General features: G+C 35.3%; 1 protein-coding gene across 1 annotated transcript; it reads left to right on the top strand.

The window, feature by feature from the left end:
* Positions 1-13,959: 13,959 nt before the first annotated feature.
* LOC123718349 (ankyrin repeat domain-containing protein 29-like) lies at positions 13,960-35,291 on the top strand. Its single transcript, XM_045674766.1, has 9 exons — positions 13,960-14,082; positions 16,083-16,181; positions 16,823-16,921; positions 17,918-18,115; positions 21,768-21,965; positions 22,084-22,182; positions 22,329-22,427; positions 26,162-26,296; positions 35,199-35,291. Exons 1-9 carry the CDS (start codon positions 13,960-13,962, stop codon positions 35,289-35,291), a joined length of 1,143 nt encoding a protein of 380 aa, XP_045530722.1.
* Positions 35,292-72,089: the final 36,798 nt, after the last annotated feature.

Here is a 72,089-nt window from a genome sequence, read left to right as displayed (position 1 = left end):
CACGCTACAAGTATCTCTCATGGGTTTGCCAGCGATATAGTTCAACCCCCAGGCGCGGACTGCTAATCCTACGCCCCGGGTACGCCCGGTAATTTTCGTTATACCCCAATCCTTGGATAACTACCGGACTTGAGTGCTCGCCTAAAGATGGAAGGTCTGCAACTCCATTAGGGGTAACACTGGGAATTTCGCCCAATGTCAACACCTGGATTAACGTCAAGATGTCAGACGTTCCACGCATCCAAGGGAAATCCAGGGACAAGCCTGACTGAACCCACCACACCCGGCCGCTGCGTGAGTGCAGCTTGATGTGGTGGTCCCAGCGGAAAACGCATTAGGGCTCGATTCATTTGTAAGAGCCTCCGACGAGCCTGTTATACGACCCTCCAGCAGTCATGGGTGTATATATGATCTCGGAGTACTCCCTCCCCCCTCATTTGACAATGGCGGCGGTACCACGAGCAGGCTGAGGATAGGAGTTGGACGTCACGGGCCGTTACCGACCCGCTCATCCCATTACAGGCCCCGACAGAAAAAATTGAATTAAATTAATTAATTAATTATTTAATTAAATTGTCAATATTATGGGAGTGAGTATTTTATGAAATTTACTAGTTAATCTAGGTAATTATAAGGGTTGTAAGTTGGCCAATCGCGGCAGACTCTCTTAATAGACAGCGCACACTTGGGGGCACAGATACAGGGAAACTGTCGCCCTACATTCCGTCCATAGCGAGGAGATGGGGCCGTTGGGTTTCAATAGGTCCATTGCAACTCCCGGAATGACGCTCAAACTTCCCGTGTCACGATAAAGAAGTTTCACTTCAAAAATCATTTCCTGTTTATTTTTCTTCCGTCTATTTGTTCCTCGAGCCTTTATTTTTAATGAAAGCTAACCTTTCTGCTTCGATTTTATAGTTACTTGTCACCTATAAGATGCTAATCAACGGGAAATACCAGAATAATTCCATAGAATTACCGCCTTCGTGACTTAATGCCTTAAGCACACAGTGCATACCTAAACGGCTTGGTTTCCAAAGAAGCAATAATAAATTTAATAGGCATTCACGAAAAAGTGGAATCCTGTATATTAATATTTTGTCTGTAAACCGTCCGTCCGTTTTAATTTAAAACTATTATTGTATTATATTTCGTAAAGCTTTTTAAATAAATAAAGATAATGTAGTATTCCATGTATGTGAAAGAAATCGGCCCTGTAATTTTTTAGTTAATTCATTACAAACACAAATAAATACAACCTCTCTCGTGTCACAATGATTTGAACTGAACTCCGAAATGACTGGACTGATTCTTATAATTTTTGTGTATATTCGATATGTCGTAAACTATTTATAACCCTAAGTGATAAGGATTGTCCACCCATTTTTAATGATTTGTCATAAAAAATGCTTGCAACCCATATTTTTTACACTTCATACCAACCTCCACATTTTAATAGCAACATTAGTAGATAGTAGTAATTCTTATAGGGCAAAACAACCTTCGCCAGCCATTTCTATATCCTTATTTTCAGGTCTCAACACCAAGTAAACTGAACGCGTGCCACATCATCAATTATAACTGGCTACTGAATACATTCTTCTTCGTGTTCAAGAAATTCATACCCAAAAGGGCGTGGGACAAAATACATTTCCATGGGAACGACTTGAAGTCACTCCATAAGCATTTGAACCCGGCGTGTTTGCCTCCAAGGTATGGGGGCACCTGTAGGAGCCACGTATCAGCTCGCAACTGGTTGCAGAAGATAAAAAAGTACAGAGACGAACATTTTGACAAAGAAATGAAACAATTGGGATTTTATTAAAGAATAGGAAATTTCGTCTAACTGTTGGTGACGAACCAATTTTTTTAAAGTGAAATGCAAAATTCGAAATGTATACAAGTTAATCCTCAATCAGAAATCATTTAATTCACGAGTCCGCGTTCGATTCTCAGGAAGAATCTTTTTCATATGATCAGCCATTCTTCTTGCAATTGAAGAAATGACTGTAATTTCACTGTTACTTATTATGTGGTCTATGTCAAAATAGGGTATAATTATTATTTTGTATTGCTTTAGTACGGAGAACGTTTTGGTATAATTTGCATATATTAAAAAAAATATTAACTTCTATTTAAAAAGTAAGCTATGCAAATAAAATTATGGAGTCTTTGAACAAATATGATTACAATAAAAGTTTCGAAATTACGGATTACGCTAAAAATATGCATTTAGTTAAAAATGGTATATTCCTGTATTAGGTTATTTTATTAGTGGTTGACATTGTAAGTTTTTTTTAAAATGTATAACGTTTGGAAAGTTCCTCGTGCGGATTTTAAATCGATTTAAAGTAAAATTACGCTTTAATTTAAATAAATAATAATTATTGTAACATATACAAATTGCTCAAAAGTAAAATAAGATTATTAAAGTTTGTCTGTGATATAATCTTTACAAAATTATCTGTTAATTAGTTAAATTGTAATTTTTATTTGAAACTCTTGAATACTGAATTCTAGTCTTTTTTACGAAAGCAAAATTTTTGAAACGGTATGAATGTGATATATAATAAAGATTTTTTATATGATTTATTTTATTTTTAAATAGATTAATTATAGTTTTTTTTTACATTCTATCTCTTCGGATTCTTTCAATGACTATGATACTTCCGCCTCCAAATCTAACAATGCTCTGTTAAATAAATTTTGTCTTTCTAAAGTCAAGGTTGAATAATCATTTTCCCTAGAAGACTGGGAAGACGGAATTGCTAATGGACGAAAAAAAACCAGTAATCTCAAATAGGCCTTGTCGTTCATAATTGGACCAAATGTAGTGCTGGAGAAGTTGAAAATACCCATAACCGACGAATATGCATGGTGAATGTCGTAAAATTGGATGAAGCGGCTTATTACGGTCCTGACATATCTCTCCCGCTGCATCCGTGCTCTCTGCCTTTCGGGAAAATATAAATAAATAAATGAAATCTTAGATATGCAAAAATGGAAGAGTTAACTGCTATAACTGAAATCTTAGATATGCAGATAGCTAAGCCTTATTATCTTAGAGAATAACAAAAATGGAAGAGTTAACTGCTATAACTAATTTATTTTGTTAGACAAATATTCTTCTATAAGATACACGCGTTTACGGGGGTTAACGAGGAAAATTTAACAGTACTTTAATACATATACTCTGTTCAATGAACTGTAAAAGCATTTTGCTAACCTAATATTGGATCAAAGCGAACATGTCTTTATTTATAAAAAAAATAGCGGACCCGATAGACGTTGTCCTGTCTTAACTATGAATATTGATTTTGAATTGATATAATTAACTAAAAATGCTTTACTATATACAGCATTCTTTGCTTGTTTTTCTGGGGCGTATATAAATAGTTTTGTTGAAACAGGCGACATATAAGTGGCCATGTGAAAATTATGGATTTTCAAGAATTATTAAAAGACAATTAGCTAATGTAATTATTTTATATGTATTTTATCAATATAATTATATAATTGAAGCATTTGTTTTAACAATATTCTTTTTTTTACATCCTCTTTGACGATATTTGCAGCACGTATTCTATTGAACGCCATAAGGTTACATGAAAAAAGTTTGAATTGTAAAAGCGCTATGCACTGAAAAAAATTGCTATCGTAATATTTTATAATTTTCCGCGCAATTTTCTTAATTTTGTTCTTTCATCAGGAAAAAAGGAGAAGTTTTCTCCTGACAATAATAAACACAACAAAAAATAATTAGCGTAGTCGGTCCAACCGTTCTCGCGTGATGCCATGACCAAGGGAAATAGGGATTCATTTTTATATATATAGATGATGGAAGATGTTACTTAGTATCAATAAATATAGATAATACTACTCCAATACCCGCTATTATCAAGGAAAGTAACATTATACTACTTTGCATTCAATTTTAGATATGTTGTATCAGAAACATTATGACTCTGTCTCATTAATGATCTATTGTATAATTATTTAGCTGGCTATAGAACCGGAATCTTAAGACCTTTTATAATTATCTACCTTTTCGTAGCGTCGGTGTATAGAATCCACACCGTGATAAAGGTGGAGAAATAAAAAAAATGCTTATTCTTTCAATAAGCATTTTTTTAATAACCAGTTGAGGTTTCATCTTTCCTACGTTAAAGTAAATAATATAACTGTTTCAAATAGAAACATACAAATCGTGTATGTCAATCAATGTGTAAATATTTTCAAATAACTTCAAGAAGGTAATCCAAGTTTGGAAAGTCAAATAGAGATCGTCAACAAAGCTCGGAGAACGATACAAACAGCGCGACTCTAATAAATATTTATACAGAAAAATATTATTAGGGATGTCAAAACAGAGTACAATATCATCGTAATTTTACGAATAAATATGGGTTTTATAGTTGTATATCATAAATATAGAAATATATAAGAATTGTCGTCATTCAGTTATTCATTGTAGTGTAGACGATGAAGCAAGCATTGCCACCTTCTCCCCTATACTGGTCACATCATCAAGTCATCATACATCCATAATAGCCATTCCATCCTTTACACTTATCGCATACGAACAGATGCTGATTCCCGTAATGTATATATTTTATAATACTCTTTTCATTAAAATATGTAGCAATGAAAATACTCGGCGTTTTACAGACGAAATAGAGGGAATAATGTTTTATTATAATTTAAATAAATCTTACAAATATGCATACACTACTTTAACATAAAATATAACTATTAAACATTAAATTGAGTTTCGCATAAACTTCAAAACATAGAGACGTAAAAGAATTCTCGGATGGTATGCCAATGTGACAAAAAATTAATGAAAATTATGCCGTGCAGGCTTTAGTGACATTAGTTAATCTATGTACCCTTAGACGTAATTTAATAAAGGAAATACAAGAATAAAACCAACCAACAGACGCAAACAATATTAAGTATGAAATTTATATCGCATAACATCAAAAGCTGTTCACTTTTCTAGCTCAAATAATAATCTCGAGTGGATCGTTGTCAGTAAAAGCGTATTTTTATAAGAAAACTATACAATACAAAGAAGTATCAGCAGTGCTCAACCTATGTCTATTAAATATTAAGTTATGCTCAGCGCATGTGTGCAGAATCCCGTAGCCACAGGTCGCTACGATTCAAATCTCAATGTGTCGCGGACTATGCCGTAGCGCGGACGATTGCTACGCCGCCCACCTCACACTCTGCTACGAATTCAATACTTCTAAGTATATTTGAGCCTAACTGTTGAAGGCTACTTTTCAAGGTAAGTGAACACTTACGCTAATACTTTAATAGTACCTAACTAATTAACTATGCTCTCAACACTCAAAGGTAACAAAAATAAAACAGTGTGTTTTAGATGCTGTTGTCTTATTGTTGAGACGATTTTTGTCGTGACGTTAGAAAATAATATACATACATTTTAATAACACTCGTAATCATACACGATATAATCTTGTCCACATTTTTAGACAAGCATTACATACTGTATCATTATTTGAAGATTTATCTTGTAGTGTAGGTGTATTATTTTTTTCTGATAAGAAAATATTATTGTTAAATGATTTATGACTTAATATATATTATAATGTAAACTTTACTGTGGGGAAAAAATATTCTACTAATGGTCAGATCTCATCTATAATGTTATAACATTGAAGAAATAATTATATTAAACTAGAGTCTATATTATAATATTAATCGTTAAGGTATGTGTATGCGAATGCTCCCCGGGCAATTTAAGACCTTAAGCGCTTAAATGTTCGGATATTCGCGTGTAAACGAAGCCGCGGTGGTCACATAAGCGATGTTATTTTTCATTCGTAAATGGCATAAACCAACCTTCATTTATCAATGAAAAAAATTTATTTCACCTCATACAAAGCCTGTTCTTTTTTCAAATAGAAAACAAGTAATAGACGGCGCGAAAAAAATTACACTTGAAGAAATAATTATATTAAACTAAACTTACTTAATTATATTATTCATCATTATATTTAAAAAATCCAGTCTACTACATCATACAAACAGCGGGATAAATTTTCACGCGAATATTAAATACATTTTACAGGCAATCCCGTGAGTCGCAATTTTCCGTGTTTATATAAGAGATTGGTTCGCATCACTCGTTCACCTAATAGAGGTGGAAATACACTGAATTTTATTTCATCATTTCTTTGATCGCATAGATATAAATTTGACACCCGATTTTCCAACAAATTCTAGAATTATTACACTTTATTCAACATTAAAATAAAAAGAATTCTTTGAAATACTAAAACTAATACCGAGGGCTCAACCATGCTTTATTGCTCGACACGTCGTATTTGCAAACTTTACGACGTTTTTAACTTTATCTGGCGCCACTTTAGAGTTCATTAGACGATATATCACTCTCATAGAGAGTAAATTACATCTCTTGCCCCGTAAACTTAATTTAAAAAAGGTCGTTAATTGGAAAAAGTTTCAATTATTTGAAAGAGCTTTCTAAAATACATATTATTTCTGACAAAATATAAAAGCAGCACTATTATGAAATAAAGCTTTAAAAGGATTATAAGTATTGCAATCTGATGTTTCATAAAAGGTCCCACGCAAACTTTTTTACAAAACAACCTAAATAGAGTGGGAGTTATCTGTATATTTAATAGCACCTAAGCACAAGGTTTTGTAAGCATCATACTGCTCTACATTTTCCGGGTGACGTGTCCTCATTCAAACATTTATATTATTGCGAAACTAAACCTATTCGTTAAGGCCTTAAACTGAACTGAAAGGCTTTAACAAGCCTTGTTCTCCTCAGACGGGTGCGTTCTTGAACATGACAACGCTTTTAAAGACGATATGTATTTACGATTGATTTGACTTTGAAGATGAAACGAAAAAACTTACTCCTATCATTCATAGTTACAGGTTACAAAGCTGGGTACTTTCGCGGTTTTGAAAGTAAACACGAGTAGCGTAAATAAAAGGAGGCCAAGGTTTCAACCCTAGTCGATAACCCGACCCCAGGGGTAAATACATTAATGTGCCTGCTGTCGGATTATACTCTCCTCGTACAAAGTACCGTGAAACGTGATCCCTTTGTCCCCTTTGTTTGATAAACACAACATAACCATGGATCCGACCAACGATCATAGAAAAATAGCTTTTATTTTGCGCGCGCTTTGTTTTCCAAATACGTAGGGTAATTGAATTATAATCTCCAAAAGATCATTTATCTAACAAATAATAAGTGTGAAAACCTTGCTTGCAAATTGGACTGCTCAAATCGACTAAGTTAAACATAAGATTAAAAGTCTTCTTTAAATTGCTTAAATTACTTTTTGATGTTTCTCCAAGTGCGTCCTGTAAAGTAGCTAATAATGATAGTAATTTAATGTCTGTAGACAATATCTTACAACGTATTTCGTTGAAATTACAATCGGAATTTCGTTGAAATTGCATGTAAAATAAAAAAAATATAAAATTTGATTCTGAGAACAAAATTTTACACAAATCATCCAGATCGTAGCCTCCAACCAGTAGTAGGAATAACATGTATAAGTTGATAAAGGCAAGAGAGAGGAAATAGGGAAATACATTTGAAACAATTTCGCTCTACTGATTTACTCTAAAATATGAAAGATTCCTACACCAAAGACTAGTGAGAGGGGAAAGTCATCGGCAAATTTTTGTTGCGGACTTTTCTATTAGTAAAACATTAGAAAACGTCAAAATCTGTTTGATTTCTATTAGGTAGCAAACCAAAAAAGTCGGACCCGATTTGCCGCCCTAAAAAACCAGCCGCCCTAGGTTCCAGCCTGTTGGTAATTTCGCCACTAGTTTGGCGTTTTTCTCTGTCCTATAGAAAAGTTATAATTGCTTCATAACAATAAAAAATTGAATAAAATTTCCACGAATTAATGGTGTAATTATTGAAAATAAGGTTAAACTTTTTTCTACAAAATAAAGCTTATGTAACGTCTTCAATACAATATAACAATTATTGAAAATAGAAACCTTTACAATACACAGTACTAATTAATTATTGTCATTCGTAGCGATTCGCTACAAAGCTCTGTAAAGTATTATTGTTGCGGTCGCTTTGTTACATTACATTTTGCTGATCAGTTGATTATTTGGATAACAAGTATGTCTAATAAATATTATATTACATTTTAATAAGATACTTATATTATCGATCGTGTGTTGTACCTTATATACTCAGAACCTTTATTTCAATGTATTAAAGCCCTTGGCCTTCATTGCCAAAAGAGTGCAGATCGTTTTTCTCGCCACGTCGCGCTCAACGACATCATACTCTTGCCTCCGTTAATGTTCCAGCCATTTTGGACCCAACAGGCAGAGACGATGGCACGCGGCCGGATGACCGGATAGAAGGGACGGGTTTTGGCATGTGATGCTACTTGTGGACACATTAGCCTCGTCTCACCTACCAGACACCACCTCTCAGACGGGGAAAAAACTGTGGCAGCCGCAGCGCAGGCGGAAAATAATTAACGGCTTAAATAATAATCCAACTTTGATTTCGTTCCCTTTGGAGTAGAAACTCTCGGGCCGTAGGGTTCAAGTGCACAGGCGCTAATTATAGATTAAAGGTGGTGGATGGTGGAGATACTTTCCTCGTTCAACGAATAAGTATTGCAATACAGTGAGGAAATGTTGCCAGCGTTAAAGGTACAATGCCACAGGCACCAAACTTTTAAAAATTTGTTTTATTAAATTTTTAATTATTTTAATGATTACGAGTTAAGTTAAGAAAATTATAAATAATGTATATTTGATTGTTATGTTTAGGTTTTATTAAAGTATTAATCTATTTAATACGTTACATAGCAAAGTTGTGATATGTTTAGATGTTAAAATTCATTTAAATCTCAATTTGTACTATTAAATAAATAAAAATACCCAATCCTTTTGTAAACTTAACCTTCAATGTTTCAGTTTTCAACCATTATAGTAAATTGTGTGAAAGCCATTAAACCAGTGAGAAAACATTGCACAATTTTAGTTCATGCTGGCGTTTGAAACTCACAAAAAGGCTTTGGGTTTTAAAATTTCAATCGCTTTTTTTTCCTCTCTTTAGTTCTTTATTGGGAGCAGTGTTGGCCTAGTGGCTTCAGCGCGCGACGCTTATCCCTGAGGTCGTAAGTTCGATCCCCGGCTGTGCACCATTAGATTTTCTTTCTATGTGCGCATTTAAAATTAGCTTGAACGGTGAAGGAAACATCGCGAGGAAACCGACTTGCCTTTGACCCAAAAAGTCGACGGCGTGCGTCAGGCACAGAAGGCTGATCACCTACTTGACTATTCAATTTTCAAATGATAATGAAACAGATATAGAAATCTGAAGCCCAGACCTGAAAAGGTTGTAGCGCGATTGATTTTTTTTTTTAGTTCTTTATTACTGAAGGTCGTGTTGGTGTTGCATAGTTTCCTCCATTCCCGCATATATTCAGCAAGCCTTAGTACCGGTGCAATACTAAGGCCTGTACTGTTACAGTTACAGTTACCGAGATCCCGAGGCAGATCTCTATCTCGTGCCTTTCACTCTACCGGTCACCACAAGCTTTTAAAAGTTATCAGGATCTCTGCATACTATATGTTCAAAGACGCTTAGGATCAACAGATCCTTACCAACAGGTAATTCACTGAAGAATGACGGGTTGTCACCTAGTTGTATGCGACTTCAAAAATTCGTATTTGGTTGCCTTCCAGGGAATGCTGAGCATCAGCCTCTAACACCACATTACGAGGGCATCTAGAGGGCTCTTCCGAATGCTCTCACAGTCCAAGTTTCAGAGCAGTATAAGAAAATGAGGAACACTAGTGTCTTGATCAATCTTTTGTTTTAGTTTAGGTATTTCTTTTATACGACCTATCGCCTCCTAAGGCTAACGGGCAGGAGGCTCACCTGTTGTTAAGTGATACCGCCCATGCACACTCACATTGCCAGAAGCCTCGCAAGTGCGTCGCTGGCCTTTTAAGTTAAGTTTAAGGCCGAATTAGTTCGGAAATACTTCAGTGGGCACCTGGTACCACATAGTGGTTAGGTCTAGGTTATGTAACGATTTTCTTTTAATAAATAACTCTGAGTACGGCTACACTTAAGAAAGCATATTATGGGGGATTCGTTTGATTTCTCTTTAGGCTAATATAGTTCAGGAACGTAAAATATTATATACGTATTATGTCCCAATAATAAGTGGAATTTAGGTACATTTGTTTAAAAAATAATTTTGTTTATATATCTGTTTTCTAGTATATGACAATCTAAAACTACAAATGAAGATATTACAACCAATTTAACACAAAAATTTAATTAAAAAGGACATTTGTCAAAATCTACTTTTTACTGTTCACGTGTCTTACTAAACACTTGATAAATGAGTCTTTGGTCTGAGCTCGGATAAATATACGTCATTTAATAAATTTATTGAATATTAGCTTTTTAAAACACATCCGCTGACAAAACCCTCATGTTAGATCAATTAAGAATCTATCTTTAATACTTTGAATTAAGCAATAGCAGTTTATTTATTAAAGTATAATATCTGCAGTATATGTTACAATCAATATTTTCTAAAATATATGACAATTATAAAACAAACATAAATGTTACAAAAATTCTAAAAAAATATATTACACTTTCAGTTTATAGCGGTGTAGATATCAGACAGGCACTTTACAGTGCTTTTTTTAAGTTGATCAGCCCTTTACCGAATATATCAAGCTCTGGATAATTAGTGTATATTCTGTTAGAATAATATTTTTTTACAAATTCAACTGAAAAAATATAAAATATCTTGTTTATTCTGGATACATTACAACTTCGAGAAGGTGTTGTCTGTTGTTGCGACACCAGTCTATGCGAATATGTTTTTGGTCGTCGGTTAAAGTATGGGGAATCCATCTGGTACAAATCTTCCTGACGCCTAAATATTCATGTAATATTTTTTGAAGTTGACTCATACCAATGCCAAGGCTTGCCCGTATCTGCTGATAGGTCACTCTCTTATTGCATAACAACTTTTAATTCACAGAGATATCAAAGTACTAAATAATACAAACCACGATATAGCTCTAAGAGTCGAAAGTAGTTATGATTTTATATTGGATATAGATGGACCACATGATTAATAAAATAATAGAAACTTTCATGTTTATTTGGAAGATATATTATAAAAAAAAATTCTAAATATACCTACGTGTTCCTCCCTTTTATTTAATTAAGGAGGGGACGCTTAATTTCATTACCTTCCAACACCCGTACCGGAAGTTGGAAGCGTCTGAAGGCTTTGCTCCTCTATAAAGCCAGTAGCGTGTATGTACTAAACGTGTATGTGTAATAAATTCATCGAATAATTATTGTAGTTAATACTATAAGTAAATACCTTTTAAACTTTATGTCTTTTTCTAATCTTCTAAAGTACTAACCGGATTTCTTTGCGGTTTTTACATGTATCCCTATTGTGGGCAATATCTCTGATGTGAATAAAAATATGCTTTATGTTTTTAATTGATATAAAAAAAAATTTTTGGGCTTGTATAATAAGTATTTAATTGGAAGAGTCTTGCTGCCCACGACACAAGAAATTCTAATGAACTGTTTCAGTTTAGTGTACATCTCATCTCATCCTCATTATTTGAAATAACGTTTTTCTTTTTCTTTTAATACTTAATAAAATAAATTCAAATTTATTTAAATGTCTGATTAAAATTATTTTCTTCAAATTTGTTGATTTTCAATTTATACAATTCCAAGCACAACTCAAAAACTAAATAAGGCTTTGATTATTCAATATTATTCCTAGTGGGAGTGCCATGCTGTTGCTTTCGGGCTTCAGCCAAACGGGCAGGCACGACCGGGGCAGTACCACTGTCTCACAGAAAACCGGCGTGAAGTGATGCAATAGGTTCATCTTATTGTACTCGCGTTTTGTGCGGTGAGTGAGACTCCCGGAGCCCATCAATTCCCCCCCCCCCCAGAATATGAAGATGCAGTTTAAACAAGGATTACCCCAGGGGGGTGGGTACCACACGTTTCCGCTGTGGAGAATCCCCCTCTGAGCGTCCATCATCGGAACAATCAGTATTCGGTGGTGGATGCACAGGCTGCCCTTCGTATTCTGGGGTGGGCAAAAACTGCGCAAAAAACTTTAACTTAAGGTTTCGATCTCGGGGCAAACGGAAGAATTTACCGAAGGCATCCCCTTCCACGCTCTCAGTGGACTTTACCAATGTTAGGGGGCTCAACTCTAATCTTAACGCGGTTCACTTTCACCTCGAAACTGCGTAGCCGGCTTTATTCTTCCTTACTAAGACTCAGATATCCTCCCCGGCTGATACTTCCTACCTCTCCTACCCGGGGTACAAATTGGAACATTCATTTGTGCCGCGGGCGGGAGTTTGCGTGTACGTCAGAAAGGATATCTGTTCTCGTCGCCTCGGGTCGCTTGAAGGAAGGGACCTATCTAGCCTCTGGCTGCGCGTAGACTGCGATGACCATCCGCGATTCTACGCATGCCTGTATAGGTCCCATAGCGGAAATACCGAAACTGACCGACTCATTGAGCACATCCAAATGGCTACAGATTCCCTGCTCGAAGGGGTTCCTACCGCTGAAATCGTGATACTTAGCGATTTTAACGCTCACCATGCCGATTGGCTCGGCTCGGAAACCACCGATCACGCGGGAAGATCCTTTCACGACTTTGCTTTAGCTTACGACCTGTCACAAATGGTCCCTGCGATTACGCGAATACCAGATCTGGATGGTCATAAACCCTCTTTGTTGGACCTTCTGCTGACCTCACATCCGGAGACCTATCAAGTCTCTGTTGACCCGCCATTGGGTTCATCGGATCATTGTGTGGTCCGGAGTACTGTGCCTACTACGCGCCCTCCTCGGCCCCGTTTTTCGGGTTGTCGCCGTATTTGGCACTATCGGTCAGCAGATTGGGATGGGATGCGGTCTTTCTTTGCGTCCTACCCTTGGGGGCCTATGTGCTTTTCGTCGGAAGCTCCAGATTCCGTCGCTGCCTCTGTCGCCGAAGTGGTTCTGCAGGGCATGGAACTCTTTATTTCATTTTCTGAGTTTCATCATCGGACGTCGAGGCAGAATACAAAATTCCACCCGTATCACCTCGACGTCCGCCGTTCCACGACTGAGCGTTTTTCAAGGCAATTTTTGCCGCGCACCACCGCTATGTGGAACCAGTTGCCCACTGAAGTATTTCCGAACCAATTCGACTTAGGATCCTTCAGAGCGTACAAATTCTTAAAAGGCCGGCAACGCACTCGCGAGCCCTCTGGCATTGAGAGTGTCCATGGGCGGCGGTATCACTTAACATCAGGTGAGCCTCCTGCCCGTTTACCCCCTATTTTATAAAAAAAAAAATCTGACGCCGACGGAGAACAATAATATTTGGGTAACCCTAAACGAATCAGACACTGAAGAATAATCATAGTCATGAAAATGAAATCCTTGTTCTTCACGTATTACGAAATTGTTTTTAAGAAAAATGCAAAGCTTTTAGACAACCATTTATATAAAAAAGCGATTGTCCTTTGTAACTAAATTTATATATTGTATTAATTCAATCGTCTAAGGGTTCAATTGCTTACTTAATACTACAGTATTAAAATAAACACGTGTAGATAACACTGAAATTGTTTAGAAAATGAAAAACGGCTTAATGTAGAAAGTTGAGTGGAGTGGAGTAAAAATTTTGAGACCACAATCAATAGGAGCATCATTGGAGCATCCGTATTTGACGACACGAATTATATTTCAATGTTTTCATTTAAATACACTAACAGAGCGCTGTATAAGTTCAAACATTTAGCGTCACTATTCTGTTATGATAAATACGTAACTTATTATTCCTGTTAAGGGTGTATCCAACATTATACTTTTCTTCACAGATGTGCGACCGGTCTCGGGTACAACAGAACGACCTGTTGCTTCATGAAGCCGTCATCAAGAATGAGCCAGCTGCTGTTAGAGAGGCATTGCAGAGACCCGCGGATGTCAACTGTAGAAATAATGTAAGTGCTATTTTAAGATCATGAAATCGTTTAGATAAAATTATCTCTATAACGATAGTTGCCGAAAATAAAGGAATTCTTAATAACAATTAGCAGAAGAACAACTAAAATAAACTCGGTAATTTATATCACAATCAAAGGCATTAAAGGCGCTTTACAAAAAAAAATCTTAAAACAGATGGAATCGCCTTAAATTTCTTCGGAGGTGAAGATGACGGTCTCATCCAAGTCATGGGTTGTTTTTTTCTTTCCCGGCCATAATGCCATGTTTCTTTTGTAGTTTTTAATGTATTAATCGTTAAAAATCGGCCAGGATCTTGTAACAAACGCAAACAGTTTTGTGAAATTGTCTATCTGGTTGGTTTCTGGCGTCAAAAACCATTTACCTACAAATACATATTATACACAAATGGTTGTGTATAATATGTATTATGGACACTCTATAGATATCTTCACTATAAAACAAACGACGCCTAGAATATGTTTTGAACTTTTTATTCAATTGTTTTGTCACTACTGATGAAGTTCTTCCTCGCTTGAACTCAGCACACAGCAACCTGCTTTCAAGTCTTTGATTTACTTACTCTATTTAGATCTATCTCAGATCGATCTCTTTAGGCAATGAATGTTGCTAAGTTGCAACATATAATTGATATGCAGAAGAAACAGTCGGGTATAAGACATAGATAGGCCTTGTGGGACCTAGCGTTCACGGTTTTAAGGTCGGAACATCCTCTGTAGTTTTTCGGAAAGAAGGCTGAAAGCTTCGAGAGAAGCGCTTTCTACACCCGATCGAAGGCATTCGCTATATCCAATATTATACTAAGGGTTATAATGTTTATGCACTCTGTAACACGTTTTTTATGTAATTCCTATAATTCTTTCAATTTATTTAAAGGCTCGCAACGCACTCGCAAGCCCTCGGACGTAGAGTGTTGATGAAAGGTGGTATAACTTAACATCACCTCCTCCTGCCCGTTTGCCTCTTGTTCTATATGAAACAAAATAGATAGATAGCTACATAGTACTAGCGCCACAAATTAGTGTAAGGTTGTGACACTTAGATCTGTTTCGAAGTTCATCTGAAAAAAAAGGAACGTGACACAAGATTCGACCTTCATCCAAAATGTAAGCTCAACCAGCCGTGCTTGAATTTTTATCACCTCTGACTCCGGGTTGTATTTACCATTCTAGATTAGTATCTAACTCTCAGGAACACGCATGAATTATTCAGCGATTGAAAGAATGCTTTGGTAGCTGTTTTTTTTTATGAAAAAGCATGTGATTACTAAGTCAGGTAGAATATGTTCTAGACTGTATTAGTGCTTTCTGTACGTGGATATAGCTTCCCGTCGAAATTCTGAACCTCCTTGGGTCCTAGAAGCGTACCGGTTTCTAAAGTGCCGGCAACGCACTCGGGATTCTTTGGGCAATGTGAGTGTCGCATAGAATATGGGGAGCCTCCAGCCTGATTGCCCTTTATTTTTAAAAGTTTAGTTTTATTTGAAGTAAAAATGTATGGTGTAAGTAAGTGTACACTGCCTGTGTTGGCCAAGTGGCATGATAGTGTTTCATCCCTGAGGTCATACGAACACTGGCTGTGCACCAATCGACTTTCTTTCTGTGCGCATTTACCACTGGCTCGGCATCGGAAAACATCGTTATAAAACCGGCCCACCCCGGACCATAAAGTCGATGGCGTATCCTGCAAAATTGGGTAAAACAGGACAATATATAATTATATCAATAGCAAAAATCTTAGTTTTACTTACTTTTAAACTAAATAATAAATACTTAGTTAAACTTACTTTTAAACGTTTTAGAACTTAATTCTAGACAAAAAAGTATTTTTGCTTTATAAGTGTTCGTGCTAAAGTTACCAGCCTATTTACCAACCGAGACTTGACTTTCATGTTTCGATTTTCTATTTCTCATTGATAATAGGTCAACCACATGTTTTCTTTAAGCGTTACAGGATCAATACTATAATGATATTTCAGTATGGGCGGGCACCGATACACTGGGCGGCAAGTAGAGGCAATGTGGAGATAATCAAATTACTGATCGACGCCAACTGCGATATTGAGGCTGTTGACAAGGTAATATTGAATATTCAGTGCTTATTGATATGTGGCCATATTGAATAAACGGTACATTTTACGTGGAATAACGATTGAGGTCGTCAATATTGGCAAAAATAGAACGAATGTCAATGTGTGACAAGAGCGCAGAGCAGAGCTTAAGGGCTTCATTGTGCGACCCCTGAGGTCGTAGGTTCGATCCGCTTCTGTGCACCAATGGACTTTCTTATTTAACATTCGCTCGAACGGCAAAGGAAAAATAGTGACGGCGTGTGTCAGGCAAAGGACAGACATTTGCCTATTGCGATGACCATGTAACAGATACAGAAATCTGAGGCCCAGACCTAAAAATATAGTTTTATTTATTTGTATAGAACGAATTTAGTCTGCGCCCTCTATTCTGCGGCTGTAGAAACGCATTTAATATTTGTAAACTATCATTGATATATTACTAAATTATGCCTAATTAACCTGAAATCTTTATTTCATGTGATGATTTATGAATTTATTTAAATTATGTATTTCGGATTAGTGTATGTCTAGTTGTGATATTGACTCCAAAAATAAAGAGATACATACCTATATCGAATATTATGTCCTGGTAGAATTTTCAAGTTTAAATAATTAATTAAAGTTAAATCTATGTTGTTGATTCGCAGTTTGGCATGCGTCCATTGTTAATGGCAGCCTGGCATGGACACCTGGACGCTGTTCAAGTTCTAGTTCAAGCTGGCGCTTGTCTGGCTGCTACCAATAAGGTTTTTATAATACCCTAGTAATTTTAAATTATAACATCATGCATTAAATAATAATATTTTTTTTTTAATTTATGCAATTATTTTCTTTATTAATTTGCTTTGATGTAGGTAATTAAAGTAATACTACAAAAAAAAAACTTTTTATTCATTATAAATAATATCAGTCTTAATGCACCGTTTTACGTAATGTACTGTCTGTCTCTCTTCAACACAGGGTAAATACAATTCGATATAAAAGTCAAAGGAGCACAGTTAAAAGAGTACAATGGTTTAGTTTTTTTTAAAAAGGGGGTATAAGGTAAGGTAATTAGGTAAACTTAATTAATGCATCAAACTTAATAAAATCAAATATAAAACAAGATATGGCAAAATCAACTTTCTAAATAGGACTACCAGTAATGCTAAAGAAAGTAAAAATAAAGGTAACATAAAGATAGGATCAAGGATAAAAATGATATCGCCTATAAATATTTATTTCTGCACTCCATTTTGTGATTTGAATCGGTCAATAAACGATTTAATGAGGCGTTACATCCTTGAAAATATAATCCTTATCTCATATTACATTAAAAAATAACGTTCATAAAACGCTTGAGCGTTTGAAGAAAATATTTCAAGGCGTTTAGATAGAAACAAAATTGATTTTCATTGAATCTTTTAATCACGTGACTAATGATATTAATTTCCTTAATGTATTTGTTATCTTACTGTTTATTGGGACGTAGGTCTTGAGTTCTGATCCCGGTGAAACATTAGTTTCTGGCACAGAAAACCCGCTAAATGAACACGTAATTCAAATGCTCAATTTTTTTATGTAATAGGAGGCAAAATACAATGTCATGTACGTTGCCGGAAGGCTCGCGATTGCGTTGCCGGCCTTTGAAAAATTGGTACGCTCTTTTCTTGAAGAATAAATTGGTTCGAAAATACTTCGTGAACAGATGGTGATTATTAAATGCATATGTAACATATATTAAACTAATTTAAATTCATCAGAAACAGAATGATCTTCTGCAATGCGCGTGCGCTCGTGGTTCATACGATGTTGCCATGTTCGCGATTTCTATCGGCGCAAGAGTACAAACCATCGACGCAACGGGTGACGCGTCCCTAGCGCTTGCTTCACGAGCCGGTTACACCAACGTGGTGGAGCTTTTGTTGGAAAAAGGAGCTTATATTGATGCAATTAATAAGGTAAGTTTAGTTAGAGCGAGCTAATACTAACACTACTAGTAAAACAATTGAATTTGAGTGGCCGTTATAAACACTGTTTTTTTGTGTAAATAAAGTCATTCTTGACTTATTTGTTTGCGATGACGGTGTTTAACGTATTACGAACCTTGACGCCAACGTCATCTATTTCTTCTGGTGGCAAGAGAAAACCTCGTAGACCGAGGCTGCGTTGATGGTATAGAGTTGTCAAGGACCTTGAATCAATAGGTCTTCGAAGTTGCACGCAAGAAGCACGAGACAGATCGCGATGGAGAAATATACTTGAGGTGGTCAAGGCCCAACAAGGGGCTTTACAGTCATTGATGATGATGATGATTCTTGACTTATTATCAGAATTCACTTAAAAGCCGCATAAGAATACCATCTGTGACGCACGACAGTAATTTTCACGTCACTTTGAAAATAAATGAGACAAACATTCTGACTACTTAACAGGTTCACTGTCCACAGACCACAGGTCTGCTTGCAGGTACAACTTCAAGGCTTTTTGGAATTGTGGACGTACTACGCCCGTATACGGGGATAGCTGCATATATGGCGCGGACTTGACAGGACATATAACTGACAACTTAAAAAATGCTGGTACATACGGCAAAACTTTTTTTTCTAGTGAGGTTCCCACCTCACCCACCAGAAACAATATGTCAATATTTGTCAGTATTGTATACAAAAATGCGACGTGAGAGGTACTTCTACTTTCATGCTTGGACATTGAACCTGTTAATATCTTATAATAATAGATTAAGGCGAAAACGTATATCAATATGATTTCTACAATTAATTGGTCGTTAGTGAGCTCCATTCGCATAATATTCACATAAAACATCCGCTTACGAGTCTATAGGTCACATTACGAAATCGTAGCAGTTTCGTTTCATGCTGTTTTTATAGCATCGATTAGTCTTTTGTTCTTTTCATACGTGGATATCGTAGCCAACTAGCTTAATTATCTGTGCAATTAACAGCTTAGTCTCTATACTAAACAGCGCCGTTCAACTGACGGCCTGAATGATATTCAGCCATTTGATCAAACAGCTAGACAAATGACTTGAAACGCTGACGTTACACGACTTGTTTCCACTTTCTGTCACCTACTCCAAACTGTCAATAAATCGTAGGTAAACAACAAATTTGATTAAGTTTTCCAAAGTTTAATGAAATGAAGGAGTATAGTGATACTAACGGTTAGCTTAAAAACACTAATAACTTAAAGAATCTCTTATGTCACATATTCCAGTTTTTTATTTCTGTCACATGATCGTACGAATGGCCTAAGCATTAGCCATCCAGTTTATTAAATGTTGTAACAAATGCTACGGCTGAATACAATTCAGGTTGCTAGTTTAATGGCGCTGTTTAGTAAAGAGGCTAGGCTGTTGATTGAACGGCTAATTAAGCTTATTGGCTGCGACATAGATATATGATATGTGATTACGATTTTCAAGATTATTAAGCTTAGAGATACAAATTTGAAGGCGGATTTATGTACGTTTACTCTTCAACAGCTATACAGAACATAGACATAGTATAATCATTGTTATTATTTAAAAAAGACATTAAATTATTTAAAAAAAAAATCTTTATGACCTTATTTTTCGAAAAATTATCTACTATATGCAACTTCACAAGAATTGGTTTAATAAAGTTAAATTAGATAAAGTTTAACAAAACGCTTTTATTATCACAGACATGAATACAAATAATACAAATATTTCATTTTACCTTATTACTACTAAGAATTTCATTAATTGTAATATAATTATTACTATCATTGTTATGGTTATTACTTATTATACATTTTTGTTATTAATGGCTTCGAATCTCTTCGAATCAACCGCGGTTGGGACAAGAAAAAGATGGCGCGTAATGGAAAAGTGTGACGCGTAACCAAAAAATGTGACAGTAAATTTTTTCTAACGCCGATAAAGTAGTTCCACTTCAATAAGCGTTTTAGTTAGCTGAGCGTAAATTCTTTGATATTTGAATATTCATTAAACAAATGAAGCATAATTTAGCAGACAGTTAACGTCTGACAAAGCTTGCGAGGCAAAACAACTAAATTACTTGCTTCATCAAATATCTCTACAATTTCTGCGTATAATATTGTTGAAATTAAATCTCAAAGTCAGGAAATATTAAAATAATTAATATTATTTTTGACGTTGACTACAACGATGTATTGTATATTCTATTGGAGGTCGACCCACCAACGACAACAAACCTTGCTTTCTAATAAAAAAATATTTTCAGCCAGGTATCAATACTGTTCCTACTAAATCAGGAACAGGTACGTACTAAGTATACTTAGACTAAATAAATTCATGGTCTAAGGTTTTTAATGGATCGTAAATGTTCGGTAAATTGTGTTCCTGTCTTGCTTGATAGAATTATATCACCTTACTTATAAGAATATATAATTCGTTCCTATATGTGCCCATTTGACACTCACTCAAAACGTAGTCACAAAAAATCGACGGTGTGTGTCAGTTACAGAAGGTTTATCACCTACTTGCTTATCAGAAATGATTACGGAATGGATACAGAAATTTGAGGCCCAGACCTAATAAAAACCCATTGGTATATGGTTTTTTTTAAGTTACCATCAGAGGTTATGTCAAAGTGGTGGCACGCTTGGTTTTCTGTATATTGGAAAACTATCATACAGAAATATACATTTAACAATTTTTTACCTCAATCAACTCATATAAAATCGTTGGAATCCAAGGCTATCTATGTAAAAACCGCTTATCGGTTCGGATTTTAGTTGATACAGATGCCACTAAGGAAATTTCTTTTATAATATGTAAGTGTATTAGAAAAAGGCTAATAATATAAGGAAGAATGTAAATTACGTAGAAGGGAATATTTGTACGCTCGATTTCCTACTTTTCCAATAATGTCCGTTATGGAACTCATTGCTCTCCACCCATTGAAGTGTTGAGTTCTAATAATTACTCACCGAAATTCAATTCCATTCAATGGGCTTATTTCGTTCCAAAACATTTGCAGCATGAATATTCACGAACTCCATTTATTCGGGGTTGAGTTTATTTTTATATTACGTTATAAAGATATCTTGCCGACTATAAGCGAACAAGTAATTTTAACCTTAGGCATAATAATTGAATCATTTTTAGTTTACTTTTTACTAATAATAATTTATTTGCACAAAATCTTGTGGTGGTACAATCTAAAGTTCATATTCTGCCACACAGTTGCACACCTGATTGATGCACATTTGATTTAAAAGGAATTTTACATATAAGTTACATACATTACGAGTCATATGACTATAGTAAATTTGTAATGATAGAACATCACATTATTCAAAAATATGATTCTTCCAAAAGTAGTAGGTACATTGAGTTGATTTTTAAAAACTCTAGTAGAATATAACCATCGACTCAATCTCTAGTAGGAGATCTTTTAATGTTTCTGGTAATTTATTATGAACCTTGATTGCCTTAAAACCTTAGTATTTTACATACTAAGGAATATGAAAAGGTATTCCGTCTAAGAAGAATTAAAAATATTTGTTCTTATTAAACTACTAAAAGCTATTAGAGCGAATATGGGAATACTTATATTCGTAAATATGTATCTTTGGTATTAGGCTGGTCGGACGGCACTTGACCTAGCTTGTGAGGGAGGTCACAGCAGCACTGCCGCTCTCCTGATAGCAAGGGGAGCCTCGCGCGAGGCTCGTGATAACTCCGGCAGAACTCCATTGCATATTGCATCAGTCCATCGACATACTGAGCTGGTACAGACTCTATTGGAAAGCAAATGTAACGTGGATGCTGTTGATAGCGTGAGTTTATTTATTTCACTAAAACAAAGAAAAGCTTTCTTTTCCTATAAGCATTCATAATTCACATAAGTTTCTTTGAACTTCAAAAGAAACAAAATTGAGTTTAATTTCGTTGCAGAATGGTGTGACGGCGCTGCAGATGGCGTGTGCGCAGGGATGTCGCGGCATTGTGGAACACCTCCTTGGATTTGGAGCAGATGTGCATTTACAGAATAACGTAATTTTGTTTCAAAATAAATAATTAGCACAGGAAACCTTATTAGCAAAGGTTGATTGTGATTACGAAAGATAATAAATAATCAAAAATATATTATTTTAAAATTGAAGATATTCTGCTTTTCTAACTATGATATTTGGCTTTAGGTGGGATCATCAGCGCTGCAAGCTGCGTGCGCGGCCGATGCGACAGACATTGTTGAGTTGTTGCTGGCTCGTGGGGCAGATCCGGCCCTCACTGACCAGGTATAGTTAAGAAACATCTTGGGAATAAAAAATATGAATGTTTTTTTATTGAAAACAAATTAATTTCTATTCCGGGACCTAAAAGGCAGTTATGTGGCTTGACATAATTCGGTTTCATATGTATAAAATTAATAAAATATAGGATAACTTAGGGGACACCCGGGTTTGAACCGGGGACGTCTCGATCTGCAGTCGAATGCTCTACCTCTGACTCTATCCCCGCATATATATGGAATTGAAAAAGGACAAAAGTCTGTAATGTAATGATGTCACAATAAAAACTAGTTTTTGAATTTGAACTTTAATCGATGGAGTTAAAGATTATTACAGAAAACTCACATTGTGGGTGTAAGTGAAGCTGATAAGCAATTTATCAAACTAATATGTTAATAATAGATAAAACTAACACAACCTAATTACTTCGAAACACTATCTAAATGCTATTCCACCTATCTATATTTAACAAATATCTGTTTTAAGCTCATTGTTAAGTAATGAATAGATTTTGAGCTTTATACTTTTAAAGCCTCTATTCATACATTCTCTAATCCTCTGAGAATGCGCGAATGTGCTTTGTGAATCCTATACATAGCCATCATATGTTGTATCACATTTTCTGCATTATGCGCATAATCTGCTTGCTTTGTAACTTATATAGATCACTCTAGTCTCTATGACTTAACAGCAGTGTTGGTACTAGTAACCTAACCTAGTAGCTTAAGCGTGTGATTCTCATCCCTGAGGTCGTAGGTTCGATCCACGGCTGTGCACCAATTGACTTTCATTCTATGTGCGCTTTTAACATTAGCTCGAACGGTGAAGGAAAACATCGTGAGGAAACCGGCTTGCCTTAGACTTAGTCTTTCACGGTCCGCTTCAAGACATTTTCTTTTACGAACTACGGAATAAACTCCCTGTGGTCTTTCCTAGGAGATACGACCTCCTAGTATAAAATAAAAGCCTAATCTTTCCTCAAAGGCCGTCAACCCACCCACGAAAATAGGTGTCAATGGGCTGCGACGACTACTCTTTTAGGGCGTCCCGTAGGCTAGGTTGTTATAAAAAAAGTACACGTGCGTTATGTATGCTAACTATAATGTATCTAAATATTCAGCAATATAAATAATATCATTCACAGATTTTTCTATTCTCATTCGGTTATGACGTTATGAGTTACGTTATGAGCCCAGTGATCCGACGTGTTTTAATAATTAATTCTCAGCTCAGTAAAGATCGCATTTAAGCCTTGTATCTCATTATATTATTCATGTTCGTTTGTTTCGAGTTCGTTAACAATGTATGTACAGTAATTCTACGATAATTGGCCTCTCTCCCACGTGAACTATGCGAACGTAAATATCTATATTAAATTTTCTGCAATGACAGGAAATTAATTATCTGTAGATAGAATTATTTATATTCAAACTAAATTATTGTCTTTAAAATACGCGAGTATTACAAATAAAAGCGGTGCGGTGTATAATAAAAAAAAAGTTAAGTTTCGCTACATTCTTTTCAGATTTCTGTATCTGTTTCATAAAAGCCGGTTTCCTCACGATGTTTTCTTTCACCAAATTGGTGCACAGCTGGGGATCGACGACCTACGACCACAGATTGCACGCTAAAGCCACTAGGCCACTTCACGGTGAGGTTTAAATAGGATTTACATTAGGAACATGTGAAAAAGTGTAAAACTGTCCTTATTATCGAAATTCCTTAAATAATTATAAAATGTGATGAGTAGCCGTTTATGTGATGATACTTTTTTAATGATAAAAGTTGTCTACATACACTTCTAAATTAAAACATTCATTTTTATAACAGTCTAACCGCAAATTATTAGTAGGTGCCTAAACTCTGTACCACTCGCGAACAAAGCTTATTGCAAGTTAAATTACCTGAAAAGTTCGTGTTGTTCAGCCGCGGGCTTTACTGAATGTCGTGTAAGTCAATAATGATACAACTTTTATGTATGTATTGTATGGTATTTTGCTATGTAAACATGTTTTCTTACAATATAAGTATTTGAAATAACTTTAAAGTTTTATTTCAACTTTTAAAATGTATGTCACTGTACAGCCTTATTAAGGCTTTGCAGTGAAAGTAAGGTACATTTTTTATTGTTGTGGGTTGCCTGGGCGGCCTTAATATATATAAGGGTGCCGGATTATGCCGTTGACTAATAACTTATGTTACCTACTTACTTTAGGTTTTTTATTTGTATAATTAAGTTTATTATGGTAACGAAGTATAATTAAATAAGGAAAAAGCTATGGTTAAATATAATATCTTTCATTAATATAAAATTTATTCCTTATTTGGATTCTTATACGATTAAAACAATTGTTATTTATTATCAAGAGCCTGTAGCGGTTAAAAGCACTTGAAAATTCATTATACCTTTGTACACACTTGCGCTGAAACTTGGAAGATACTTTTCACAGTTAAACGATAAACTTTACTGATAGATGAAGTTAAAACTGGAAAAACTAGATGAACAAACCCAACCGTAACGGGTTGGGTTGAGCAATTTTTAAGAAAAAAATTTTGAGTAAAACATTTAATGTTTTAAGTTCAAGTTACTATTTAAAACTGAAAAAAATGGACCATTTGAAAACAAGTCATCAATTTTAAGAAATATACAGGATTATCTACACTCGGTAACTATTTGTTGCTTTATCATGTTATTACTAATAATTTTTAACTATTATGACATCTTATTAATTTATACGCTTAAATCCTCGCTCGTGTTTGTTCTTAAGTTAGGTGGAAGTATAAATGTGAATCTAACTACCAATCTGGAATATAGAAATGCTTAAGCTATCAATCTTCTATCATGTCCTAAGCTTCTCTTATCCTGTATATGCACCTATATTACACCATTCGATTTCTTCTTCTTCATTCACGTTTTGAGTATTTATTTAACTAATTTACAAAAAATACCCACTTTCATGTGTTTTAATTGGATTAAAATGATTTCACGCTATTCCTTTCTTTTAAAATACTATGTACTACTACTTAAGAAGACATTCGTTTTTGGCCATTCTTTCAATTGCCATCATAAAAGTACGAATGTTTTTTTTACATTTAAGTCGGTTCGCTTCCCAGACGAGGCAAGTAATTTTTAGAAAGTCTTTAAATGCAGTATTACTAACTTTTAAAAATAACATAGACTTCTTTCAGTAAAATACCCTATTTACAATATTTAAGATACTTTCCCTTCATGTCCCATAACTTTAGGACGCCTTTATTGCCTGCCTGCCTTATTGATTAACTCACACTAGAGAGATGAAAACTTTCCAAACAGAAATCAATGTGTGCTTGATTTTAATTTGGACTCTCGCGGCGGTGCGTTAAATACGGCAATTAAGTCGCGTAGGCCATTATGGGTTTATGATTATTTTATAACGCATAAAAATTATTGCAAACAAAGCTTACTGACGTCTACTTCCTGGAAAATAATTGGATTATTAATTAAATAATGATGATTTGGTTTTTAAACAGAAATAAATATAGGACATTAAATGGGTTGCAGAAATAATTGAATACTGTTTACCATGTTTCAAAAGAAACATGCATTTCGCATTTTTAGTTATGATCATTTACTAAGCAACCAGTCCTAGCTCGCAACGCTGGATATTTCTAAATAGTTTTGGAAATAACTATAGCCTAAATAACTAAATAACCACACTAATGGTGGATTTTTCCTCTTTATTCCTTATCTATCCTTTCAGTGGTCTCAATCACCACTAAGCGTTGCAGGCGGCGCTGCCGAGTCACCACCTGAAGGGTTTCGGCGCGCGGCTAGAGGTTCTTTCTCCGCAATTTTAGGCCTACTGACTGCTACAGCCAACCTTGATGATCACCAGGTATATAAATTAGTTGTGTAAATTTAATATTTGAAATAATGAAAATGGACGCACATAGTCACACACTATTTCAGATTACCTAATACTGTCAAATACTATTTCTTAATAGTAACAAGAAAGAAATTATATATAAAATAATAATATTATTTAGGCAGAAAGACGCTATGGGAAAATATAGAATATATAAAGGTTTATTTATAGAAACTGTGCATAAAAGCACATGTACAATATGTCAATGAAAAAATTATAAATCCTACGAAGATATTTCTGTATCACTGACAGGATAAATAGGAAAATTGTCCTCTAGAAAATAGGCGTGTGGGAGGAATTTCATACCACAACTTAGACACTAAAAATAATAATTTCATCATTACTTAAACAACAAATAAAAGTCACAAAAGTTGCTTCTCTAAGCTGACCTCATTTCGGATAAAAATATAATTGAGATGCCTTTTATATTTGTTAGTTTCTACGGAATCACGATAATTTTAAATCTTGTATTGTGTAACACTGAAGAACTACTTTAGCTGCGTAATTAGGTACAGTTTTTAACACGTTATGGGACTACTGTGTTTTTTATATTTTAATTATCCTGTACAACAAGATAGCCAAAAATATTCGGGTACGAGTTACCAAGGCATAACCCTTGGTAATCGCTGACGTTGCACTCAGCGATTTCGCCGACTATAGTTTATTTGAAAGTTATTATTGTATTCGTATTATTTAGATTTAGATCAGTCTTGTAGTAGATTTCAAATTGTAAAGACATATAAATAAATAAATTCTTTTTTTAATGTCTTTTCGGTCTGCCTGAACATAACTGGCGCAGTCGGTAGGATTGCACGTTTAACTAGGAAAACCGCGAATCAAACTCTTCAAAGTCCCCTGGTAAACGGCGACTCCCTAGTCGCGTTACTGCAATCCAAAGGAACCTCATCAAGGGCGGTCACCGAGATCCACGCGGGTACACCTGGAGCATTGGGCGTTCCCTCGTGCTGCTACGAGACTCGACAAGAAATGCAGTTGCTGGTCTGGTGAGTACTCTCGCTAAGCCAAGTTTCCTGCTCTATTTCCTGTCCTAGATATAGTTTTTTTTTAATATATATATAATTAATGAGTGTTTAAACCTAAAATCGGTTTAAAACTTTAACATTATAACAATAGGCTATTGTCTTGTTCTCACATCGGACGGGCATTCCTTAGCGTCACGTTACGCGTATTGTTAAGTGTAAGCGGATCTACATAGAAATTGTTATATTTTATAACTTTATTAATTCATATAATTAAATTCAAAATATGTCGCTATTAGATTCACCGCATTTTAAAATTTTGGTAGATCTTATTCCCAAATATGACGGAACTAAGAAATTACTTAATTTTTATATTAGAGAGGTAGAAAATGTTCTCGAACAAATAGAAGTCGCGGGGAGGAACCATCCCACATTGCTTAGCGTAATAAAAAGTAAGTTGAGCGGTGCGGCTGTAGAGGCAATCGCCTATGAGACTAACTTAGATACGTGGAACAATATAAAGACAGCTCTTATTCGTCGCTTGGGCGAACCTCGCAACGAAATTCAAGTAATGCAGGAGCTTACGAGGTCGCGTAAATTTAAAAATGAGAACGCCGAGTCCTTTGGCAAACGACTTCGTGAGTTACTGGACACCCTGTTATCTATAGGAAACCATGCTAATAAAGGTTATTACGAGGAAATGGTAATTGAACAGTATGTTAATAATCTAGATTTCCATGTTTCATTAGGCGTTAGAATAGCGAAACCAGATACACTAGAAATGGCGATAGTGGCAGCTAGACAGGAAGAAGCGCGACTTGCTCTTAACAAGCCGGGCCCTTCGACATTCTATAACGGTACGTTTAGGCAAAAGGAACCGAACTTTCCTCAACATTCACATAACAACAGGTTACCCTTCCCATCTCGACTACATCTTCCATCCACACATCCTCAATTTAGACCTGATAACTATGTACCTCAAGAGAACAATATGACCCCAGAACAACGGCAACAACTAGTTAAGTCGTTACTCCCATGGAAGAACCAACAAGGAGGTAGAAGCTCTGGAAACTTCCGTAAATCACTCAATATTCCTCAACAGGGTCATCATGCACATAAAAATTCGGATGTCACCATGCGGTCAGTGTCAAAACCCCAAAAACCCCCATATTTAATTGAAGAGGTATTTTATACTGAGAATAACCCTTATAATTCGGACCCGGAGTTCCAAGGTACATGTTATAATTGTTACAATAGTCTACAGGACGAAAGCGATGTCGAGCCAAATTCTTGTCAGGAGGAAGCCGAATACAACCCGGATTTTCACGAAGCTCAGGGAGAGGAAGATCAGAGGTAGTGAAAATCAACGTCCAAAATACCGACCATCTACCGTACATAGAGCTGCCGGAGTTTCAAGGTAAGTTCTTAGTAGATACCGGTGCCAGTCGGAGTGTTGTTTCATCTGATGTTATTTTTGGCAATATTTGGGAACAATTGGTTGAGATCGAGCCTTTCGAAATATCCACCGCACATAGTAGATCACGTCATAAGTACATAGTACACCTCCCGTTACCACCAATTTTTAACACAGATACAATTCATAAATTTTTAATTTTCGACTTCGACCCAAAATATAAGGGACTAATAGGATGTGACTTACTGAAACATTTAAAAAGTAATATTGACTTAAATCGAGGAATATTACGTACAGAAACAGCGAATATACCAATTTATTTTAATCATCCTTTGCGTAAAATTAAAATTGAGCCCAAATGTGAGAAGGTAGTAAGAATAAAGACTAATTATATAGATGGACAGTATATTCATAACAAACACTATTGGTCTGAAGGTTTGGAATCCCCCACAGCGTTAGTTACAGTTAAAGCCGGTTCTTTTAAAACTACTGTTGTTAATAGTACTGACGAAAACATGTTTATTTACGATAAATCCTCTATAGAGTTGGAGGATTATTCTGAAACTAAGAACGAGTTTGTAGAATTAAATACATTAAATGCTAACATAGACGTAGATAAAGAGCTCTGTGACAATTTGAATAAAATTCGAACTGGTCACATGAATGAGGAAGAAAAGCGAGAAATTACTAGACTTTGTTATCGTTACCGCGACATTTTTCATTCAGAAAATGTACCATTAACTTTTACACATGCAGTTAAACATCAGTTAAGATTGTCAAATGATACACCAATTTACGTTCGTAGTTACAGACAAGCCCCACAACAACGTGCAGAAATACGTAACCAAGTTGATAATTTACTAAAGCAAGGTATTATTAGAGAAAGTATTTCACCATGGTCGTGCCCAGTGCATATCGTACCTAAGAAACCGGACGCATCTGGTAAAGTTAAATGGAGACTAGTAATAGACTACAGACGACTTAACGACCGGACAATTGAAGACAAATATCCCTTACCTAACATACACGACATACTTGACAGATTAGGACGTGCTCAATACTTTACTACTCTTGATCTTGCTAGTGGTTATCATCAAGTGGAAATGCACCCAGAAGATATAGAGAAGACAGCGTTCACTACTGAACGAGGTCATTATGAATTTTTGCGCATGCCATTTGGACTTAAGAATGCACCTAGCACATTCCAACGGTTAATGGACCATATTCTTAGAGGTTTACCGAACGTTTATACATACCTGGATGACGTTATCATAATAAGTACGTCATTACAAGAACACATAGAAAGGCTGCGTGAAGTTTTTGAAAGATTTAAAACTCATAACCTTAAGGTTCAGTTAGATAAGTCGGAATTCCTCCAAAAACAAGTAAATTTTTTAGGCCATGAACTTACAGACGAAGGATTGAAACCAAATAAGGACAAGATCAAAGCTGTACTTGACTTCCCGTTACCTAAAAACCAAAAAGAATTCAAATCATTTTTAGGACTAGTAGGTTACTACCGCAAGTTTATTAAAGACTTCGCAAAGTTAACAAAGCCTATGACAGTTTGCTTAAAAAAAGGCAGAAAAATTGTGCATACGGCAGAAGTCATTTAACAAGTGTAAACAAATACTTACTAACGATCCGATATTGCAGTACCCCGACTTTGACCAACCGTTCATATTGACAACTGATGCATCTGACTTTGCTCTAGGCGCTGTGTTATCTCAGGGTAGAGTAGGATCTGATAAACCCGTAGCTTATGCGTCGCGTACTTTATCAGACTCAGAGTCGCGTTATTCCACTATCGAAAAAGAGCTTTTAGCGATAGTGTGGGCAATAAAATATTTTAGACCCTATATCTTTGGACGTAAGTTCACAATTTATACTGATCACAGACCCCTTACATGGTTGATGTCGCTAAAAATTCCTAATTCAAAGTTGACGCGCTGGCGACTGAAATTGGCGGAGTATGACTTTAATGTTGTTTATAAGAAGGGACTGCAAAACACTAACGCAGACGCACTATCTCGAGTCAAGATATTTCATCACAGCATTGATTCACTTGCAGTAAACCTTGACGATAATGAAGACGATGAATTAATTGGTCGAATATTTGAAAATGTCCGTATAACTCAACAAAATGACAGACAGACTGATGACGAACCGATGGCAGGCCCGAGTAGACAAGCTGATAACTTAGACCCAGACGTACAACTAGACCCACAGAGCCCCTCAATTGCAGAGGTGAGTGAGGTAGAATTAGTTAGTACTAATAATACCCAACCAGATAATGAAAATAACGGTATCCCTATTTTATCTGACGCAATCGATAGGCAACTAAAACAATTTCATATTAGGTCAACCCCAGGTACCACTTACAGAGTAGAAGATAGGTCAACCAACCGACGCACTGTTATTAAAGACGTTTTTATTCCCGTAAATAACACAGAACAGGAAATAATTCGGTTTCTTAAAGAGCACACCATTGCAGATCGCATATTCCACTGTTATTTTTATAACGATGAATTGTACCCAAAATTTTGTAAAGTTTATTGTACCACATTTAATAATCGAGGTCCAAAACTTATTAGATGTACCACGCGCGTTACGCTAGTTGAGAATAAGAACGAACAGGAAGCGTTGATTAGGAAGTATCATGAAGGTAAGACAGTACACCGCGGTATACAGGAAACACTTAAGCAATTGCACAGAAATTACCATTGGCCTAACATGTTACTTACTATTCAAAGGTATATTAACCAATGTGACATTTATTTGAAAGCGAAGTATGAAAGAAACCCTTTAAGACCCCCTTTAGCAGTTACTGAAACACCTCGTAAGCCCTGGGAACATTTATTTATGGATTTATATTCAGCAGGAGGAGGTACCTTTCTCACTATAATAGATAATTTTTCAAAATTCGCACAGGCAGTTCCGTTAAATGCATGCAGTAGTATACATGTAGCCGAAGCATTATTACAAGTTTTCTCTGTTTTGGGACTCCCGCATAAAATTACAACAGACTCAGATAATAAGTTCGATAATGACGTAATTAAGGAAATTTGCTCTCTACATGATATTAACATTCATTTTACAACCCCGTATAACCCTAACTCGAACTCACCAATAGAACGTTTTCATTCAACTATAGCTGAAATAGTTAGAATTCAGCGTATGATTAATAAAGACGACCCAATTCAGTTAATTATGAAATATGCCATTATAGCTTACAACAACGCTATTCACTCGGCAACCGGTTATTCACCACACGAGTTATTATTTGGTCACACAACTTCACGTAACCCATTGGAGCTGCACTTTCCGAAGGAATTTTATCAAGATTACGTCCTAAAGCATAAGGCAAACGCAGAAGCTGTACAGCAATCTGTTACTGCCCTAATGTCAACAAATAAAGAACAGGTAATAGCCAGGCGTAATAAGCAAGCTGTAGACATCGTATTCAAGGTAGGTGAAACCGTATATAAACAGGTGGCGAAAACAGCAAGGAACTACAAAACTAAACCCGTATTTAAAGGTCCGTATAAAATTATTCACCTCCACCCTAATAATGTAGCCGAGATAATAGGTAGTCATCCAAATTCTAAATCGATTAGAGTTCATTATAAACTCCTTAGAAGGCCCCACCTTGTTCCAAGATCCTCATCGCAGGAGCAATCATGCTCTGTTCAAGAGGTGACGTAATCCTTAATCCTGTTTACAACAATCCGGGAATCCTTTTGCTTAAACAAGGGCGGATAATGAAACAAATAGATATTTTTAATTTAGCATGTGTGTATAACATGACTTATTTGCAGTCAACCATTAATGAGTTAGCGACATTATTCGCAAGCATAAATACCACAGAATTGTATACAATGCATACAGATCAAGTGCAAAATTCTTTTAGAGCTCAAATAGAACATAATCTATCTTTAGTGAATAGAAAAATTGATTATATTATTCCCCAGAATGTTAGGCGCAAACGAGGTCTTATTAACGGTTTAGGCTCAGTTATAAAGTCCATAACAGGTAATCTAGATCAACAAGACGCTCTTAAATTTGAAGCTGATATTTTGGCCATTAAAAACAAGGTTACTTCTATGCAAAAGGTTCAAAAGAAGACATTAGTAATAGCCGAAAACACGATAAAAGAATTTGGTCTCCAATTAGATAAAATCAATGAAAATCAGCGAAAGTTAGTTTTGTATTTGGAGAATACAACAAAGACAAATGATGTGCTAGCTAATCACGTTCGTAACTTAGACATTTATGTTCAAATAGATTTTAGTTTGCAAATTATATTAGATAAGTTAATGATATTAGAAGATGCTATAACATTTTCGCAATTAGGTGTTATGCACCCTAGTATTATAAGTCCGCAGAATTTAATATATGAATTATTACAGCTTGGAAATATATACAATTTAGAACCAATTACAGATTTAAATATAGGAAATATAAGAGAACTAGAAAGGTCAATAACAGTAAAAGCGTATAGTACTAAGCACTCATTAACATTTATTTTACAAATACCTTCTATTGATAAAAGTATATATGATCTTATTCATTTATATTCTATCACTGATACCGAGTACCTCACCATTATACCCAAATCCAAATTCCTTGCACTTGGAAGCGATGAGTACGCATACCTGGACAACAGCTGCAAGTCGATCACCGAGAGCGTTCATCTCTGCGAGTCTCTGCAAATGAAATCCTTCACAAAATCAGAAGATTGCATCGTCAACCTCATAAAACACAAGAATGCCAACTGCAGCCGTGTTAAGATGGTACTAGGTGACAGCAAAATCCAAAAAACGCGGGACAACACGTGGCTGTTCATACTTAAGCGAGAAGAGATCGTAAGAGCACAATGTGGGACCAACACATCTTACCATCGTGCATCGGGAATCCATCTTATAACCGTAACAGAAGATTGTCGCGCAGAAGTTGCGAACATGACGCTGCAGTCACATGTCACGAAATTGGACTTAGATGAAATAATACCATTGCCCCAAAAACAAGACTCACCTGTAGATGTCGTGCGGTATCAAGTAAAAGTGCAAGATCTGGAATTAGATAACGTTCGGCAATTACTGGACAAGGCTGAAGATCTGGAGAAGCAGGGTGACATTAAAGATTGGCCTAAGATGATGGCAACTCCTAGCTGGACAGCTATCATCCTCTATCTATTACTGATATGTGCAGTATCATGGAAAGTGTATAAAAAGTTATCAAGCAGATGCACCAAGAACGCACGGAAGATCACGCCTACCAGTGAGGACACTGGTGGAAGCTGTAAAATCAGCTTCTCTCTGAAGGACGGAGGAGTTACCAAGGCATAACCCTTGGTAATCGCTGACGTTGCACTCAGCGATTTCGCCGACTATAGTTTATTTGAAAGTTATTATTGTATTCGTATTATTTAGATTTAGATCAGTCTTGTAGTAGATTTCAAATTGTAAAGACATATAAATAAATACATTCTTTTTTTAATGTCTTTTCGGTCTGCCTGAACATAACTGCCGGCACAAAAAAAACCATCGTTTTAGAATATAGAGACGTATTATTGTAATAAAAACGTTGGAGAGGTTTAAAAAACTGTAAAACTACTACACGTAAGAAATTAGTGAAGCCATATCAATAACTACTGAAATATAGATTGTTGCCAAAGTTTACATAGAATATTAGTTTTAGTTTCAAATTTATGGACAAACTTAAAGACACTGACGAAATTGAGCACACGCAACTGTAACCTAGAGATCATCCTAATGAAATATTATCCAATTCCAACAATATTACATACATATAGGTTAGTCTAATAACCTACCTTTTCAAGCCGGTTAAAAACAACTAAAATAATGCGATGTATTTTAAAATAGTTACAACCTCCAATCCCTGACCTATTTATTATTTCCTCAGGGAAGAAGCGTTATGAAAATGTTCATTGCTTCATTATTTCCTATGAGCTGTGACAGTACAATACAGAGCAATTAACCTAGTTCACCAACTGTTAGACTATCTGAAATCAAGTTTTCAAAATTGCTCTCGGCATGTCAACGAGCGGCTGTAGCGACAGGTCTGTTAATGGTAGTTCGAGTTATAATTGTATTACGTAAACTTACTTGTTTCAATATGAAAACTGAGAAAATCATGTCGTTTTTCAATACACGAAGATAGGCTATATCATTTCGCATTCGCGGAACAGCAATTTTTATTACCGGTTTTGATTCTGACAAAAAAACCACAAGGCTAATTTGTTTCAGAAGTGCCTTTACTATTTGACCTTGCACGGACAGCGTCAGTTCACTTTTCAATATACATATATTTAATTAAACTGTAAAGCGTATTAAACTATCTGCATATTATTTTATTGTATAAGGTGTGAGCTGAAGCCACGACGTCTAATTGTAACCGGTGCAGCTCCTGCAAGGCGAATTAACCTAATATATTTTAGATGTATTTGTTGCTACAGGAACAATCGGACGGATCATCAAGCCCTCGAATTGAAGAGAAGTCTGGAGGTCACTCACCAGCGCCGACCGAGGGTACTAACTTTTTCTTCTAATTTCGAGTGTCGTGTACACCTTAGACAATTAGTCTTACGCGTTAGTTAAAATAGTATTCTCGAACTCATTTAGATCTTGTGAATAAGGAAATTCTCACATTAACTAACATATTTTCCTTTTTTATTTACCCTATAAAAACTTTAGGTATACCTTACAGCCTCTATTATAGCGACAGAAGGCGACAATGAGAGGTGATGGTCAGCCACGACACTGCTGGATAGACTAACACAGCGTGGTTTTGCAGCTGATACTAGACTTGCGTTACCTCCAACAGGTAAACGTTTGCACGTTTTAGTATTCCGAGTACAAACTTCAGTTTTATCAAGTATTCGTATGTTCGTAATTTTTTTTTATAGTGCACTAATAATTTTGAACAAGTATCTTCATGGTGGCGTTTAAGCTGCTGCGCGGTTCTGTAATGATTGGCAAAAAATGTCATTATAATAAAGTCAAAAATCTAAGTGAACTAACTTAAGGAGGATAGTAAAAAAAGAAAGAAAAAGCTCCACATCAAAAGAGAACCGCTAGCCAGCCGTTTACAATCGCAGGTACCAGGCTACCATGAGAAACGAAGGGTTACTCATTAACGCCGATAGGGATGGTATGAAGAGGCGGAAGCAGCGCCCGAAGATCCGTGGTAGCTCCGTTTGGATGTCTTCTGGTAACCATCTCCGGAGCCGCCGTATTCATAATCATCACCTATACATAAACCTTTGTTACAATTAAATGGTGACATTCAGTATCCAACAGCAACATCAAAAAGCAATTTTTTTGTTGTTGTAAATAATATAAATTTTATACTACCAGTTACAAATACTAAATAAGTAAAAAAAAACTCACCGCACCACGCACCTTCATTTTTCACGAGTACAGATTACCTTACTAACAACTATAAGGGTACTAAATTAACATGTCTCTACTTAAGTACAAAATCGGTTCAGTAATTTGCTAGAACCGTCTATATGACTCAATTACGATAGAACTTGTGTATTTGTATCATATACTAGCTATGTGTACTGCAAGAACATAATTGGAAAACCTGAGGCAGAGGCGGACATATCCGATACGTTACAAAATGAGGACTGTGGTGACACCATACCACTGCAGTACACCATAGCAACCTGGATTAATATTTTCTTAGTGACTTGTTTGTATAGACAGTGTACGGTTCCTAGGTCAACGGGATGCTTCAAATAATAGAGATTTATTGATTTACTCTATATTTACCACTCGCGTGTTACAATAGAATATGAGCGAAATAATGACGTGCTAATTGCTATATACCGAATGAATACAATTTAACAGTCAAAGAGAGTGCCTACGTCTGGCTATGCTCTCGGGGTGTAACTCCGACGATTTGGGAAATCGTCACGCTTATAAGTGATCGAAATGTACATCCATGGCACGTACAAACATAGGAATTTGTCAAGCTTGTAAACGAGCAAGAATGTACGAACCTTGGCACGTACATAGGGATCATCACGCTTATAATTCTAAGATAGCCTGAGTGAGCAAAATGTACAGCTTTGGCTCGTACATACTCCCCCAGGCAAAAAGTGCAAGATGAATTTGTAGTGCTTTACAAGATGAATCCATTACGTGCTTAATAGTCTCTAGGAGGTGCTTAAAGTCTCTAAACTTATGCTAACACTTCCTACACCAATCCACGGCACTATCACTAACACTAAGACCTATCGGAGTCCGGTCCCGGGTGGGTTCTGTAGAGCCCATTGCGAGACTGGCTGCCACTGCTGCTGCCAATGCCGCTATCGACGTCTCCTGCTGCCCATCAATTGTTTTCTGTATTGGAATTGTTGCTTGGCCAGATGGTATCTGCTGGACAGGTGCTACCGTACCTGCTCGACGAAACCTCTGCAACAATAGAATCGCTCCTACCACGACGAAGATGCCCAAAATAGAGTATAAGGCAATATACTGATGTACGTCGTGAAATGTCACACTACTAATTATGGGAGCCTCCTTTCGCATATGTTCCAGATCCGTGCCTATTTTATCAAGACTATTAATTGTGTAGTTGTTTTTTGAATTTTCAATAACATCCGAGGATAAGGACACATTTATCATATTATTAATTGAATCCATATAAGGCGAATAAACCATTGGTCCAGTCTTGAGCACATTCTGATACTCGTTATGAGCATAAATGACACCTTTCTTGTTGCGTAACATGCAACCATGACCTATGCTTATTAATCCAGTCGTATTTAATTGTTCTGCAGAAATTTGATCGCCACACATAATATGTAATGGACACCGATCACAACAAAAGTATAAATATGTATTCTTTTTATTCAGGTCAATACACTCGTTATCGCATGGCATTTTCTCAAACTGACATTGCTTTTTTATTCCTGTCTTACATAAGCTATCTTCTGGTTTCATATTATAAAACAGTTTAGGTAGGTTACAATAATAAATATCGGAATAATAATCACAACTTGATAGCAATTCATTTTCTGACATCTGTATGTATGAATTTTTTTCTTTTTTTATTGCGACGAGATCTGAAATAGGGACAATTTTGACCATCGTAAGTGCGTCACTCTTATAAGGAACAGAAATCACATTATAGATTTCAAAACCATCTCGGCTGACAAGCGGAACCGAGATTTCCAATATCAATTGCTCATAAAGCATCCTTGCCTTAACTCTTAAAAATTTATATATATTGCCAAATTGTTTTTGACTATTATTAATTGGCAAAGAAAGATCTCTTGAAATATGATTGGATATTATATTTAATTCCCTGCGTAATTGTTCCGACGAAATAAGGTGAAAATTAAATCAACCATGGTAAATATCGGTGATGGTGTCAATCAGATACTCCTGCATATTCCTTAAATTAGCAAGTACGTTTGTTGCTGAAATGCTGTCAAGAGTAAACTGAGTAATGCGCTCTAGTCTATTGATTTCAGTGACTTGAGTAATAATTGCCTTCTTAACTTCATTTGCGTGTCGATTTATTAATTTTCGTAAATTATAATTTTCTTCCTCTGACCGCTTCATGAGATTGTACTCCGCTTCCAGAACTGATGTCTGATTTTTCCACAGGTTTGCCAAATGCTGCTCATTCTCTTTAACTAAAGAGATATCCTTTTGATATTGTTCAGCGAATGATTCGTCCAATACTCCGAATAAGGAGTGTGCCGCGTATCCGACACCGTTGATAAGGCCGCGCCGACGCCGCTTCGAGCGCGTGCCCGGGTGCTGCGTAAGCAACACCTGATCGTAGTATTTGAGTTCCTCGAAGCTATGACGTAATTGATTCATAGTAATTTCGCAATGTGTTTTTTCATCGAGGGCAGAACACATGCCTTGTAAAGTTTTATAATATTGTTCGAATGCCTTTTCACCTTCCCAATAGGGTTTCATGTCATAGTAGACAACGATTCTCCATTTTTCCTGAATTAATTGCATATTACTTATTTTGTCTAAGTATAACCCCTTATTATTGTTGAATGTACTTATATTATAATTTTCCGGATGAGTAGCTGATACGTATGTTAAAAAGAATATAAACGAAAGCATTATCGCTAAAACGTTACCGAGACCCTTTCGTAGTATGGACCGTGGTTTTGCAGATATGTTTGATTCGTTTTCGGCTGCTGCTTTACTGCTGTTCTGCACTGGCAAGGGACTTAATTTGACAATTGGCCGTTTGATTACTCCGTTCTTTGTCTTTAGCGAAACTACTCTGACGATATTATCAGTGCCTGGATGTAATTCTACAACTCTGCCCATAGCCCATTTTCTGGGAGGAATATTCGCGTCGTGAATGGCGACCAAGTCTTGTAATTTTAAGTTTTCTCGTGGTTTTTGCCATTTACTTCGAGATGCCGATTGCCACCTCTTCCATATGTCTTGGAAAGTTTTCTCCACTAAGTACCATCTCGTTCTTAGGTCATTTTCGGTGGGCAATAATGAAAGTGTAGGGCCCCCAGTTAAGAAATGAGCTGGTGTTAGAAAATTAATATCCTCCGGATCTTCTGAAATTGGACATAGAGGCCTAGTATTTAAACAGGTTTCTAACTGCGCTACGAGTGTCGAAAGTTCTTCATATGTGAATTTTTGATCCCCGATTACCTTCTTTGTATGAGCCTTTAAGCTTTTAACAGCTACTTCCCATAATCCGCCAGCAGAGGGCCATGCAGGTGCATTGAAATGCCAGTTTATTTCCATATCCGTAATTGTGGTGGCAAATTGTTCTTCTGCGAATACTCGTTTTAATTCGTCATACCCGGAGTCAAGTACACGATTGGCACCGATAAAATTTGTGCCATTATCACTATAAATATGTTCCGGAGTCCCTCTTCGGGCCGCCATTCTTTTCAATGCTGCTAGAAAGGCCGAAGTGGTTAAATCAGATACTACTTCTAAATGCACTGCCTTTGTAGCCATGCATATAAATACGGCTATGTAACCTTTTGTGCACTTGATCCCTCGTCCTTTGCTACCTTTTATTAGGATATACCCCGTAAAGTCAACTCCAGTATGCTTAAAGGGTCGCGCCGGATTACACCGAGCTTCGGGCAAGTCGCCCATTATTTGATATTGCATCCGAGGGTTGTTTTTAACACATGTTACACATAATCTCAATTGCCTCTTTACTGCTCTATTACCGCCCACAATCCAGTACTTCTGTCTGATAAGTGATAATGTTAGGCGAGGGCCGCCATGAAAGGTAAGCTTATGCGCTTGGTCTATTATTAAGTCAGTCAGCCTACCAGTATGTGAAATTATAATGGGATGTTGCATGTCTTTACTAATGAAGGCATTTCGCAACCTTCCCCCCACACGAAGAAGGCCATCCTGTCCAAGATATGGATTCAATGCAATTAGTGTACTTTTATTAATGCTCTCCTTTCTTCTCAAGTTTTCTATCTCATAGAAGAAGTCGTCTTCTTGTACGTTGCGAATTATCTTCCGTTTCGCTTCCTTGACTTCAGCTAATGTAAGGTACCGTTCCCTTTTATCCTTATTTTTTGGTAAAAGCCGTAATATCCAAGCAACTATCCTGATTGCCCGTGAGAAACTACTGCAGTTTTGTATTATTCCCTTTACTGTGTTATCTGTACCTTGTACTATATTAACTAAATATTGATTTTTTTCTTCTTCCTTCGTAAAATATGACTGAGTTTCCTTGTCATTCCTATATAAAGGAAGCCATGATGGACCATTCCACCATAAAGAGTGCATTTCAAGTTGTTTGACGGAAATACCACGACTGGCGCAGTCTGTGGGGTTTTCCTCTGATTTAACATAGCGCCACGTGTTTGACGGCATATCTTGAACAATTTGCTTGACTCTGTTGCTTACAAATGGTTTCCATTTCTCAGGCTGTCCCTGTATCCACCCCAAGGTTACCATGGAATCCGTCCAACCGTAACATTTAATTTTATTATACCCTAAACATGCTTTAACTTTATTAAACAGCTTTGTTAATAAAACCGCTCCACATAATTCACCTCTCGTAATAGAGATTTTTCCTTTAACGGGTACCAATTTTGTTTTGGCTGCCACCAATGAAACCTTGTTGTTTATTCGACAGTAAATAACTGCGGCATATGCTTTATTTGATGCATCATAAAATCCATGTAGCTCTAATGTGCTGTCCGGACTAGTTTTCAACCACCTCGGGATCCTTATTTTAGAAATATTTAGTTCTATTTCTTCTTTAAATTGCTTCCATTTTTTCAAAATAGAAGTAGGGATTTGATCATCCCACTTAATGTTTTGCTTCCATACTTCTTGAAAAATTATTTTCATACCTGTAATTGCAGGAGCTAACCAACCCAGTGGGTCAAACAGCTTCGATATATCTGATAAAAGTGCTCTTTTGGTCGTCTTATTCGAGAAATCAAATGACGATTGAAACATAAAGCAGTCTTCTTTCGGGTTCCAGTATACCCCTAATGTTTTTGAAATAAGATCTCCTTTAAACGTAAATATTTGCTAGTTTTGATCTCGGTTAATTTTTTCCGAAATCTCTTTCAGTATTCTTGGTTCATTGGAAGCCCATTTTCTTAAAGTAAAACCCCCTGACTGCAACAAATCCTGTAACTCCGTTACCATGCTGCGTCCTTCTTCTATAGAATGGGCCCCATATATTAAGTCATCTGTATAAAATGCCTGCTCTGTGATTTCCGCTGCCCGTGGTCTTTCATCCATAGCTAGCTGTTTTAAAGTCATCATGGCTAAAAAGGGCGCCGCTTTTGTGCCATACGTTACGGTTGTCAATTCATATTCCTGTAACGGTCGACTTTGTGAATTTCGCCAAATAATTTTTTGCATTTTCCGATCGCACTCAAAAATGTCAATATTTCTAAACATTTTCTCCACGTCTGCGGTGTAAACATAACGGAATCTTCTACACTTTAATATAAGGGAAGTCTTGTTGTAGGTTGGGACCTGTATACATTACGTCGTTTAAACTAAGTCCCGTTGTTGTCTTTGCTGATCCATTGAATACAACACGCAGTTTTGGTGTTTCCGAATGTTCCCGGGTAACACAATGATGAGGTAAGTAATACCCAATCTCCGGACCCTTGCTTTCTATGAAAGACATGTGCCCTAAGTCTTTATACTCATTTATAAAATCCTTATATTGCCTTGCAGTTTTTGGCTGTTTCGCTAATTTCCGTTTCAGGCTGTGAAATTGTGCTACCGCCATTGGTTTGGACAGACCTAAACTTTCCTTAAAATTATTTTTTAGCGAAAGTCGAACCTTGTATTTTCCATTTGCTTGGCGCAGTGTTGTTTTCTTATACAACTCAAGACAATATTGGTCTTCAGAGGACACGACGGATGGGGACTCTTCAATGTCTTCTATTTCCCAAAATTTCTGTAAATCTTCAGTGTTATTTAGTATTATGTTGCATTGATATGACTTAAGTTTTCCACATAAGATCCATCCAAATCGTGTCTGTTGTGCTATTGGTTGTGAAAGATTTTCCCCTCTTAATATTCCACTCATCATAATTTGGGCGTAGACATCGGCCCCAAATAATATGTCTACTTGACTGCTTCTGTTAAATTCAGGATCTGCCAATTCGATGTCTTTGATATACGGCCATGACGGCATATTAAAGGAGTTATTTGGCAATTTGTGTACTAAATTATTCATGATAAATACTCTTGTTTTTAATGTATAGCTAGTGTGGATAGAAGTACAGGTAACCTGACCCTTGATTCGTTGTGTGTTTTCCCCCACTCCTGAGATAACACCGTTACAGCCTTCCCTCTTTAGTTTCAACAACTGTGCTGCCTTTTCGCTAATTATTGATATTTGAGACCCCTGGTCAATAAGTGCGCGCATGAGGTAAGGCTTTCCATTAACCCCTAACACTTTAATTTTTGCGGTAGCTAAGAGGACTTCCAAAAAATCCTTAGATGCCGTATGTACCCTTTTTGAATGCATGAATGAATGAATGAATTCAATGAATGAATCGTATAATTACTATTTTGATATTGAAGCCTGTTTGTAGACGGGCGATTAGGTGAATTCGAACTATTTAATGCATTATGTAACCTTGTATTATGCTTCTGATAACAAACTCTGCATCTGATTTGTGAAACACAATCCTTGACATCGTGGTCACATAAACAATTAGTACATATCTGTAATGCTAAAACTGTATCAAGCCGTTCTCTATGATTCATAGCTATAAAAGATTTACAATTAAACGTGACATGATTAGCTGTTTTGCATATTTTACAGTACGTGTTTTTAACTATATTGTCATGGCCTCGATTACTCACTTGCGATGACACGAATTTATTGTTGATCGGCTTATTATTAGACCGATATTGATGTTTTGTAACAAGACTCTGCTGAGGTTTGTTGCTTGTTGTTTCCAAGGCAGTAAATGTTTTTTCCAGGAAATCAATTAAATCTTTAAGCACCGGTAACTCTTTTGGATGCTTTAGTGATGCAATATATGCTTGATAGGTGTCGTAATCTAGTTTTTGAGACAGAATATGAACTATAATGGTATCCCAATGCTCTACACAAATCCCCAAATTTTTGAGCCCATTCAAGCATTCCAAAGTGACATCGTGAAGTCTTTTAATTTGCCCCAGGTTGTCCTTTTCAATCTTTGGAAGCTGCATAAAACTATTTAGATACGATGTTAAAATATGTTTTTTGTTGTCATATCTGTTTGTGATAATTTTCCAACATGCGTCATAATTCTCGTTGCTAACTCGCAATTGATTTATAAGCCTCTCTGGTTCCTCTCTTAATTTTGATTTTAAAGAGTTTTTGATTTGAGAGGGTTGAATTTTTGTGGATAACTTGTTCAAATAAGTCCCGGAATGATACCCAGTTTTCAAAACTGCCGTTAAATATAGGTATTTCTATACGGGGAGTTAATTTCTCATTTGGAGTGATAGAGTGTAATTTGATATTTATCTCCTTCCTTTTGCGCCTATATATGGCTCCCTGTTCGTAATATTTTTCTTGATATTCGGGGAAAGTTCCCGCGAGCTCGGCGTCTATTTCTATGTGATTATTATAAATCGCGTCCCAACGCGACCTCATTTCCTCTAATTCTGCCACGAGTTCCCATTTTTCGGTAATGGAATCTATATCACATTCAATTGAACGGTGATCGGAGGACCTAAAAAATGCCTCCTGCTTGCAGAGCAGATCCTTAATCCTTTGGGAATACCCCTTCTGCTTGATAGTATTGATACCAAACCCTTGTTGTTGCTGGGCCGATTCTTGTCTTTCAGACGTTCCTTGCTCCTCGAACTCGCTAACGCTAGTGCTGGCCTTAGGCTTTTCCATTCTTAGTAAAATGTCCTGGTAGGCCTGACTCAATGTTTCCTTTATTGAGTGGTATGATGCCTGGCTTTGTTCATATTCCATTTCCTGAAAGTACTTATGATCCTGGCTATATTCTATAAGCATACGGTCATGGTTGCATTGAAATTTGTTCCATAATTCCTCCAAATGAAACAGTCGACTTTGAAAGTAGTCGGGATTTCTTTTTCTATCTACTCCGTCCTTTTTGTAGTTATTTGTTAATTTCTGAATACCCCCCCATACTCTTAGTTGGTCTTGGTATAATTTATCCATAATGATTTATTGTATCCAATAAGATGCCCCAGTCAACAATAAATGTTGTTTAAAAGTGCTGTATAACGTGCCCCTATTCGAAAGGGATTGCAGTTATTATGCTGAAGTAAGATAAATCTAATATCTATCAAATTTTATGCGCTCAAACAATTGGAAAGGACTTACTGTACCGACCGCTGTCGCTTGCCTCTCTATGTTGCGCTTGACGTCCGTCGCCTTGTTCTCGGTTGAAAGGACGCCGATATATATTGATCCGTCTGGATTCTTGAAAAAGTTGGGAGAGGGCTTACTGCAGTTTACCTCTCTCCCTTGAAGATTGACGTCCGTCGCCTTGTTCTAGGTTGAAAGGACGCCGATATATTTGGACTAGTCTGGATCCTTGAAAATGTTGCTCTCCTCTTTTCTATTGATGCGGATGATGGTATTTGATTTGCTTGATGAACCCAACGAACCGGCAGTGGGATTCTTCAGGAAAACGGAGAAAAACGCGAACGCGATCAACTGAACGCGAAAGACCCGCTATTCCCGGATAGCTCGAAGGACCAAAATGTACGGTTCCTGGGTCAACGGGATGCTTCAAATAATAGAGATTTATTGATTTACTCTATATTTACCACTCGCGTGTTACAATAGAATATGAGCGAAATAATGACGTGCTAATTGCTATATACCGAATGAATACAATTTAACAGTCAAAGAGAGTGCCTACGTCTGGCTATGCTCTCGGGGTGTAACTCCGACGATTTGGGAAATCGTCATGCTTATAAGTGATCGAAATGTACATCCATGGCACGTACAAACATAGGAATTTGTCAAGCTTGTAAACGAGCAAGAATGTACGAACCTTGGCACGTATCGTCATCACGCTTATAATTCTAAGATATTAGAGATCACGCTTATAGCCTGAGTGAGCAAAATGTACAGCTTTGGCTCGTACAGACAGAATAATTTCTAGTCAGGTATAAAAAGTAGGAAAAAAGCTTAACCTTTTTGAAAATATTTTATCTGATTTTAAGATGAGTCCTTAAAGACTAAAATCAGAATCATCAAATTGCGCATTTAACACATCCCCACATAATTTATTGCAATTCTACGCGTTCGTCATTTTATAATGTTAATTATTAACCTGTGGAGGTGTTCCAATAGCATCGCTCAACTGTTGAACAAATTTTGGACTTCCCGCGTTGCTGCCTACAACCTCTGCTAAATATTGTTGGTACGTTAAAATAAAAAAAATATAAAACGACGTTATCCAAGGAGAGCACTTTGAAACAATGATTTACAGAACACGTATTTCGTTAGGTACGTACAAATGGGAAACTAATGTCAAATTAAAGATGCACAGGCAAACTGGAGGATACTTTCAAATTGATTACTAGTTCAAAAAAAAAGGCGGTTGTCAACAGTATACTTTACCGTAATTGAGTTAAGAGTGTGTAATGAGCAGGTTGCAAGTGATTGTGTGCATTCGATATTAGTTTGGTAATTCATGAAAACGACCTTGTCACGTTCCATTAGGTGAGAATATTGTTTTAGTAAGACTATTATTACTAACGATCATAAAAACAAAAATTATGATAACTTATCTAGAGGGAGTGAGGTTTGCAACCATTAAAAATGCCATTTATTTTGAAATTTTTGATTTCTTTTAATTATCTACGTTTTATAATGTCCTTAAAGTAGATATATATTTTATCATACGATATTTCAAATATTTGCAGTTGTAATATTAATATTTTAATTTTATCAACCAGTAATTACTTAGTTTAAACCATTCTTATAGAAGAAGCTTATTAAATAGAAAACTACGACAAAACCGTTTAATATTTTTCCATTACATTACAAACTACATACTTAAATGTTACCAGTTAACTCTTACTAAATATATACCCAAAGTACCTAATATGAATAATGCATAATTTCTATTTTGAAAAAACCTTAAGTGTAATGTTCAGTGATAGCACTTTTCATCATTACATCGAATACTTAAATCTCATACAAAGCGTTTGTCTTAAATTTTAGTGCTTCTGTAATAATTATTATAAAACATAATTAACTAATTATCATTAGTTTATTGTAAAAATAATAACAAGGACGCACGCGTAAGTCTATCATAATTTTCCTTTTTATATAGAGGCGGAGCGAACGCGGCCGCGGCGAACGAACGCGTTCGCTTCGCGCGCACGCACTCTAGAGCTAAGCTATAGTACAGATTATAACAAATCTAGATAATAGTCTTACAACCGTAACATGCTTAGTAAAGTGGCTCGGTCGCAGTAGCCTCTTCCAATTAATTACATTTTATAAGAAATAAATTCACGTCAGTATAAATACAACGCCCCGTAGTGGAAACGTCTCGAGTAAACCTTATACACTGCCATAATTAATCGTTACGTTAAATATTGTACATCAGTCGATAGTTCATCTAATCATTTTGTAATCTAAATATATCAAATATGTACTTTAATTCACTATAAAAAAAATATTTAAAAAAATAATCAACATCAAAATTTTAATTAAAACAGAAATAAATAACAACTTGCCCTAAGTTTTATATTAATTAATGTTATAATTAACTGTAAATCCCGTGCATTTTATTATACGATTAATAGGTGTTCGATAATTACATTATATTAAATAATCTAGTATAAATACGAGGATTCATATTAATAATAATACCTGCATTGGTTTTTAAAAATAAGTTTAGAACCGACTAATGAAAATCGGCTTCGGACTGCCGACGCATTTGCCTTAAATGCAAATACGAGTAAAATAAATCTAAAAAGAGTCAGCTAATCTAACATTACATCTAGGGGAGGTCGTGTAATATAATTAGTCAATTACGATCAAAAAGTTTATTGATGTTGCGCTCGCAACGCGTCGCGCTGGCTATCAAATACCAAAATACACTTTTACACAATCATGTTACACTACTGAATAAACATACACATATAAAAACCGCGTACACTATATAAAGTAATACAAACAAGAGTCAAAAGGTTAACTACAACACATCACTACCGTTAAGCCATGATTAAAATATTATAAACATTATATTAAGATACAGTAAACATTTTATCATATGTCGATATTACTTTAGTGTAATATTAAAATGCAATGTATGCAAGTGCGCCACGCGGGGTCGCTCAACGAACGCAGGCCAACCCCCTCGACCCCACCTCCAACCGCGTACATTTGACAGACGAGCCTCTAACGAGTCCTATCGTATTTGTATTTTTGCTAACTATTTAATTAATAAATTCCTCAAATATTTAATGCTTTCCTCCTATAATAATAATTAAAAACTCATATAAATAGTCTTCAATTGATTTTCACAATAATTTGCACTAAGTTTAAGGTTGAGTAAATCTAAAATTTCTAATACATATTATACTTTATTATAAATAAATCATACTCTTTATGTTTAATTAGATGATTGCCACATTGATTCATTACAAACTAACTTACTTAATTGTTCCGAACGTTTGTGAGTGCGGGCTTACGTCCCGTTACTAATATCTTAGTGCTAAATTCAATATCGCGGAAAAGAATATAATATAAATTATCTATATATTTACTTAACTTTTTAAGGCATCGTTTTTTTTTCATTTCGATCGAGCATCGGTGGTTGTACACTATACCTACAGTAATTAACCTGAAATGATGAAACTTGTGGCGCGAGTTGTCGCAAACGAATAAACGCGTAGAGCGGGACAGATGCAGCGGGATAGCGAAATGGAACTAATACAAAACGCGATTGAAACAGACGTGAACGTGCAGTTCAAACAAACTAGAGTACTTAAGAGACTTAGTTATAAAAGTTGTAACTGAGGAATGAATTTCAAATAAATTAAACCTAAATATAGGAACGATCAGACGAGAGTGAACGAATAGGTTAATAGTAAGTCTACACGTAACCTAGTGGGCAATTAGGCACTGTTATCAATCATTTATTTATCAATTAATTATTTCATTATATCGGTTTAAGGTACGAGTTTCCATTCCTAGATTATGTCAGTCGTGTGTAATTAATATAGAGCTATAAGAAATGTACCAATATTATGTGCATTAACTATGAACATCACAATGTAAAGGCTTTTTCCTCATTATGTTTAGCATTAATTTGGCACTCCGCACCTTTCGCCGGACCGGGTCGCTTATAAATTTGCTTACTCCTCACATCAATCGTCGTATTTAAATTATACTTTACTTATGGTGCGATCTTAAATAACCCTATACTATACGCGATCAAATTATGCATTTAATGTATTCAACAATTTGTCTAGTAAAAACATTTATAACAAATCTTATCCGGCGCCGCGCTTAGGGCGGTCGCGTCTATATATTAAAAATTAAAGGAACAGCTCCCGTTGTATACGAGCGGGCAGTCTATTAGTACGTCGTAAACCCTAAGATAATTATTACAACAAATAATGTACCGCGGCGGAAGGGGCGCGCTCGGCTCAGCCGCTCCGCGATTAAATTACTTAGCTTATAACTAAAATTTTAATCAGTCGATCGGTCAAATGATTGAGCGATATAGTACAGTAAAGGACTAACATTAAATTTAATCTAAAAATGTTATTAAAATTATAACTCACTTCGAAGGGAGCGGACGTGCGCGCCCCGGCGGCCGCTAGCGATAACACAAGCGAGTTCATAGTGACCGCACACGTATCTATACAGTTTTAAAAAATATTTGGCAATCGTACAAATTATAACACACAAGTAAGTATATATATGTACAAGAGTCCGAGCGAACAGTGCGGAGCGGGCCCTATCTATATCCTAATGATTGAGCTTCGTCAGTCACTTAACATACAACATTATCGCTTGATTTAATTTGGCAGGTGAATTTAAATTTAACTTAAACCACAGTTAACTTAAAAAATGCAATAACTAAAAATCGATATACTATGTATAGGAGAAATTAAAATTACGAATATACTCATTTACACGGTAATGTTCCCCTATTTATATAACAGGTTAAATATTAATTAAAAGAATCACGTTCAGTCATACTATGTTTTGTTAAATATTAACGCATAATAAAAATTTCATTACTTCGCTACCGTTTTCCTAAGTCTAGTGCGTGGTAATAACCGAAAATGCTCTAATATTAAACATACATATAGATATATACGAAATATTTATACAAGTGTTTAGCTTAAGTTAAGTTGATTAGGTCTCACCCTATATTGGCCGTGTACGTTGTCTGTCAAATGCGCGTCGGAGACGGCCCTCGCCCGCGCTTGTCGGCGCCGATTATACTTATTTATTTATTTATTCATTTGGGAAACAAACAGATACATCTCTAAAAGTAGAAGTCAGAAAAGAAATATAAAAATAAGAATTAAAGCATTGGATATATCCACAAAAAGTTTCACTGATATAAAAAGGATATAAAGCAAAACAAAACGTGACATGACAGAGAACAAAATATTTAAGTAGACAATACAAAGTTTATAGATCGGTAGAACGACAACAAAACACATACTAGTATTCATGTATTCATGTATTTATTTGCATTCCATAACGTTACAAAAGATGTTTATGAGGCTTAAAGCTACGTACAATATTATGGACCCTGTTAGGGCACAGCAAAAGAAGGCATTACAAAACCTATATAACATAGCTAATAGCAACACAATAAAAAATAGCACATAAAACTTCACACTCCAGGCTAGTACCAATTACATAGAATAACATTTTTTTATTTATTTAATTTTGTATATTTAGGCATTAATAATCATGAAATTAAGCTATATTTTTATCTTCTAGGTACTCATTAACGCTATAATAACATTTACGTATAAGAAGTTTTTTTAGTTTGTTTGTAAATATGTATCTTTTTTTCATTTCTTAGTGTCTCCGGTAGTTTATTATAAATTTTGATTGACATGACTAGTGGGCTTGATGCATGTATTTGTAATCGGGAAGATGGTAGGTTTAGGCGTTTTTTGTGTCGAAGTGTATATTTTGTCTGTATGTCTTCGCGTGTGGTGTAAAATTCTTTGTGTGTATGGGCAAATTTACAGATTTCCAATATGTATAATGAGGGTAGAGTGATAATGTTTAGTTTTATGAAATGTGGTTTGCAGCTGTCTGTTTGTTCTATGTTAACTATGATCCGAATTAACTTTTTTTGAGTTGTGAATAGTGCTGGTGCGTCGGTGCTATTTCCCCACATTATTACACCGTAGTTTAGCCATGCATGCGCATAGGCGTAGTAGGTAGTTAGAGCGGTTTTTAGGTCCGTAGTCTTTTTAATTTCCCGGAAAGCATATAAAATTTTTGATAGTTTTAATTTTATTTTTTGTATGTGTGATTTCCAGTTTATGTTTGTGTCTATTGTTATACCTAGTAATGAAAATTCGTTAACTTGTTCTATTGTGTGGTTGTTAAAAGAGAAATTTAGAGATAGTGGCTTTTTTGACGGGGGTGGAACCCCATGCTATTGTTTTGGTTTTTTCAAGATTGTGTGCATTCATCCAGGTTATAGTTTTTGTTAGAATATTATTGAGTGTAGAGTGTATGTTAGTGATATCATGACAGGGGGCTATAATCGAAATATCATCAGCGAATAAAACACATGGACCAGGTCCTTCTATGGTTTTTGGAAGGTCGTTTATATAAATGAGAAAAAGAAGGCACCCAATAACGCTTCCTTGTGGTATTGAGGCTTTTATTGTTTTACTGTCAGAACGGTAATTTTGGAGAATTTTTGTTTCATTATTATAAAATTCTATTTCTACTAATTGTTTTCTGTTTTCAAGATAGGACTTGAACCATTCGTTAGTTTTTCCGCGGATACCTATCCCATAGAGTTTATTTAACAATATTTCATATTGTACCTTGTCGTAGGCTTTAGTCATGTCTAGGAGCAGACCGATTGCGTATTCTTTATTATTTGTTATATTAAGAGCTTCCTGTATGAATTTATATACTGATAAAGTTGTTGGCCTGTTTTTTCGAAAACCATTTTGACATTCATTGAATATCCCATATTTCTCGCAGAAGGCGTACACCCGATCACACATTGTTTTCTCAAATATCTTTGATGCAGTCGGTAATAGAGCTATTGGACGATAATTATTGGGGTCTGTTTTGTCGTTTTTCTTATGTAAGGGCTTCACTATTGCTATTTTGAGTTGATCAGGAAAAACACCTTCCTCGAAGGATTGATTTATCAATTTGTAGAATGGTAGAGTGAGTTCGTCTGCACATTTCCTAAGTAATTTTGGTGGGAGTTCGTCAATACCGTGGCTATTTTTGTTTTTAAGTTTTTTTATTAAAATATTTATTTCATATGGGTCTACAGGTCTGAGAAACATTGTGTTTTCGGAAGGAGAAAGTACGGGATTACATTTTGGTCTACTTGTTTGTATTTGGCTTTCTTCGCCGATAGATGCAAAAAAGTTGTTGAAAATGTTAGCTACTTGTTTGGGTTCGGAAATTATTTTATTATTTGTTTGTAGTTTCAGATTATTTCGCTCTTTTTTTAATGTTTTATTGGTGCATTCATTAATTATACTCCACATTGTTTTTACTTTATTATTGGATTTGTTCATTTTGTTAATATACATGTAGTTTTTTTGCCGTATTTACAACTTTTTTTAAACATTTTTTCATATTTTTTATAATAGTTTGTTATTATTGCGTTATTTGCATTTAGTGTAAGTATTTTTAATAATCTTTTATTTTTCAGGATATTTTTATGCTTTTCGTCAACCAATGTTTCTTATGAATATTTTTTATTTTTATTCTTCGTATTGGTATGCTTTTATTTAGTACATTCATAAGCGTATCTTGAAATGATTTATAGTTATCGTTAATATTATGATCTGTTGTTTTAATATTGTTCCAATCTACAGTAATTAACGCGGACTTAAATTTTAATATGTTTCCATCGCTAAATGATATTTTATATGTGTAGAATGTTTCATGTGTGATGGATATTTTTGGTATGGTGATGTTTATTATGGTTGCGTTATGATCGGAAAAACCCAAATCTTCTACAGTTGTGAATGTTTTATTTGGGTGAAAGTTAGTGAATATTAAGTCTAAGGATGTTGATGTGGTTTGAGTAGTACATGTAGGTTTTTTTTACATGTTGAGTATATTTAAATTCTAACATTAAATCTAGGAATTGACTAGTTTTTATATTGGTATCTAATATGTTTATGTTGAGATCTCCGCCTATAATTACATTACATTTGGAATACTTAGTGTTTATATAATTCAAGATAATATTTAATTGACTATGAAATATAACTTCTTCTCTATTATTCCAATAAATCGTTAATAATAATATATTTTCCTTAGGTAATTCTACTGCACATAATTCTAGTATATAATCTATGGACATATTGGTAATATCGTTTCTTACAATATACTCGAAATGGTCTTGGAGTAGGATGCAGACGCCACCACCTCCGCGCGTACTTCTACAGTATGATGCTGCGATGTTATATCCGCTGAATTGAATCATACTGAGTTTTTCCTTTGTTAACCATGCCTCTGATATACATATTGCGTTGAAAATAGGGGTTTGTTCAATGAATGCTTCTAAAATGTGTTGTTTATTGTTAATACTTTGAATGTTCTGGAACAAAACTTTAAATTGTTGGCCTTTGTTTGCGAAAGGAATGGTTGTCAGTAGGCATGTAGTGTGATGTTTTATTTGGTTGGTACACGCTGTTTACTATATTTTGCGAAATGTTGAAGATGTCCTCTTTCTCATTATTATTGTTCTGTTTGTTTTCTCTATTATTAGTTATAAATAACTTTCCCTTCGATATATAATTGGTTATTCCGGATCACTGCATGTAAGCCTTTCTTCCTAGCCTTCATCATTTCTTCTCGCAATTGTTGTCTTTCTTTTCGTGTATTTTCATCTAAATAATCAGATAGAGATATTCTTGTTTCTTGGAAGTAATGGCTGTTTTTTAATATATATTTTACCATTCTTTTACTTATAAGTTCTATAACAAGTGGTCGTGTCCTCGCAGTATTTCTGCCTACTCTGTACGTGTTTTCTATATAGCCCGTTAAGTCTACTTGTAAGATATCATGAAACATGGCAATTAGCCTGTCGTAGAGAATAGGTTCTGGTTCTTTTGAGTATTCAGCAAAGCCGTAGATGACAATTTTCTTTAAATTATTTTCCATGCATTGGATTACGGGGGCAGCGGAAGTATTATGTTTTAAATTCGATATTTCTTGTTTTAGTTTTTCATTTTCTCTTAACAAGTTTTCTATTTTTGTGTTGACTTTTTCTAGTTCCTGTTTTCTTTGATCGTTTTGTTTAGATAGATAATTTGTTTTTAGTTCAAAATCTTCTGTTAGCTTTGAAATAGCCTTATTTATTTCTATTTGAATTGTACTCCGCAAATCGGATATTATAGATTCGTTATTTTCTTTCAGACGTATCATTATCATTTCGCTTAAACTTTGCAGTGTTAGTTCGGTTTGCATATGGTTATCGGCATTTTTTTTCAGAAGTTTGGAGTGTGTCGCCTAATAGACTGAGGTCTTCAAAACTTGTATCATAATTATTGGACTGTGTGTTTGGTTTTCTTATTGTGATGTTGTTTTCTTCGCAAGGTGTAGTCACTTGTTGTGTTATAATACTCTGTGATCGTATAGGGGTATCGGTGTTACTAAATTTAGGCATTACACAACGGCAATCTTGGCATTTCCATGATGTTTTCTGGTCCAAGTTCATAGTGGTTTTAAAAAGTTCTCGGGGAATATTTGCACATTCCAAATCATATCTGTAATTACATAGCATACAAATAAGATGTTCATTGGTAGGAAGTTCTCGTGTACATCCAGCGCATTTTTGCTCAATTTTATTTGCAACTTTTACGAGTGCTGCCATCTTGTGGGGAGTAGTGTAACTTCTTATTTCACTGTCCTTAGTTTGTTAACTCTGATAATAGATGGCGCTGTTTCGTGTTTTATTACGAGTGATGCGGGTTATTTTATAGTTTTTAAGAAGGTAATTTTAAATAAGTATATATTAGGAACTTTATTTTATCACTATCGTATCGTAATTAGTCCAACACATATAGTTTGATTAACCTTCCGTTTCTTTCAACTTCATTTAGAATTGCACTGATAATTTTTTAAAATTTGAATTTTGTTCGTTGAAACTTTTATCACTATTTTCTTCCAGAATGTTTTATATAAAGTCTGTACTCCAACTTGTATCACTGCAGGTTACAGTTTGACACAGTTTTAGTAACTTTTTAGAACTATTTTCTCACTTTGATTATTTTTAAAAACTTTTTTAACGCGGAGCCGATGTTGTTTGCGGGTACTCCTAAATCGAATCCTAGTAGCCAAAATAAGAAGAAAGATACAAGGTTTACTACTCGAATAGTTGTTTTAACCTATTCTTAAATGAAGCAGTAGAGGAGTGCGAAAAAAGATCGATATTAGTAGTAGAATCAAAAGTAGAACACATCCTGTGAAGAGGCTCACGGAACCCAATGTTGGTTCTGGGTACGTTACATTACACCATCACTACCTTAACTAGATCGCGAGGATCCATCGAGATGTTGTTAAAAGAAATCAGTTTATCATCCAAAAATGATAATTGACAATCAAAAATATATAAGAAGTTTATATACGTTAAGAGCCCACATCCAAAATATTAAAGAGTTAAAAATAATGCGCGTCGCAGAGAAGACACGCTGACTTCAGCGTTCTTCGGAATTAGTCGAGATTCAATTGAATATAGTAATAATGTTGCGGGGCTTTCGGGCGTGCGCAAGACGTGACGCGCCGACTCAGATATATTCTCGTAGCGATTCCAACGCATTGCAGATCTAATTCTCTGTTCGTTTACAAAACGTTAGAATCGCGTCGAGCGAATGGATTTTAAATAATCGTTAACACATTTGTTAAACCGATTCGATGTTATGAGTCATATCGTAATTTTAACTAGTATATTGGCTATAATACCGATAGGCTTCGAAAAACGTTATTAAAACATTTGTATCATAATATGTTGTCTTTGCCGAGTTATACTAGACGTAGTATACTAGGCAATATTATCTTATACTTTAAGTTATATTATAGTATGGGTTAAATAAGGGATCGTCAAAGCGAAGCGGCCTATTTTATTTCAGATCTGAGGCTAATTTATATTCAAACGATAGCAAGCTAATTAAAATTAAGCAAATCAAATAGACCACTGGCGTCAACGATCGTCGGATGCCTCACGATTTGTGGTCCAAATGATTTATTTCTTAATAAACTTAAAATACTTGGTGATGAAAATTAATGGAAAGACAACTGCTCTAGGATCTGACGACAAATCGAAGGATATCAATCGCGCACTAAGTACCGGCGACCGAAGCCTGTGGCTGTCAAATTAAAAGCTTTAGAATTGTTTAATAATGAAGTATAAAAATATATATTCCAGTGAATCGGCAGGCTTCGGCGTTCGCTGTGTCGTCATGGGGCGTCCAATTCTTACGATATTAATAGTTTAGTCGTACAAAAAGTGCCCCATGAGTGTATGGCGACACAGTTTCAGAATATGCTCTCGCGTTACAATTAACAGAATTATCGAATTTCATCTCTGAACACTTAAAGTACACTTCTTAATATTATTTTTATCGTTAAAATACTATATATCTATTAATGAACCTGTAACAATATGAAAAATCCAAATTTTACTAATTTGTACTTTAAATGCCAATTCACAGTTATCCGAGATCAAAAAAGCATATTTGAGTCATCTCTCAAAGGATACAAATGCTATCGCGCGTCACGAACTGTACTAAGGTAAAGCTTAAAAATCTAGTGCGGTGCGATGCCTTTAGGTGAGCCCGCGAAACCGCGAAAACGCACGATCGACCGTCCATAGTGAGAAATCCCCGTTTCGCGACATACCCCCGTCCGACCCCAACGTTTAATTGTCTTTCTGGAGGAGCCACTCTTGGCCCTGATCGACCAACTGGAAAAGAAGAATTAGACATAAAGTCCCACTCGCCACATTCGGCTCCGATAACCGGTACCGGATGAGAAGAAGAAGTATAAGCATTGTGGGAGGCTTATGATAGTTTAATGAAATTAATAATGGGTATGTTTTTAAAACTTTATGATTTAGGTTTAGTTACGAAATTTACTTGTTAAATAATTTGAAACCATCCCACAGAAACCAGGCCTAAGCAAGACCCTATATTATGTTTAGTAAAGAAAAACCAATCCATTCTCTTGGACAGAATTACTGTAAATGGTAAGTAAAAATAGTATAATCTTAAATAATAAAAGTAAAATACTATCATCTGGCAATTATTTTTAACAAGAAGCATAATTCATTGTGTACATACACAATTAATTTTTATTATACCTCTTAAATGATAACAGTTAGCAAAAGTAGTAAGTACAGTAATTTAATAATTGATATCTCTATCTATTTAGAGGGTATTTTTAGAGAAGATTTTATTTTAAGCCTCAAACTGAACCAACAAACTAAACCAAATATAATCTCGAACCGTGGCTAAAATAACACAGATGGTTCTATATCTGATTTTTTTTTCTTCATAATATACACCATGAAACGTAATAAAAACGAAATTTGAAGAATGAAAAGTTAAGAAATATAATATGAGAAGTGTTTAATTTCAGTGTTCCTTAATATTATTATAATATCAATTAATATTGATATGTGTATAATGCACCTGTATATATACAACAGCTATTTTATACTACTTGAATGTATTTTTGATTTTTATTTTAAATTACATCTCAAACTAAACTCAAGTTCAACAAAAACTTAAGGTAATTTTAATCAAAATTTTTCATTATATTTGATGTTGGGCCTAGGTGAGACATTCTGTAGGAGTTGACTGGTTTTGTTATAAAATTGCCATTGTACCAAGTCATTTTAATTTATTTTATTTCATAACAATTGAAAATTAGCAAGGCTGTTAAGTGATTTGTTTTTAAAAATTACTCCTTCAAGATAAATTTAACACAGACTGTAGTTTCTCTAATAGTAGTAAATATTGTTTAACAATAACAATATTTAATTTAAATTCATGTCTCAAAATGTATGTGCCATAATATACAGAATGAGAAATGACTGACAAATAATTGAACATTATTAAATTATAGTATTGTCTTTTGTTAGCATAGCTTTTACACCTTATCTTCAATCCGGTAATAAAGTGGTTTTTTTTTTTTTAATTATTCACTAACTTAACTAATATGTACATATTTTTAAGATCGATTTTATATTATTATTCAATGTTTCTATTAATAAAAACTGTTCTGGTCACTAAAATAGAGATAGAGTAGTTTTTAATCTACAAAAATCTTTTTACAACTATTTGAAATACTTTAACTGAAGAAGGACGAAAATTTCACAGATATACATAAGTATTTTCAGCCAGTGGTTGTACTAGAATGTCTACATACAAGCCAAGTTACTAATGCTCAGTTATGCCAGACTGCGAAATTAGCTGCTTTAGCAGGTAAATAAATTTGATTGTGCAATTACAATAGAATACCAATAACAAGTGCACAAACATTTAATATAAATTAAACTTTATCAAAATATATTATAGAAGCTGTATCTGTATTAGATTTTTATTTTTTTAGAGACTACAAAGGATTGTATCAATTTCAATAAAAGAAGACGTTCTCCAACAAGTGAAGATGAAATAACAATTTAAAAAAAAAGAAAAAAAAAGCATTTTGAATGCACCAATATTTCAACCGACTGTTGAAGAATTTAATGTCAGTATTATAAATTAGTCCTTGTTGTAACATGTCAAAATGTAAGTTGTTAGAAATGTAACGAGAAATGGTTCATGTAACATATACGGCCCATTACCAGTTCTTTTTTTGACTTTCCATTGCCAGTTGCTTTATTTTTAAAATTATAAAGCCATCTAGTAATGTGTAGACAAATTACAGTAGTATTTTTTTGATTTTGTATGTAAAATTGTCTATTGCATATCTGCCCTACATAATTAACTATACATACAAATTTAACTTAGAACTCCAAACGATTGGGGTTCAGCAATCAAAACTTGGCAACTTGAAATTAATAAACAAAACATTTACTGTAGTAGTATAAAACATAAATATATAACATAACATAATATGTACGAGATACGCTCAGCTCACAATTGTGTCTTAACCTGATTCCAGGATCCACTTACATACTTAGAAAAAATATTACCAAAAGCGTCTAAATATGGATTATGTATAGTAATACCACAAATACAAATACTCATTTTACGGCAGATCATGTAGAAGTCAAGAGAATTTAATAAGCCCATGTTCATTTGCTTTGTTGATTTCTCCAAAGCTTTCGACTCGGTGAGATGGCCGGTATTGTGGAAGACCCTGCTAGATATGGGCACACCAAAACATCTTGTGCACCTATTAAGACGGCTTTATGAAGAGGGCACAGCTTCGGTTCGCACAGATGATGTCCTATCAGGTGATTTCCATCCAAGTGCCCGAGTACGCCAGGGGTGCATAATATCGCCGCTCTTATTCAACGTGTACACGGAACTCATAATGCGCATCACCTTGGAAGACTGGACAGACGGTGTAACAATTGGTGGATACCGGATTGCGAACTTGCGTTACGCGGATGACACCACTCTGTTTGCATCCAGTTCGCAACACTTCGAAGAGCTTCTGTCAAGGATGGAACGAGTGAGCCATGAGTTTGGACTTAAGATAAATCGCAGGAAAACCAAGGTAATGATTGTTGACCGTGCCAGAAACAATTCGCCTCAAGTGACTCAAATCGCGAAATGCAACGTAGTCCAATCTTATATTTATCTTGGAGCTTAGATTTCAAACAATGGCGGATGCATCGATGAGGTCAAACGACGTATGGGCATCACAAGAACGGCTATGGACAAGATGCAAAAGATATGGAGAAACAGGAACATAACAAAAGCCACGAAAATCAGGCTCGTGAAGACTCTTATATTCCCCATATTTCTGTACGCGGCCGAAACGTGGACCTTGCGAGATGTGGAAAGACAGAAAATAGACGCTCTGGAAATGTGGTGCTGGAGGAGAATGCTTGGGGTTTGCTTCGTATAAATGTCTCGATACTTCAAGAACTCGGTATTAAGCAGGTAAATAAATTGGATTGTGCAATTACAATAGAATACCAATAACAAGTGCACAAACATTTAATATAAATTAAACTTTATCAAAATATATTATAGAAGCTGTATCAATTTCAATAAAAGAATACGTTCTCCAACAAGTGATGATGAAATAACAATTAAAAAAAAAAAAAAAAAATAAGCATTTTGAATGCACCAATATTTCAACCGACTGTTGAAGAATTTAATGTCAGTATTATAAATTAGTCCTTGTTGTAACATGTCAAAAATGTTAGTTGTTAGAAATGTAACGAGAAATGGTTCATGTAACATATACGGCCCATTACCAGTTCTTTTTTTGACTTTCCATTGCCAGTTGCTTTATTTTTTAAATTATAAAGCCATCTAGTAATGTGTAGACAAATTACAGTAGTATTTTTTGATTTAGTATGTAAAATTGTCTATTGCATATCTGCCCTATATAATTAACTATACATACAAATTTAACTTAGAACTCCAAACGATTGGGGTTCAGCAATCAAAACTTGGCAACTTGAAATTAATAAACAAAACATTTACTGTAGTAGTATAAAACATAAATATATACATATATGTACGAGATACGCTCAGCTCACAATTGTGTCTTAACCTGATTCCAGGATCCACTTACATACTTAGAAAAAATATTACCAAAAGCGTCTAAATATGGATTATGTAGAGTAATACCACAAATACAAGTACTCATTTTACGGCAGATCATGGAGAAGTCAAGAGAATTTAATAAGCCCATGTTCATTTGCTTTGTTGATTTCTCCAAAGCTTTCGACTCGGTGAGATGGCCGGTATTGTGGAAGACCCTGCTAGATATGGGCACACCAAAACATCTTGTGCACCTATTAAGACGGCTTTATGAAGAGGGCACAGCACAGGGATTTAATTGTAGATATGCAAAAAGAACTTTTACCTCGCAAGGCGGCAACTGCAATTTCGAGTAAATTAGAAAATACGAAACAAAATAATTTATCTATTTCAGATTATGGACAACAATTATCTGAATTATTCGTGAATCTTACGATATCACAAGCAAACGGAAATTCAGAGAGTTATAAAATTTTGAAGCCATTAAATGAAAATATTGCTGTTAAAAAATTCGCTGATGGTTTGCGAAATCGTAGGCTCAGCACTATCATAGCAGCTATGAATTGTAGTACCCTGAAGGACGCTATCCAAGCGGCTCTTGATGAAGAAGTCACCAGCGCATCTGGTGCGGTGCGAAATTTTGGGTATGCATAAAATTCATTATTTTAATTCTAAATTTAGGGGTGCAAGGAATAATTTTTGAAGTCACCGAGGAGTAAACTACAACCAGTTCCCTACCTATAAGGGGAGAGGACGAGGTTTTCGAGGCAACCAGCGAGGATGGAATCATCAGTTCAGCGCCCGAGGCACTCCAATGCGTTTAGTGGAAATCAAAGGATACGGCAACAACCGAATGTTCACGTTATGAACGAAAATCAGACTGTAAATTCAATTCCAAATTTAGAAAAACCAGAAACATTTTTTGGTGACTAATGAAATAAATCATTCAATTTTATCATGTGATAGCGACTGTTTCACAAACTTTTTAATAAAGGGAAAAACATTTTCATTTTAGTATATACTGGCGCATCTTTGTGTGCAATTAAATATAAACATGTGTTAGATTTAAATCTTACAATGCATCGCGAAAATATAATTATCAATGGTCTTGGGGGCAAAGCCCAAGCAATAGGATACGTGTTTATAAGTAATTGAGAGATGGTGCAACAAGCACGAGCTATCTGTCAACCCATCAAAAACACTACCAGTTAATACTCTTTACAAACCCGAGGGTTCTGGGACCACACAGGCTTCCAAAACTCTTCAACACACAACTCAAACTCAAAAATGAAATAAAGTACTTGGGTGTGATTCTGGACAGTAAACTGCTCTGGAACAAACACCTAGAACACAAACTGAGCAAAGCAACGATCGCCTTCTATCAATGCAAAAACATGCTAGGCGTGAAATGGGGCTTATCGCCTAAAATAACATTATGGCTATACACTGCCATAATCAGGCCAATGCTGACCTATGGAGCCCTGGTTTGGTGGCCAAGATCTGAACTTCAAACGGCGATCACGAAACTGGGACGCTTCCAAAGGCTTGCCTTGTCCACTGCTAGCGGTTGTATGAGAACAACTCCGACCGCAGCAATGGAGATAGCCCTGCAAATCTTACCTCTGGACCTACACATACAGCAGGAGGCAGCACTAGCGGCCATCAAGCTTATGGTATTGGACCTATGGGGAAAAAACCACTACAGTCCACACACAGTGATTCTCAACAGGGCAATAGAGTACCAACCTCTTATAGCTGCGCCATGTGACAGAATCACTAATCAATTAATATTCAACAAGAAATATCTTATACAACTGAGAGAAGAGGAGCAGGATCAGTCGCCCCTGAATGAGCTACGTATATACATTGATGGTTCAAAAACAGGGTGTGGCTCAGGCGCTGGTATTTTCTCCTTTGATCTCAACATCAACATACACCTACCTCTGGGCACACAAAGCACAATCTTCCAATGTGAATGTGTCGCTCTAACCGAAGCAGCCAGAGCCGTACAGCGGATGGGAGTCAATGACTTTTACATTAAGCTCATATCGGACAGTGCATCCGTGCTGATGGCGCTCGGTAACGAAAACACAAACAGCAAATTAATACTGGAGTGTCACGAAGCACTGGAGGCAATAGCTCTAACAAATAGAGTTACCTTACAGTGGATTAAGGGACACAGTGGCTCTCTCGGCAACGATGCAGCCGACGAGCTTGCTAGAAGAGGCTCTGGTATGATACCTGCTGGCCCGCATTCGCTCCTCCCCTTGCCCTTCTCGCTAGTTCGAACCGTCAATTAGAAATTTCCCCTAGATGTGAATCGATTCATTATATTCAGAGAGAAGTCCAGGAAGACTGTGTTATTTGCTCAGCAGAGATACAAGACGGAGTTTATTTAGCGAGTTCAATCGCGACGCCTAAAAACGGTGTAATACCTATTAAAATATTAAATACAAGGGAGAATCATATAATCTTACCAAAAATTAATTATTATATTCACAAATTGAGTGAGTATAATCTTTGTTCTTTCAATAAAATAGAGAATAAAGCAGAGAGGGTTAAACAATTATTTTCATGTATAAATTTTTCGGAAATTGAATAATTGCATAGTAGATGATAAATATCCTTTACCGGATATAACTGAAATTTTAGAATCATTGTCTGGAAGTGTTTATTTCAGTCATTTAGACCTGTATCAAGGTTATTATAACGTGAAACTTGATAAAAATAGCCGAAAATTGACAGCATTTGGCTCTGGTCAGTTTCAAATGACTCGGATGCCTATGGGCTTGAAAACAAGTCTTAGTTCTTTCTCTCGAATGATGAATATAGCTTTAGCAGGTCTTAATTACGAAAAATGCTTAATATATTTAGACGATTTGATTTGTTTCGGGAGATCTTTAAGTATACATAATAAAAATCTGCAAGATATTTTCGAAAGGTTACGAAAAGTTTATTTGAAATTAAATCCTTCGAAATGCGATTTCTTAAAGAAAGAGATTTTATATTTAGGACACGTAATATCTAATAAAGGAATACAACCTGATCCAGGAAAAATAAATACAGTAAAAAATTATCCCTGTCCAAAAAATTGTGACGAAGTTAAGAGATTTGTAGCTTTTGTAAATTATTATCGAAAATTTATTCAAAATTTTGCTGAAATTGCGCGACCTTTAAATGCACTTTGTAGAAAAAATGTGTCATTTAATTGGAATCATGAGTGTCAAAACGCATTTGAAACACTAAAACAAAAAATTATCTCACCTCCTATTTTACAATATCCCGATTTTCAAGAACAAAATGAATTTATTTTAGAAACTGGTGCATCTTACTATGCAATAGGATCTGTTTTAGCTAATAAAGACGGACGTCCTGTTGCATTTGCAAGTAGAACACTAAACAAAGCCGAGAAGAATTATCCTGTAATAGAAAAAGAGTTATTGGCAATAGTGTGGGTGGTTAAATATTTTCGTCCATATTTGTATGGTATCTACCATATATATTTCAAAATTTGTACAGATCATAAACCTTTAATTTACCTCTTAATTTGAAAGACCCATCAAGTAGGTTAACGAAATTCAGACTGACTCTAGAAGAATATAATTTTGATGTAGAATATATAAAAGGTTGTAAAAACAGCGTTGCGGACGCTTTATCTCGAATATCGTTAAATGAACTCAAAGAAATGAATGAGAATGTCATTACCGTTTTGACTCGTGCTCAAACTAGGAAGTTTAAAGATTATTCGGTTGATATGCAAACCTCGGATATTTGGCCTGATCAACAAAATGTCGTAGGAACTCATATTAAACCGAAGGAATCAGTGGAATTAGTATTTATCGATTTAAAAAGATATGAAAAAATTAAAAGTGAAGGTATCATAAATAATGAAACTGATTTGTTTTGTTTCGTAAGCAGTAAGCGAACTATTTTTATAAAATATTTAGGATCTCAATCGCGGAGTACACGAGGTGAATTCGTGAGAGAACTAGATAAGTTATGTAAAGATATAAATGTTGAGGAAGTATGTATAGTGAAAAATAAGGATAATACAGAATTTATTTGTAAATTGTTAGAAGTAATAAAAATAGTAAAGATAGGACCACGTATTTGCATTATAAAGGATGTAGAGAGAATAAATAGCAAAGATGACAGGCGAGTAATTTTGAACGACTTTCATCTCCTACCTAGTAGTGGCCATGCTGGTATGAGACGAATGTTGAATAATATTAAGAAATATTACTATTGGCCTGGAATTGATAAAGATTAAGACGTTGTGATAAATGCCAACGACAAAAATATTCAACTCCACATAAAGAGCCCATGATTATTACAACTACGGTTAATTCGGCATTTGAAAAAGTGTTCTTAGATCTAGTTGGCCCCTTAGAAACTGATAATAATAATTTTTCTTATATACTCACTTTACAATGTGAGCTTAGTAAATATGTTGAAGCTTATCCTTTGCTTTCCAAAAAGACAGACGAGGTAGCGAAATCTTTTGTTAACAACTTTATTCTTAGGTATGGAGTTCCCAAGGAGAAATGCTACTGACCGAGGTAAGGAATTCATATCATCCATATTTCAAGAAATGTGTAAATTGTTGCAAATTAAACAATTAAATTCAACGGCATATCATCATCAAAGCATAGGAGCTTTAGAAGTATCTCACAAACATTTAAATTCTTTTCTTAGAATTTATACTGATAAACATCCAGAGACTTGGAGCCACTGGCTTCCCTTTTGGTGTTTTGCATATAACACTTCGGTGCATTCAGAAACAAAGTTTACACCTTATGAACTAGTGTTTGGTAAGAAATGTATTCTTCCAAGTAATTTGTGTAAAGACTTAGTGGAACCTGTATATAATTACGAAAGTTATCCATGTGAATTAAAATATCGTATATAGCTTTCACAAAAAGAAGCGAGAGATAATTTGCTTAATAGTAAATTCAAAAGAAAAATAAATTACGACAAATATACTCACCCTGTTGCATATAAGGAAAATGATTTAGTTTTAGGTGGTAATAAATTTAATGAATTATATTCTGGTCCTTACAAAGTGATTAGGGACATACCGCCAAATGTGGAAATTATAAAAAATAACAAGTTAGATATAATTCATAAAAATAGGACTAAATTATATGTCTCTTAACTAACTATGTAATCATAATCAGTTTATATAATGATAATTAGTATTAACATAATGAGATATTTTTTATAATCAATATTAGTTTTTGATATATGTTTGTAAAAAAAAACAATGTATTTTTTTTCTTTAAGAAGGGTGGTGTAGTGTATGAATAACCCATGTATCTTTTAAGGTCATATTTTATGTAACACGTGTAACCTTATTATAAGGTACGCAGTACATCGCTCTTAATAAAAAAAAAGATATATATCTAGATACATAGCAAATGTTACAATAAGAAAATATAATAATTTTACCATTACATTACTAATTCAAGAACTTAATTTAAGATGTACAGACACATTTTTTGGTGCATCTAGGTCTTTGGAGTGTCTGATTGCATACGCTGGCTATAAACGATCTATACTAACACTTCTGTGTGTCTCCTTGCATAATTTTGAAATATTTTTCTGTCTTGGATAAAACTTGAAATGGACCTATATACGGTTGAGTAAGAGCACAATACATGTGTACAATTCTGGATGAACAAATATTTTCCTTGATGTTGCTCTTTCTTTGGAATTGAAGAAATATTCGCAATTTTCCTACTAAGTTCCTGAACAAACAAATTATTGTCTGAATTTTCTAGCTTTATCGGCTCAAAAAAATTTCCAGGCAATCGTATGGCTTCTCCATATACCATTTCTGCTGCACTCATCTCAGTATCATCTCTTAATCTTGCTCTTAATCCCATTAGAATAGTTGGTAATTCTAATACCCATTGTTCCGTTCTCTCTCTACACATCAATGCAGCTTTAAGCGACCGGTGCCATCTTTCTACGAGGCCATTCGCTTGTGGATGGTACGCTGTGGTTCTAAATTTATTTATGCCCATTCTTCTGGTCAGATGTATAAATAATTGTGTCAAAAATGTGGATCCTTGATCAGTAGTAATATGTATGGGGCACCCAAATCGTGATATCCACCCTGAATACATGATATTTGCAACAGTTTCAGCACTTATCTCTCTTATAGGATAAGCTTCTGGCCAACCCGTTTTCCTATCTACCATGGTAACAATATATCTGAATCCTTCGCAGTAAATTAATGGTCCCACTATATCCATGTGTAAATGATAAAATCTATCGCTGAAAATAAAATGTCCATGTGGCGATACAGTATGACGTTGGATTTTTGATTTCTGAGAATTAATACATTCTTTTGTCCATTGAGTCACATCTTTATTCATTCCATGCCATATGTATCTATGTTGCATCATCTTTCTAGTTGCGCGCGTGCCATGGTGACTGACACTGTGTACCGCGTTGAAAGCTGATACGCGAAACTCCCTAGGCATATATGGTCTGCAACGTCCTAACGACACATCGCAATAAAGACGTGCATTGCAATTGGGTACAATAACCTGCTGAAACATTAGAGACTTCGATTTCAAAAAAAAAACCAACTCTGGGTCATTACTTTGTGCTTCTGCCAGCTTTTCATAATCTAAATGTGATACATCTATTGCTGATATTCTTGACAAACAGTCAGCAACCACATTATCTATTCCCGAAATATGCTTTATCTCCGTACAAAACTGCATTATAAAATCTAACTGCCGTATTCGTCGTGGCGTATCATTTTTTCCAATAGTATTTTTCTGAAGTAAATGTACAATAGGCTTATGATCTGTATATATTGTGAGTAACCTCCTTCTACCCAGTATCGGAAATATTTGATGGCTTGGTAAATCGTTAATAACTCTTTGCCATATGTAGAATATTTTTGTTGAGCTTCACATAATTTGTTGGAAAAGAATCCTAGAGGTTTCCAACTGTCTCCTTCTCTTTGTTGCAATACTGCACCCACGCTTTTTTCAAAAGCTTCAGAGGTATCTTTTGTCCATGGAATCAAACTAGTGCCTTTCTTCTTTGCATTATGAAGAAACTTGTTCAGTTTTGCATGAATTTCAGCTGCTTTTGGTAAATGGCGTCTATAGAAATTTATCATTCCTAGAAAACGTCGTAACTGATCTACCGTTGCTGGTTTTGGAAATTCAGATATAAATTTAACTTGATCAGGCAGTGGTGCTAATCCATCCTTAGAAATGTGGTATCCCAAAAAATCTAGTTCTTTCCTTCCGAAGACACATTTAGCTAGATTATTCGTTATTCCATATTTGTCAAGTCGGCTAAGTACTTCACGAACGTGACGTTTATGGTCCGTCTCTGTCGCAGATGCAATGATGACGTCATCGATATATATATAAATGAAACTTAGATTTCTCAATACTTCATCGTGTAAAAACCTCTGAAAAGTTTGAGCAGCGTTCCATAATCCGAAACCCATTCGTACAAACTCATAGAGACCAAAAGGTGTCGTTATAGCAGTTTTCGGTATGTCTCTCTCACTTATCACGATGTTGTAGTACGCACGTTGTAAATCAATTTTTATAAACCACGTGCTTCCGTGTAGTAAGTACGTGCAATCTTGAACTCGGGGTATGGGATATCTATCTGGTAATGTTAGCGCGTTAAGTTGTGGAGTGTAGTCTCCACAAGGACAACTTAACGCTATAGTTTGTAAACTGGTAATCGAGTCTATTATTTTCCTCATATTGACATCTACTAAAATTTTATGATGAGATAAAAAGTCTGCACCGAGAATTGGCTGTTTGACGTCGACCAACACAAAAGACCATTGATACGGTCGCCTTAGTCCTAAATTTAATTGTATCACTTTAACACCATAAGTTTTTATTTCAGTTCCATTTGCAGCGTACAGTTTATAATCATCACATTCACTATATCGTTTATTTCTAACCACTGGTAAAACTGATATATTGGCGCCAGTGTCCACTAAATAATTTAGTCCATTATTTTTGTCACACATAGACGATGAACAGGCGCAATGGTGCATATCTCCGCCTCTGATAGCATCTTACTTAGTTTTCCAAATTCCCAGATTTTTTCCAAGCACGTGGCTCTATGCATTTCCTTGCTCTATATCGATATCGAAAATGATAACTGCATAACCAATTCGGACTATCCGGTGTTCGGCGTGTCAGGTTTCGCCCTCTTGACGCTGACCGCGACCTTAAACGATTGTGACTATTATTTCGACGGTAATTATGTCGGTCCTTTTCCAGCTCACTTATTTGCACACTTAACTTAGCTATTTCGGCCAAAATTAATGCATTATCACCGCTCATATCGGCCTCTACTGCTGGCGATGGTTACTGTGCTGGATTTATATTTCAACTTCGCTGCAATACTGTACGTCCAAAGTTGTTCTTTGGGGTCACCAATGTACCTATTTGGTATTCGTGTCTATATAAGGTACTGAGTATTGTAATGAAAGGCTCTTCAAGACACGACTATTAAATTCGAATGTTCGTACAATACTAATCTATAATAACCATCAATACATTTATATCAATCATGTTGGCATAACCTGTACAGCCATGGGTAGAATCGCGGATGGTCAACGCAGTCTACGCGCAGCCAGAGGCTAGATAGATCCCTTCCTTTAAGCGTCCCGAGGCGACGAGAACAGATATCCTCTCTGACGTACACGCAAACTCCTGCCCGCGGCACAAATCAATGTTCCAATTTGTACCCCGGGTGGTAGAGGTAGGAAGTATCAGCCGGGAAGGAAATCTGAGTCTCAGTAAGGAAGAATAAGGCCGTCTTCGCAGTTTCGAGGTAAAAGTGAACCGCGTTGTTAAGATTAGAATTGAGCCCCCTAACATTGGTAAAGTCCACTGAGAGCATGGAAGGGGATGCCTTCGGTAAATTCTTCCGTTTGCCCCGAGATCGAAACTTAAAACTTATGGTTATATAGTGTCTTACAAAAAGAAGGAAAAAGAAGAAAATTTAAAAATGTCAAATAATTAAAGTTTATTACATAGTGAAGCTATGTAAAAAAGTGTTTTCTTTAAAAAACAAGGAATGAATTGAAGGAATTTTTACAAAAACTACATAACTAACATTTTTAACGTTATTTTTTTAAATATGGCATTCTAATCTATAAAAAAAGTTACACTTGATAGTGAAATTCGATTTGACAAAAACATCTTAATTAGCACAGAATTACATGGTAAAATGACGTTAAAGAACGCAGTTGTCTAGTTTTTGTGAAAAAAAAAGTTTTGTTTATTGCTGTCAAAAATGTCCGACTACGCGCCAAGCGAGGAATTTTCTAATTCAATTTTAAAAAGAAAACGGAAAGAAAAGAAGAAAACGATTATAAAAAATAAGAAAGTAAAGGGCGAGGAACATATTAACCATAAAAACAAAATGGTGGCTGCTCGGAAAACCGGTCCTGATTGCAGGTTTGTTATTTCATTTTGTTTGATTATCTTGATAATAGGCCTAACTCAGTCTTACATTGTTTCAGATGCAAGCACTATCAATGTTTTAATAGAGTGTCGCCAGAGATCGAGAAATTATCTTAGCCAATTTCAGTAACCTCGACACAAGAATGAACAAGATTCATACTTGATGGGACTGATATCATCATCTCCAACTGCTAGACACACGATTTCCAATCCGCGAAAATCTAGAATGAGTACTTTTAAATATAAAGTGAGAATAGGGCTTGAAGATATTAATGTATGCATGCTATCATTTTGCAGTTTTCATGGTATATCTGTAGGTCGTGTCAGACGTTGATACCTAAAGATCAAAGAGGCAAACATTCAATAAACAGAGGAAAGAAAACACCAGAACCTATTTCGAATTTAATACATGCTCATATTGCATCATTTAAATCCAGACAGTCACATTATTCACGTAATGATAACCCCAATGTTTTCTACTTGCCAGAAGATTTGAGTGTTAGGAAAATGCACAATATGTTTTTGGAAATGTACAGAATAAACGTAAGCTATATAGTTTACTGGTATATATTTAATAATGAGTTCAATCTCAAATTTGGACTACCTAGAACAGATACTTGTGCTGTTTGTGATAGTTATCGCCTGAAAATAAAATGTGCTGTATTACCAGAAACAAAGAGAATATTGGAAGTTGAACATAAACTTCATTTAGCAAAAGCAGAGAAATTTCACCAAATAAAAAAGGATTATAAACTTAAAGCCCAGCAAGGTAATGTGATGGCTATCAGTTTTGACTACATACAGAATCTGCCCCTGCCCCATATTCGTACAGGGGATGTTTTCTTTGCCCGTCAGCTGTGTATGTATGTTTTTGGTTTTCATGATATTGGCAAAAATAAAGTATGCATGAACTTATACCTTGAAACAGAAGGTAAAAAAGGGCAATGTGATGTTACATCTCTCCTATTAAAATATTTTAATGAACACAGTATTTCCAGTGAGCATCTCATTATATTCAGTGATGGATGTCCTGGTCAGAATAAAAATTACCTCATGATGAATTTTCTGTATGTATTAGTTCACATATTTCGTTTATTCAAATCTGTGAAATATGTGTACATTCATTCCTGCCAAACGACCAGGATTTTGCCTTGATTGGTAATTTGAAGAAAAAAAAACATACAGCAGAAACACCAGAAGAATGGGAAGACCTGATTAAAACGGCACGCAAACATCCATCACCTTTTGAAATAAAAAGTATCACTCATGACATGTTTTTGATCTAAAAAAGACACTGGAGCCTTATTTTTTAAAAACTTGTAAACCACCTATGAAAATTAAAGAAGCAAGGATTATTAAAATAGATCAAGAATCACCGTTTGTCTTGGTCAAGTATAACTTTACCGGTCAATGGACAAGAATCCATGTACGGACAAAGAGTCCACTGCCTTCAGAACTAAATTTCAGTCCATTGTACAAGGCTCAAATTCCATTAAAAGTAAATAAAGCCAATGACCTTCAGAGATTGAAACATTATTTAAGTGAGAACCCTACAAGATGATTATTTATGATAAATTATGTGAAATAACAGAGGAAGGAGAAGATATTGATGTTGATAATGAAGATGTAAGTGGATAAGAAGAATAAACCTTATTTTAATGTATGATTGATATCTAATAAACTACTTAATTAAGATATGTTTTTTATTTAATTTTCTTAACTTTTACTTTATTTTTTACAAAAATAACATAAGTGGATTTTTTTACAAAAAGAGCACTAGTGAACATTACATATAATAATTTTTCTCCACAATGGCATGTTAAAATAGTAAAAAAACTCAAATCCTTAATCAAATACATCATAATGAATAAATTATCAAAAGTTTTTAGTTATGCAGAGAAAAATGTGGATTGCGGAGTTTTCTTTGATTCCTGTGAAATTGTTTCTAAAAAGTTGTGTTGTTTTTGTAAATATCCCTTCAATTAATACATAAGAAGCCCCTAACAAAGGAAGAAAAAGCCGAACATACCTACCTCTACAAATGAATAATACGGGAACATATAGAACAAAGAATAAATGAAATTAAAACACATCTTGAATCAACAGGTACTTTAAAGCGGGTCTTAAAAATCTTAATAACACGAAAAGAAGGATTCCCTATATAAAAAATGACATTACCAATGTGGGGACAACTGTCGACGTGTGAAAATTACGAGTCGCGAGTCAGTTGTCTCCGGGCCCCGTTGCGCTTAGACGAGTGTTAGGCAATAAATAATAGTCACGTAATTACTCGTTTAATTTAATCCTGGCCCATAAGGAGATGATTCAACATTGGTGACCCCGACGAACCCAGACCCCTGATATATTAAAAATCGAGTGACATTAGTGAACTTCAGTGGACAAATTAAGTGCCAATTTTGATGATGAATCCGGTACCAGGACTTTCATCTCAGCAGGGGCCATCGCAATTCAAGCCGTAGTTTAGTGATG

Source organism: Pieris brassicae, chromosome W (assembly GCF_905147105.1).
Source record: "Pieris brassicae chromosome W, ilPieBrab1.1, whole genome shotgun sequence".
NCBI classification, from domain to species: Eukaryota; Metazoa; Arthropoda; class Insecta; order Lepidoptera; family Pieridae; genus Pieris; species Pieris brassicae.
This window is presented reverse-complemented; position numbering and strand designations above follow the sequence as displayed.

Excerpts from the sequence above, each read along its gene's own strand:
- LOC123718349 (XM_045674766.1), top strand. The coding sequence starts at position 13,960 with ATGTGCGACCGGTCTCGGGTACAACAGAACGACCTGTTGCTTCATGAA. Across the intron at positions 14,083-16,082 it reads ATGTCAACTGTAGAAATAAT|TATGGGCGGGCACCGATACA; the intron begins GTAAGTGCTATT and ends ATGATATTTCAG. Across the intron at positions 16,922-17,917 it reads GTCTGGCTGCTACCAATAAG|AAACAGAATGATCTTCTGCA; the intron begins GTTTTTATAATA and ends TAAATTCATCAG.